The following is a 61,208-nucleotide window of genomic DNA, read 5'->3' as shown; positions in this document are numbered from 1 at the left end:
TGTAAAATGAGAGTACTAACATTGCTTTTTAAAAGTGTCTGTAAGGATTAAATCCAAATAAAACGTTTGGAACCGTGTCTAACATGAGATAAACTCGTTATTAATATTTTTAAATGTCAAGGACATTTTGTTTGTATTCTGTTGGCCAAATGCTTCAATTATGGGATGTGTGGGGTTTTGCCAGAGAATCGGGCACAATATAGAAGGCATTTGCTTACCTCTGTGTGTGTGTGTGTGTGTTTTTTTTTTTAATCTACCCCCGTTTGTTTTTCTTGGTGTCAGGAGTGAGTGCCAAAAAGCTTCAAGTTAACTCCTCTTTATCTGCAGAATTCGGGGGGTTCTGGAAGCGGGCATCACAGTTCAGTGTTGCCAGGCACTTTTGGGTTGCTGCGTCACTCTTATCTAGGGGTTTGGCCCCCGTGCCCCCCGCCCCCATCCCCCCCCGCGGGCCCCCCTCCCGTGCCTCCCGCCCCCACGGGCCCCCGCGCCTCCCGCCCCCGCGCCCCCCCCCACCCGCGCCTCCCGCCCCCGCACCCCCCCCACACCTCACGCCCCCCGCCCCTGCACTCCCACGCCCGTGCCCACGCCTGCGCCCCTGTGCCCACACCTGTGCCCCCACCCCCACGCCCCTATTCCTCAACTTCATGCGTGATTGAGGGAGGCAAAGGAACCTAGAGGCATGGGCAATTCAAGCAAGAAACAGGGCTCGCTTATTCAAATCCTTGCAAATGATGAAACTTCCGGAGGATTTGGCTCGGTTTTTCCCTGTCGCCCCCCAAAATGAAGGATCGCTAAACTACGTTCTCTGTGTGAAATGGCGCATTCACTGTAGAAGTAATGCACGTGATTCCGGAAGCACTGTTCCAGGGCGCCAAATTCATAGCCGCAAAAATTTGAATCTGCCTGGTGAACACACTGATAGGTGGGTATAGGGAGGGCGGGAATACGTCAGTTCCTACCAATTGCTGAGCCCGGGCTCTATAAAAGGGCTTGCGCTTGGCGTTTGTTACAGTTGCTCGGGACCTTGCACGCCATCCACTTGTCTGAGGAGAGCAGCGATTGACTAGGCCAGAGGCTGCAGAAGCAGGTAGGTGAACCGAGGGTACCAAAGCGAGAGCAAATCTTGAAACTTGTTGCGGTTGAGCAGACTTCATTAAAGTGAGGACCACCATAAGCCCTGGACACTGATTGTCCGTGAATCTTGAGACTGAGATTTTGGCAAAATATTTTGCCTGTTTGCACCTAATGCTTTTGGAAGAAGGAATTTTTGTGCATGTATTAGTAATATTAACTCCGCTAAAGATGGGGGATGGGCAAGCAGATATACCAGTTTGGGGCATAAGGAAATAGAGGCCTGGGAGGTGGCATGCAACTGCAGCAGGGTGGAAGGCTGACTGGATGGAGGTTGGAGTATGGAGGTAGGGGCGGGTGGAGGCTGGGTAGGGGTGCATGTGCGTTCCTGGGGCGAGGGTGGGGGAGGGGTGGGGTGGGTGGGGGAGGCGTGGGGTGAGGTTTGGGAGGGAGGCAGGGGCGTCGATGCCTGATCAGCTAGGGGTGAGAGGCAAGTGTGGGAGGGGGGAATGGAGGAATCGAGGCCCAACTGGTGCAAGACTTAGTGCGGGCACTGGGAGGTGAGATGGGGGAGGGGTCTAGGTCCCTGGGGAAGAGGAGGTGGGAGTCGAGGCCTGATTGGTGCAAGGCTGGCTCCAGGCAGCAGCAGGAGAAAGGTCTAGACCTGTTTGTGAAGGATCTCCTGAGGAGAAGAGGCAGAAACAAGGTGAGTGGAAGTGTGTGTGAGGGGTGGTGGAGGTGTCGAGGTCTTACTGGTTCAAGACTGGAGGGAGGAGGAGTGTAGGCTTGATTGGTGCAAAGGTGGCGGGAGGGGGAGGCAAAGGACGGGGAGAGGAGGCACTATGTTGAGTATGATGGTGAACAGAGGGTTCGAGGCCTGATGAGTGCAAGACTGGCTGAGGGAGAAGGTGACAGTAGGAAGATGGAGGTGTGGGGGGAGGGTGACCTGATCCTCTGGGAGGAGGGGGTTGGGGAATTTGTGAGTTGGATTGAGGTGTGTGGGCATGTGTGGCCTGGTCTGTGTAAGTCTAGCTCTGAGCAGAAGTAGGGAGGTGGTAAAGGTGGGGTGTGAAAGCCTGATGGAAGACTTTCTTGGGGTGTGAGGTAGAAGTAGGTGAAACAAAGATGTGGGAAGAGGGGAGAGGGTGGTGATGTGTGTGTGGGTTAGGAATACATTTAAGGGTGAAAGAGCATTGGGCCAGGGACCAAATAGCGCATGCTAAAGCCATATAACAGAGAGAAAATTGATCTGGAGGCTGATGAATGAGTGCTCTCGCCTATTTCTGTAATAGGTGGCGGTTGATGTGACATAACATCAGGAGCCCCCATGTGCTTTGGACGTTCTGACTGACCTTGGTGGGGCAAGGTGGGAGAAAGGTCGACAATAAACAAATTTAAATACTTCTTATTTCATGGAGTGAAGTTTTGGTTTTAAGTTACAGTGAAGAAGCTGCTTAAAGGCAAATGCAGAGTGTAGAAACATCTAATTAGTTTTGGTTTCTTAACAGATGTGGACATGTCCAAAGAAGGGGTTGACGGTTTGAAGACCAAGGATGATAAATGGTGAGATTTGAAAAAATTGTTTTCAAACCGATTTTCTTAAAAAGTATACATTTATGTCATTTAGAGTCTACATAATGTATAATTCGGTTAGTCATAAAATGAGAATTGTGAAAAGAGATTTTAGAATCATGGGAGTCCAGCCTCCTATCCAATGCATAAACCCTCTATATAAGAGCTCTTTTAGCGGCCAGGAGTATACAACTCCATGAAGCAACTTAATGCGTTGTTGAACATAATTTCTAGAAAGCTTGTCATTCTGATGACCATCAAGTCTGTCCTTTTGTTATTCGCACCCCATTGTTCTCAGTACTCCCCTCTAGAAGTGCACAGATGAAGTATTTTTCTTCTCTGTGATAGGTATTTTAAAATAGTTGTCTCATCTCTTAAGTCTTCATTTTCCTGAAAGGTTGCTCTCTTTTTCTTCTTTCTAGGTAAGATAAACATACAGATAAGTGTATGGTGTGGAAGAAAGTAGAAACCATAGACTAGAGAGTCTAGAAATTGACCCAAATGCATATGAAAATTTAATTCATGATGGGGAAAAAAAGACATTTCAAATCAGTGGGGAAAAGATAGATTCACTGACAAATAATTTGAAGATAATTGGTTGACCATTTGGAAAACAGCAAGAATTGGATTCTTACCTCATCACTCCTTATAGCAAAATAAATTACACACGGATAAAATACTTCAAAATTAGAAGTGAAACCATTAAAAATGCTAGAAAATATAGCTGGATTTTATTTCCAATAATTTTGAAGTGAGGAATGTCTTTGTAAATTTAATATCTTAACAAAAACATAAAAATGAACGAACTGACAAAATATTTGTATTACTTATGATAAAAGTCTATCTTCCTTAGTCTACAAAGAAAAAAGTTAACAATTAGGGAGTTCCCTGGTGGCCTAGTGGTTAGGATTCTAGGCTTTCACTGGTGGCCTGGGTTCATTCCCTGACTGGGGAACTGAGATCTCACAAGCCATGTGGCATGGCCAAAAAATAAATAAATAAAAGCAACAATTAAAAGGTGAACAAAGAGAAAATGGGCAAAAGTTTTAGAAGGTAGTTATCTGGGAAAAAATACAAATGGCCTATAGTCATTAAAATTTATTCGAATTTTAATTTTATTATTTAAAGAAATTTTAAACAAGTTACCATTTTTCATATATCAGATTAGCAAAGATTTAAAAAATTTTGATAATACCCAGTGTTGGCAAATCCATAGGGAAATTTCATGCGGTCATGGTGGGACTGTAAATTGGTACAACCTTTTTGGAGTGCAGTCTGGCAATATGAAAATTTTAAATGTCCATGTCCTTTGAGCCAGTAATTCAACTACAAGGACTTTTTCTTTTTAAAAACAAGTGGTTGTTTCATACATGTTCTTTTTGTAGTTCACTCTTACTTTCTCTTGACTCCTTCCCCCTACTTCTCCCATGTCCCTTCTCCCTGTAACTCATGCTCATTGGATCACATACAAACATACACAGACTGTTTTGGTCTTTGTTCAGTTCTGTGGATGAAGGACGTATGATTAATTACTAGTGCACTGAGAAATACATACAAGCATGTTTACTGCAGCATTGTTTGTAATAACACAAATTTGGAAGGAGTTTATATATCCTAAGGGTGTACTTGAAATAAATTATGGATCATCCAAAAAAAAGTGATAAGAACTATATATGCTGATAGTAGAAGTACTAAGATCTATAAAGTCAAAAACTGTAAGCTGCAGAATAATTCATAAAGCATAATACTATTTATAAGAAAAAAGTTTTGTGCACTTGACTTGTAGGGGTATGTGCTTATGCTTGAGACAAAAACTGTAAGCTGCAGAATAATTCATAAAGCATAATACTATTTAAAAGAAAAAAGTTTTGTGCACTTGACTTGTAGGGGTATGTGCTTATGCTTGAGAACTTTTCTAAAAGAATAAGAAACATGATTTATCTCTGGGAAGTGGGACTGTTGGAAGAACAGGGACAAAGTGTTTCTCTACTCCTGTGTATTTATCAGTCACAAAACTGTCTGGTAAACACTTTTTCTTGATAGCCTTTAAAATGGGGAGGATTAATAAAAGAATGCAGCAAACAAACATTTGGAAACATATCTTAAGAATTAATAGAAAGAAATGCTAATTTAAAATTATTTACTGCTTAAATTAGCAAATTTTAAATATTTAGTCTTATTATAGTAATATTCCTGACACCGTAAACTAGTACGACCCTTTGGAAACAAATAAGGAAATGTACTTAGAGCTATAAAATTGGTCCTACTTTAGACTGAGTAATTTGACTTCTGGAACTCAATCCTAGAAAAATCCAATTTATGAAAGTAATTAAATGCACAAAGATGCTAGTTGCAGCATTCAACTAAAGAATCAAAGTAATGTGTGTGTGTGATCAAAAATGCACAAGGTAAAGTCCCGGCTCTCTCCATGACCCTCAGTAACATGCCCCAAATAGGGAATTCCCAGGGCACTTGGTTGTCATTAGTTCTCCCCTAAGAAGCAAGCAAGTATATTCTGCTTTATAAATCAGCCCCTTGAAAACTTGGTTAACAGGAATCACTCCTCTAGCATTTGATGAAAAATTTAGAAACCTGAATTCCTGAAGCTATAGATGCAAAGACCAGATGCTGGACTTCTGCTTGGAGATTGCTCTTGAGGCTGGACAGCAACCTGCCAGGCTCTCCACCTGCCCCCGCTGCAAGTTAGGGCCATTATGTCTCAGTATCTGGGCACTGTATTTTCATTAATGCAGGTGATATTGTTAGTTGTTTGTTTATTTTTGCTTTAGGCTGACTCTGTACTTCAAACTGTCTCATAGATGGGTGTATATATGTAATTAATTTTTTTCATTTGGGAAAAATTTTTTTATTGATTAATCTTGAGACAGTATTGAGTAGATATTTTAAAAGGCCCCCCGTTTAAAAATTTATTTATTTTTAATTGAAGGATAGTTATAATATTGTGTTGGTTTTTGCAATACATCAGCATGAATCAGCCATAGGTATACATATGTCCCCTCCCTCTTGAGCCTCACACCCCTCTAGGTTGTCACAGAGCCTCAGTTTGAGTCCCCTGAGTCACATAGCAAATTCCCACTGGCTATCTATTTCATATTTGTTAATGTATATGTTTCCATGCTACTCTCCCCATTTGTCCCACCCTCTCCTTCCTACCCCTCCCCCCGTCCATAAGTCTGTTCTCTATGTCTGCATCTCCATTGCTGTCCTGCAAATAGGTTCATCAATACTGTCTTTCTTGATTCCATATATATGTGTTAATATATGATAGTTCGTTTTTCTCTTTCTGACTTACTTCACTCTATATAATAGGCTCTGGGTTCATCCACCTCATTAGCACTGACTGAAATGTGATCCTTTTTTATGGCTGAGTAATATTCCATTGTATATACTTATCACAGCTTCTTAATCCATTCATCTGTCGATGACATCTAGGTTTGCTTCCATGTCCTAGCTATTGTAAATAGTGCTGCAATGAAAACTGGAGTACATGTGTCTTTTTCAATTTTGGTTTCCTCAGGGTATATGCCTAGTAGTGGGATTGCTGGGTCATACGGTGATTTTATTCCTAGTTTTTTTATGGAATCTCCATACTGTTTTCCATAGTGGCTGTATCAATTTACATTCCCACCAAAAGTGCAAGAGGATTCCCTCTCCAGCATTTATTGTTTGTAGATTTTTTGATGATGGCCATTCTGACCGGTGTGAGGTGATATCTCATTGTAGTTTTGATTTGTGTTTCTTGATGTTGAGCATCTTTTTGTGTGTTTACTAGCCATCTGTATGTCTTCTTTGGAGAAATGTCTGTTTAGGTCTTTTTCCCACTCCCCTCCCCCACTTTTTGATTGGGTTGTTTGTTTTTCTGTTATTGAGTTGCATAAGCTTCTTGTATATTTTGGAAATTAATCCTTTGTTATTTCATTTGCTATTATTTTCTTCTATTCTAAGGGTTGAGTTTTCATATATGTAATTAAATTTTTAAGTGGAAAAATATTACTTAATGAGATCTAATAGACAAAAAATCCTTTAAAAATGAGGTTCAGTGGGGATGTGGGTGGGAGGATGGAAAATAATGAAAGGGATCTTTGGAACCACTTTTTGAGATTCATTCATTTATTCAGCAAATATTTATTGAGTACTGACTTTGTACTTAACAGTATGAAACAGACACACTTCGAGATCCATGTACAGGTTACTGTCTGAAATGGGAGATAGATGCATATAAACAGGCAATAAATAGTATAGTGTGTAAATGCCGTGAATGGGGGAGAAGTACATGACCCTATAAGATCTTGTTTAATTTTCATAGTAGCCCTCTGAGATAAATGGTTCTTTTACAACTGAGGCCCAGGTTTGATTTACAGAAATCTAGGTGAGCGGTAATGATGGTTTAGGGTAGGGTGGTGATGGTGAAGTTGGAGAGATTTGGATAAGTATAGAATATATTATCGTTCAGTTCAGAGACTTTCCCCACATCTTAACATTTCTGAGGCTGGGATGCTTCATACATTTGATAGCATGTCATCATTTGATAGTGTTTTTTCCTTTCTTAGAGGTACATATAATAATGTATTAGATTAGATGAAATACACTCTAGAAGTAGAGCCAACAGGTCTTGCTGATGGATTGGATATGAGAGGTAAGAGAGCAAAATCAAGGATGACTCCTAAATTTTTGGTTTGTATTACTGGTTTAATGGTAGTGCCATTACCTGAGATGAGTAAAACTGTAAAGGAACAGAATGGAAGGACAAAATTAAAAAAAAAAAATCTGTGTTGGCCATGTCACACTTTAAATACTTAGTAAATATCCAAGATATCACATAGATAGGTGGAGTTCAGTGGAGAGTTCAAGGCTAGAAATACAAGACTGGAGGACATGGGGTCTAGGGATAGTAGAATGAATGACCCAGGAGAGGGGTCAGTCCTGCAGCACAGCATGGAAGATGGCAGGAAGCAATTCCTTGAGAAGGCTGCAGGGGAGAGATCCAAAGAATAAGGGAGGGTATGGCCTTAGATAGTGGAGGGGACACTGTGGTCCTTGTTAAGGCAGAGTCGGTTATAGTTACAGACAGGTCAGTAGATTTGTTGGTGGGAGGATGAGGGTGTTCCTGCGTGATTACCTCTTATTTTCCCAGTGATTTATGGGACAAGGTTGTTGAGGTTTTGGCACTCTGACGGCAGAAATGCTACTGAGATACATAATACAAAGAGTAGGGGACTGGTTTTCACTGAGCAATCAAAGCCTAATTCATACTCTCTGGTGCTCACTGAGTAGTTTTTGTTTTTTTGTTTTTAAGCACAAGATTCTTTGTTTTGTTAATGACTACCACACAATAAGCATGCAGAAATCCCATATTGTAAAAATTGCCCCGTTAGACTCACTTTAAAAATAATTGGATCAGAAAAGCAAATGGGTCACCTAGTGGGCTGGCTATTATAGATGCTAAATAAATGGCTGAATCAATGAATGAATGAACCATAGATGTACCCATCCTTTTTAATTATTCCATATTTATTCAGAAATTACCAATAGAATACAGGCCCATGTTAAAAATAAACAATACAGAAACATCTAAAGTAAAAAGTGAGAGTCAACCTCACATGTACACACTCTCCCATTCTTTTGAAGTAATAATTACTAATAACTTGATATTTATTCTTTTATATCTTTTTCTGTAGTTATAGAAAAGCATAATCTGTGTGGTTTATGGCTTCAGTTTTAAAGGGAAGATCTCTGGGTACTTAAAAGTTTTCAAGGGCTTTTATTTGATGTATCTTCAAAGCTTTCTAATATAATTTCTTAGTCCTTCCATGGTAGAGTTCTGGGTAAGCCAAATGGCTTTTCTTAGGTGCATATATTTTCTAATATGCACCTAGTGACATGAGTCTTGAAACACTTTCTAGGGACTTGTACTCCTGGTCATAAATTTTACTGAAAAGGGTACTACATTCTGCTTTTTTGACCACCTATTTCTTCCTTAGTGCTGTCCTCAGACCTTTTTACTTTTCCTGTTGGTTACCTGCCAACCCAGAATTCGATGTTTTCTCTTTGGGGATTAGAGTGGAACTCTGTTGTATAACTTTTTGTGTCCTGTTTCTGATCCCTGATTCCTTTTGTTTGACCTCTAAAGAAAATGCACATGTGTGTGTGTAACACAGAAGTGTGTGAAAAGATAGATGATGTATGAATCACATTTTAGTTTATATGTAGTGATGTATATTGATAATAGATTTCATATAACCAAAGTCACGTTTTGACCCATACCTAGGAAATCAAGAGATTTCATTCTTGATTGAACAAAAATGACCTGAAGCCTACTATTGAATAAGTCCAGTGTACAATGACCAATAAATGAATAGAAAACTTAATCAAGGGGGTGAGCCAACGTGTGTGTTTAAAAGGTATATAATCAGTCCAGTAATCAATCTCAAGGCCAAAATAAAAGTCTACAAGAAGTGGTTAAGGCTGATTTTTATATGTAAAACCTTATAAATATTTTGTAAAACCTAATAAATATGTAAAGGAATATAAATATACGTTAAACCTTAGAGCTATGATGCCCAATTTCTTCAGCACTTTACTTTCCTCTGTTAGCTGTATGTCACAATAGTTCATAATAAGATTACCCATGAGTAGGTCCTAGAATTGGAACCTGGCTCCAGCATGGAAGTATGGCTTTTCTGAGCTGGATTTTGAGACTCTCCAAATCATCATGAGTGGCTGATTTAGGGGCTGTCCAGTCACTTGCTATTTGGTGAGCTAAAGAACCCCCTGCTGGAATGTGCTTTGGTGTCACCTCAGATGGTACAGTTGTCCCTCAGTATCTGGGGTAGGGGGGGGATTGCTTCCAGGGCTCCTCTTGGATACCAAAATCCTTGGATGCTTAAGTTTCTTACATAAAACTGTGATAATTACATATGTTGTATGCACATCCTCCTGTATACTTTAAATCATCTCTAGATGACTTATAATACCTACTATGATGTAAATGCTACATAAATAATTGCCATCATGTAGCATATTCAAGTTTTGCTTTTTGGAACTTGCTGGCATATTTTTTTTGAGTGTTTTCCATCTGAGGTTGACTGAATCAGCAGATGTGGAACCCTTCAATACAGAGGGCTGACTGTAATGTGAAGCTCAAACAACCAGCCAAGCAGCCTGCTGCTAGCTGGGGTAGAATGAGTGCTAGGGCCTCTGGCAAATTGTGAGGCAGGGAAGCAATGGACCCAATGTCATGGTTCACCACAGGGAGCAGTTGCAAGTTTGAAATCACCCTGTGTTTTCTCCCCAAGAAATGCACTTCAGCATTTGTGCATTTACAAGCAGCAAAGCCCCAAAAGGTGTCCCCCTTGCTCTTTTGCCCTTTTGATTTTTAACTGTAATCTCTGCATCCTGAAGTCCTTTTCCCTGTGGTCCCTTTCTTGGAATTCACTTTCATATCTCTATTTTTATTTTTAACTTTATTTTTTACTTTTTGGCCCTACCTCATAGCATGTGGACTTAGTTCCCCAACCAGGATTTGAACTTGCTTCCCATGCATTAGAATGTGGAGTCTTAACCACTGGACCACCAGGGAAGTCCTCATATCTTTAAATAGAAATATACCACTGGGCAGAAAACAGGCTTCTCACTGATAGCTAATCATACTCAACTAACATTCTTTCCCTGACTTTGTGCAGTAGAGCACAAAGCAGCTTTGAGCAGCTCGTGGCTTCTAATTTTTCTTCTCCTCTACTACTGTGATCTTCACTTCATAAGCCCTTAAAAGCCTTTTTACATTTCAGAAACTCAGATTGGTGGTTCTTTTCAGAGATTTTTGACCTTTGGTAGCTTTCCTTTAAAACAGAATGTATGTTAGTAGCTTTCCTTTAAAACAGAACGTATGTTAGTAGCTTTCCTTTAAAACAGAACATATTTTATTTTGCAGTCCCATTATTACTGTGGACTCAAACAGTGATGAAGATCCTGACTGCTGTAAGTAGAGTCTCCTCAAAACAGTAATTAACAATCTAAAGCGTAATTTAGCCATGTCTTCATAGAGATGACTGAAATGTGATTTTGGACATTTGGTATAAGCTGTTCTAGCTTTGTTTCTTCTAGGGCTCTCTAGATTGGTGAAACAAAGTTTATTTCCCTACTGTGAGGAGCAGAGGATGTCCTCTGTGCTTCTTTTCCAATTTGCTTCCTGTCCTTTTTTTCCATTATAGATCTCTGTACTTTTATCTCCTCTCTGTCTCTCATGGGAGATGACTTAAAGAGTCCACCATAAATTTTAACCAAGTCTAATTTATGGACTTTGGTTTTAGGGAGTTAAAGACATAGGTAATCAGATTTGACCATGCCATGCTTCACATGCTTACTAATGCCCTCTTTCTTTGTCTGATTCAGATATAACTGGAGTGAAGATGAAGATCAACAACGTCAGGTGGGTAGGAGAATTGGTGAAAGTTGACTTTTTTAAAGGAATAATGTTTGGGTAAGATGATTTCAGAATAAAAATCACATTTTCTCTGTGAATCCTATGTTCAGGGTTATAATGGGTGTTGGATCTCACAACTGGGTTTAAAATACTAGACTCCTTATCACTGGCCCATTATCTAATTGGTCAGTTTCTTCATGTCTCTTTGAACCATCCCTTAACTTCTAGTCTCCACTACTAAGGCCTTTATCAGTTTTTACCCTTGTATTCATGCAAGGGCTTCTTAAGTGGGCTCCTCACCCTGATTTATTCCTCCTCTGATCAAGTCAGTATTCCGCTTCCAGATTAATCTTGTGAGACACTGCTTTGATCATATTAATTTTCTATTCAAATTGTCTATCTAAGGGAAATCAAATAGGTAAGCCTAGGAGTTAAAGTCCTCTGTGAATTGGCCATAACCTGTCAGCATTATCTACTACTTTTCCTATTTAGGAGTCCTCTGCTACACTACGGGGTGTTGCCCAGGTGCCAAACTATAGTGCTAAATTTACTGGAATGAATCTGAAATAACTTGTTTCCATATCAGCTCCTTGAATCCTGTAGGAATGTGAATTGGTCATTTCTGTTTCCCACACGAAGACAAAATAATGCTGTCAAGTGGGAAAATGTTTTTCTGGCTAGTTCTGATTTATCTCTGTTGATTATTTTTGCAGCATGCAAGCCACCAAGCCTGACACCAATGTGTGAAGTCAGCAGTTGCAATCAGCTGAAATTCTAGATCTGAATAATGCATTGTATAAAGCTATCTATTGGAAATGATCAGTTTTGTTATTTATATTTTTGAAGTTAGGTCTGTTGAGGTATGATTTACATACAGAAAAACTCACTCTCTTTAGATATACAGTTTGATGAGTTGACAAACGTATATGGTATGTATATGGACTAGGTACTGTAAACCATCACCACAAAGATGCAGAATTTCCATCATTGCCATTTACATTTTGAATGGTATGTCATAGATCCTTAGAAATATCCTGATTTTCAGTATTATATGCTATAGAGCCCTTGATTGAAAATAAATTTAAGAATATCCGATTGGTTTCTTCCTGTCTCCACTAGATAGATGTTGAACAAATATGTAAAGAAAATCCATTTCGAGGTGTCTTCCTGGAGTGACCACAGATCTTGATCCAGTTCTGGGGCCTTCTATCTGTGGGATACTGTAGGAAGGGTGGATTTGGGGAAGAAGGTGATGTGTTCAGTTTTGGGTATGCTGAGATTGAGGGGCCTACAGGCAGGGCTGATATTAAAAACATTTAACAACCAAGAGATACAGACAGGGATTAGTCAGGATGGCTGTCTGACTGGTTCAAACAGACACCACCAATAAACAGTTGGTGAGGCTGTACCTGTGTAGACTGACTAAAAATTGACCCTACCCATAGGACATCCAGGTAGGACATTGGCACTATGGAGCCAGAAGTCAGAAGCAAAGTTGGGCTGGTGGATAGATAATGTTGACCCAATCCTTAGGGATTGATTGGCTTGGCATGAAAGGGATATGGATAAAACCTGGGGACAAGCAAGGAAGGGAAATGAGTGAGAAGGAGTGGGCAAACAGGTGAGAAGAGAACCAAAATCAAATAGTGTCCCAGGAGTCAAGAATTTTAAGGATGGAATGAATGGTGAGCAAGAGAACAAAGGTCTATAAACTTGGCAGCTTAAAAGTGGTGAATATGAAGGAAATGGATGAATAGATTTGTGTCTGTAACGAGGGCAGACAAGTTCTCTAGCAGCATTTTAGGTAGTTTTCTCTCTCATCATAAAGGTATGTCACACTTATACACCGTGTAGGAAATAAAGGTCGTGAATTTCAGCCTTCTGGAACATGTGACCCAAATACCTGGGACAGCTGAGAATGACAGTCCCAGAGGTGTGCCCACAACACCCGCATCCTGGGTGTCACAGGGATACTGCTCACTTAGAGAGGTGGTGCTGGCTTTGGGCTGCAAAGAGTAGCACCTGGGAGAAACCTCCCCACCGAGGCTGCCTCTCTGCATCTGTGGTAGGGGGATCTCAACGTGGATAGAGAAATGGCAATTAACTAGACTTTTCCTTAATCACTTTCCCCTCACACCAAAACCATTTGAACACATACCCTCTGACAGCCCACTTCAACTCTCAATACTAGACAGATTCCTCCCTTTGAAAGGATTCAGACAGATGGAAAGGTTTGGTAGGAAGGTAGGAAAGATGGAAAATCAGGAACAATGATTGAGTAGTTCCAGAGGAGGGGAACAGAGTTACTTTGGGAAACCAACAAAATCATTTCAAAGTGATTTTGCTCACTGGAGAAAAGTATAATAGAAAATGCAATGAAAAGAAGAATGTTGCTTTCATGCTTTTGTTTTTCTCTGTCCGGTCACTCAGCTACGTGGTGATTGACTCAGACTCTGATAATGAATACATCCCTGTGAGAAAGAAACCTAAGATACGTGAAATGAGACGCAAAGGCAAGTATACTACTAACTTAGAGAAAGAGCTGTGCAGTGCAGCCTCACCACACACAGTCATCTCAGGATGAGAGTTGGCAAACATTCTGTTTTGAATCATTCCGTAGTGAGTGCCACTGTTTTTCCTTCCTATGTGCTGGATGTGGATATGGCTGGGTCCTCTGCACTCCCTGGTTAATTTCCTAACAGCAGCAGCTGTTCCTGCTACCATAGAACCCAGGCATCACCCTCTGTAGGGTTCTTACCTACTCAGCATTATGTTGCAGGAGCAGAGGAATTTAGGAACTCACCCTGAGCAACATGAATGTTGCGCTGCTCTTCTGCCTTCCACTCTTCATCTCTGTGTGTGGATGACAGGGAGGAGGAAGCGACGCATTCTTTCCAGTCTGATGGAGATCAGGGTGTGTGAGGCTTACAGGCTAGCTGGCGGTGATTTCTCAGGGGTACACTTGTTTTCTCTGTCTAGCTGTTTGTCTTTGCCTTTTGCTACCCTCTTTATATTTTCTAGAGAGTCCTGTTTTTCTTAGTGTGTATTTGCCATAACAGATCCTTGCCTCTGAATTCAGAGGCCCTCATCACCTTCAGGAGGTATGGAGTTTTACTTGCAATTCAGAACCTGTTCAGTGGGTTTGAGACATAGGAAGACTAGGAGCTTCTTAAACCTTTGGGATAGTATTTTACTGATCTCCATTTGCTTAGGACCTGACATAGGGCAAGAGACACAGGCACCTGCTTAAAGTACTGGCACCCTTAAAAATTCTGGCTGCTACTTTGGTAACTACCCCCTGAGATAGCATTGGCCAGATTCTGCTAGTTAACCTGGGATATCAGAGCAGGGAAAGGATAGGTGGCTTGGAACCCTCATCTCCTACTGTTTCATCACCTGTCCCATCTGATTTCTTTTTTCCCCTCCTCTCTAGCTCTGAGTGGATTGCCTGAATAGGGCGGAGGTCCAGGTGCAGAGTAGGGGGTGTAATATGACAAGCTTCTGCAATGTACACAGAGCCCCAGGGGAAGTAGCTTTAGCGTAGGGGCCTGAATGACAAAGCCAAAGTCAGTTGCTGACTCCTTTAATCAGAAGATCCATAAATCGGGTTGATTTACAATATTTTGTCAGTTTCAGGTGTGTTAGTTACATAGCAAAGTGATTAGGTTACGCACACACATATATTCCTTTTTTCTATTATTTTCCATTTTAGTTTATTACAAGACATTGAATGTAATTCCCTGTGCTATACAGTAGGTCTTTGTTGGTTATCCATTTTACACATTGTAGTGTCTATATGTTAATGCCAAACTCCTAAATTATCTTTCGTCCCTCGCCTACCTCTTTCCCCTTTTGTAACCAGAAGTTTGTTTTCTAGGTCTGTGAGTGTTTCTGTTTTATAAATTTGTTCATTTTTGTCCCTACTTTTTAGAATTTAAGTTGCATGTGGGAAATCTTTAAATCTTTTAGGAAGGATGACTTTTTTCCGATAGGAATACCCACTGCTTTTTCCTTCCTTACTGCATATCTGCAGTTCTTTTTTTTTAAGTTCTTTGATAATTTAAATCATAGATGAAACTCAAAATATATTATCCCAAATATGGAATTTTAGGATAAAGAGTTTTTGCACCATAAATACATTTTTATAACTTGTCTGTGCTGTGATTTATATTTTTTACATCCAGAATCATAGAAATCTAGATGCTGAACTCTTGAGCAGAACCCAGACAGCTTGTGTCTTAGGCATACTGCCCTTTGTTTCTAGATGAATGGATGGGTCCTCCGTGAGGCTGGGGACCATCCCAGTGTTCCCAGGGCCTCTTGGTGCTGGCATCAGAACTTCTCTCCTCATTTTCACATCAGTGTTTCTGAGAGCTTTGGACTTATGGACTAGTTTAAGAAAGAAATTTTAGGGGATAACAAAGGATTGCCAATTTTTAATTTGTCTAATGATGGAAATAAACTCCAACTATCATCTGTCAGCATAATTTCATAAAATAAAGAGCACCAAAAGTTTAATGATGACATAATCTCAAAATAAAGTACAGTCCTTTAAGTTACAGAAACCAGGCTTAATTCGCAGGGAGAACCCACTTTATTATTCTCATTTCTTTTTTTTTTTTTTTGCTTTGGCCCAGTGAAAATATACAAGTTTCAGACCTGTGGGAACCCCTGAGCACCTCCATGGTGCTACTCAGAGAATGTGATTTGAAAATTGCCTCTGGGTTTGAATTGCTATTTTATCTGTCACTGTTCTCAGTAAAATAAAGTAGCAGAGGGAAAACAGTCTAAAATAATTGATTCTTAACTATGATTCATTATACCACAGTTCCTGGCTTGTTTAATTTGTGCTCAATAATCTGAAGTTGAGGGGGGTGTGAGGGTGGGGGGAGTATGTTTATACATGATTGTGTTTCAAATTTCAGGTAAGAGTCAGAAAGTGTCTGATACTAAGAAGCAGCTGATCAAGGAGCCTCCAATAGTTATCAGTGATGATGATTTGGAGAAACCTGCGGTGATAGATAATTCGTATGATTGGGACAAAATTGTCAAAATTGACGAAAAGGATGAGATTGTTGTCCTCCAGCACAAGTTCTCTTCTGCAGCTGGTAATCAGAGTCTTCAGAAAAATCTCTGCCAGCTGCAAAATGATGATCCTAAAGATAAACCAGAGATTTTAGACGGAAAGTTGTCAACTAATGAAGATCCTGTACCTGTGGTGGAACAACCAAGGAAAAGGAAAAATAAAACCAAAAACATAACTGTGCCACCTGGTAAGCCAATCAAACCAAGTGTGTCTGTCCCACTGACTAAGCCTAGTGCAACAAGTGTGCCAGCCAGGCTCGCTGTTCCCTTTCCCCCAGATACGTCTGTCTTGTAGAGTCTGTCTTGCTTATTAACCCTCTGCCATGTTTCAGCAGCTCTCTAGTGGCCAAGGGTGGCAGCCATCACAGTGAAAAGGCTCTTTCTGAGGAAGGGGAGGGATGGCCTTGTTGTCCTCACGCTCCCAGGCCTAATTGCCATTTTGCTGTAGGAAGCTGTAAGTCTGAGCTTCTCCTCCCTCCCAGGTTCCCAAAGTTCCCAGACTTCATCAGTAGTAAGGGCACTTACATAACTGTGTTAAGTATCTTTATGAATCTGTCCCCCTAGTCGATGGTGAGCCTTCTTTCTTTTTTCTTAGCTGCACCGTACAGCATCCAGGGTCTTAGTTACCTGACCAGGGATCAAACCCATGCCCTCTGCAGTGGAAGCGCAGTGTCTTAACCACTGGACCATCAGAGAAGTCCCGATAGTGAGCCTCTTGGTGAGAGGGTTCTCACTCATCTTTTAGTCTCTCCCAAAGTCTAGCCTGGTAGTTGGCATGTAATAGATGTTTAATAACTTTTAGATAAATCAGTGAAGGGCAGGGCACTACCTCCTAAATACATGAATTTCTAGCTAGTTCAGTGTAGTCGCTCAGTCGTGTCTGACTCTTTGTGACCCCATGGACTGCAGCACGCCAGGCTTCCTGTCCATCACCAACTCCTGGAGCTTACCCCAAACTCATGTCCATCACGTCGGTGATGCCATCCAACCATCTCATCCTCTGTTGTCCCCTTCTCCTCCTGCCTTCAATCTTTCCCAGCATCAGGGTCTTTGGCAATGGTCAGATCTTCGCATCAGGTGGCCAAAGTATTGGAGCTTCAGCATCAGTCCTTCCAATGAATATTCAGGACTGATCTCCTTCAGAATGGACTGGTTGGATCTCCTTGCAGTCCATGGGACTCTCAAGAGTCTTCTCCAACACTGCAGTTCAAAAGCACCAATTCTTTGGTGCTTAGCTTTCTTTATAGTCCAACTCTCACATCCATACATGACTACTGGAAAAACCATAACTTTGACTAGATGGACCTTTGTTGGCAAAGTAATGTCCCTGCTTTTTAATATGCTGTCTAAGTTGGTCATAGCTTTTCTTCCAAGGAGCAAGCATCTTAATTTCATGGCTGCAGTCACCATCTGCAGTGATTTTGGAGCCCCCAAAAATAAAGTCTGCCACTGTTTCCCCATCTATTTGCCATGAAGTGACAGGACCAGATGCCATGATCTTAGTTTTCTGAATGTTTAGTTTTAAGCCAACTTTTTCACTCTCCTCTTTCACTTTTATCAAGAAGCTCTTTAGTTCTTCATTTTCTGCCATAAGGGTGGTGTCATCAGCATATCTGAGATATTGATGTTTCTCCTGCCAATCTTGATTCCAGCTTGTGCTTCGTCCAGCCCAGCATTTCTCATGATGTATTCTGCATATAAGTTAAATAACATGGTGACAATATACACCCTTCACGTACTCCTTGCCTGCTTTGGAACCAGTTTGTTGTTCCGTGTCCAGTTCTAACTGTTGCTTCTTGACCTGCATACAGATGTCTCAGAAGGCAGGTCAGGTTGTCTGGTATTCCCATCTCTTTCAGAATTTTCCAGTGATAAATGAATTTCTAGCTGGAGCAACTAGCAGTATGGGTGCTAGACAAAGGAAGAAAATTTGGCTTGCATACTGGATAAAGGTGCTGCCTAGGATGGGAACCACCCTCCTCAAAGCAAGTGTGTGAGCTATACCACGCCATTTCTTTTTTTTTTTTTTTAAACTTTACAAATTTTATTAGTTTTGCCAAATATCAAAATGAATCCGCCACAGGTATACATGTGTTCCCCATCCTGAACCCTCCTCCCTCCTCCCTCCCCATACCATCCCTCTGGGTCGTCCCAGTGCACTAGCCCCAAGCATCCAGTATCGTGCATCGAACCTGGACTGGCAACTCGTTTCATACATGATGTTATACGTGTTTCAATGCCATTCTCCCAAATCTTCCCACCCTCTCCCTCTGCAACAGAGTCCATAAGACTGTTCTATACATCAGTGTCTCTTGCTATCTCGTACACAGGGTTATTGTTAGCATCTTTCTAAATTCCATATATATGTGTTAGTATACTGTATTGGTGTTTTTCTTTCTGGCTTACTTCACTCTGTATGATAGGCTCCAGTTTCATCCACCTCATTAGAACTGATTCAAATGTATTCTTTTTAATGGCTGAGTAATACTCCATTGTGTATATGTACCACAGCTTTCTTATCCATTCATCTGATGGACATCTAGGTTGCTTCCATGTCCTGGCTATTATAAACAGTGCTGCGATGAACATTGGGGTACACGTGTCTCTTTCCCTTCTGGTTTCCTCAGTGTGTATGCCCAGCAGTGGGATTGCTGGATCATAAGGCAGTTCTATTTCCAGTTTTTTAAGGAATCTCCACACTTCTCCATAGTGGCTGTACTAGTTTGCATTCCCACCAACAGTGTAAGAGGGTTCCCTTTTCTCCACACCCTCTCCAGCATTTATTGCTTGTAGACTTTTGGATCGCAGCCATTCTGACTGGTATGCCATACCATTTCTTATACTGCTTGTGCCTCTGTTGTCCCCACAATCTACCCTATGGTATATTCATGTAGCTTCATAATAGTCCTTGGTGCCTAGGATAGAATCCTGCCCCACTTACTCTGCCTGCAGCTCTGTGACTCATGTAGGTAAAACCTTTCATGCCACCTAATAGAGTAGGATGCATGCTTCAGAGAGAAGCTTTTAGTTTATCCTTTTTAGTTTTTATCAACAGTAAAATGTTACTCTGGGCTTGTCTGTGGGGGCCTCTCCTGGGTTTACCTTCCTGTTAGTTGCCAGTTGGTACCAATTTTCAGGGTATGGATGAACTATTATCTTTTCAGCTGTTAAAGAACGGAAGAAGCGTAAGCCTTCAAAGAAGAAACCCAAGACAGTGAAATCTGAAAAACCCGAGCCTGGGTATGTACTGCTCACAGTCAGTGGCTCAGGAATTGACTGCACAGTTGTCACATGCGAAGCCATTCACTGGTCACGTGGGAGGGTCTTTGAGGGGGTGAAGAGGTCTGGTGGGCAGTGTGGGACAAGTTTTACATCCCTGAATTGGGAGGATAGACTCAGCAGCAGGAGGAAGGTGGGGAGAGGAGGAACCTCTGTGCCCCCTTCTTCCCTGTCCCTAGCAGAGCTGGTGTGGGCACTCCACACAGAACCCAGCAGTTCTGGGCAGACTGGAGCTTTTACCCCCACAGCAGCTCTGGCCTCTGAGATTTCCTTTGTCTTTAAACTCAGATTGTTTAAATGATGTGTAGCCAAACAAGATCAATTTTTTCAGTCTAGATACAGCCCTATGGCCACCAGTTTTCACAGAACTAAAAGGCAGTAGGAATGCTGAGAAGGCAGAATGAATGTGTTCCCATCCATTGGAATTGGGGGGAGGCAGTCAAGATTATCTTCCAGGGTTTCAGATGAACCCTTTAAAAAGTTTTTTTTTTAGTTGAAGTTTAGTTGATTTACAATATCATCTCAGTTTCAGGTATACAGCATAGCAATTCAGTGTGTGTGTATTTTCAGATTCTTTCCCCTTAGATGTTATTACATAATATTGAGTATAGTCCCCTGAATTGTATAGTAGATCCTTGTTGATTATTTATTTTATATGAACCCTTATTCTTACTACCTATATATTCTTGCTAATTTTTATATCTTAAATGTTAGGGTGAAAGGGATTGCTTGCAGTCCACTTATCGTTATTAAGCTATGTTACTTATATATTGATACTGGTATTATATTGTTATATATTATATTGATAGTGAAAACAGCAGTTTTAGAAAACAGTCATTTAGACCAAAGACATATTAATGCTCAAAGGAAGCAAAAAAAAAATGCATTTCCTCACTTAGATTCCAAGAACTTCACTTTTTCTCTTAAAAATGTGATAGAGTGAACATACTTTTTTTTTTTAACTTGCATTCAGGAATAATGTATACTTCCATCTGAATTATGTTACAAAAGAAGGATTATATTTGAAGGACTGTATGTTTCTTTTTTTACCTGTATTTTAGGGCAATAAATGCATCTTAAGGGGAGAAGAAAAATGATATGTCAGGCGTGAGGGCAACAGAGAAACTGGACTTGAGTAGAGAGGCTCTCTGTTTCTGTGTTTCTCTTCAGTTTGGTGTAGCCTTTCTTAGATGGGCCCCCTTTTAGCAAAGCTTCTTGTCTGGATTCTTAGATCCATATTTAAGCTGCTTTGCTTCTAGGGACATGTGTCTTGGGGTAGGTCCCAGGTTGCTTTGCTAGAGAATGAGATGAATGAAGGAAGAAGCTGCTCCTTTGTGTCTTTGTCCTCTGCCTCATCCAAAGAAGGCTGGCCTGTTTGGACTCTTCACTGTTGCCTTGCTGCTTCCTGTTTTAGTCTGTAGGCTTCCTGTTCTCAGCATTGTTCCCATGGAGGCTGCTGGCTGGTCATGGTGTCTGATGTACCCGTCTGGGGTCTTGTTGGTTCCTCTGATGTGGAGATGCTCAGCCTGCAGTAGAGCGGCATCACCACTGAAGTGAAGGCTTGCTAAGCCACAAGCTGCTTGACATGAGCACAGATACATGCAGGGGTCATGCTCTCTGCTGAGGTCTGTAGAGGGTTTAGGTTTTTATCTGCCACCTTTTCTGATGCAAATTTGCTTTCAGAGCTAAATAATTGGAGGCAGAAATGTTAGTCACCCATATCAGGTTTTGGGGTGAGAGATTCTTACTTTAGCTGCCTTTGTCTTGTCTGGTAGTTTTCCCCCACCTGTAACCCGGGCACCTCTCATAGGGTTTTATTTTGTGACTTAAGGAGTAACAAGTGTCTTGGCAAAATCTCTGTTTCAGGAGTTCTGTTAAGTCAGAAACACTTCCCTATGTTTGCTAGTGGTTTATCTTTTCAGCTCTGTGGGCTGATCTTTTTGGATTTGTGGATTGTCCAAGCCAAGATTAAAATGCTTCAGTTTAAATAAATAGCTATTACAAGTGTGTGTTTTTATGGGCTCTGCACTATTCTTCTTCCTTTTTTTTTTTTTGCACTATTCTTTGTGCATTTGAATTATGCCTTGAAAGATGGGACAGCAAAAGTGGTCTAATGGAAAGACCACGAGATTTGGGTCAGTATATTCAGTGTCTCTGAACTTTGGGTAAGTCATTTAACTTCTGAACTTTTGTTTTGTCATGTGCTAAGTGGAAATGGAAAGAATAGTAGTGGCTTCTTTAGAGGATGATGTGACGATTAAATATGATGATGTAAAAAAGAAATTCTTGGCAATTGATGAAGCACTCCACAGAGGGTGGGTCTCTGGAGAAGTGGGGGTGTGACTATTCTAGGCCATGGACAAATACGTTTTGCCAAGGTATGAATGAACTATGCGAAATGTTAGTCCATGTCCTGGGAACATTTAAGTTGCTCGCTTTGGCCAGAGTGGAAATGGTAGCTGGAAATAGAGGTTGGAACCAGGTTGACCTGGGCCTTAAATGTTAGGCCACACAGAGAGGGACATCACTGGAACATGGCCTAGGAAAATTAATCTGAAGGTATATGTGTGTGGTTGGATTAGAAGAAAAAGAGCCTGTAGGTAAGGAACACAGTGGGATGTTGTAGTAGCAAGGCATAGAGAAGAGGACAGGAACTTGACCTAGGGTGATAACAACAGGGTAGAAAGGAGAGGCTGGCTGGAAAAGATGATGTGAAGCAGACAGTGATCTGTCTTTGTGCCTAGTTGAATATGGGGTGAAGGAGAAAATGGATTTTAAAATGTCTCGGGTTTTCAGCCTATTGTAACAAAAGTTGGACAATTAAACACATTTAGCTGGAGACATACTCAGGTTAGTTGGTTGGAAATTTGCACTGGGCACTTGTAAACTCAAAACTAGATCTTAGGAGAGAGGTGGAGACTGCAGATCCAGGTATGGGGTCGCTCCTTTTGGGGTTGGAACCATGGGCTTCACATCGCTGACAGTGTGCGGGGAGTGAAGGCAAAAAGGCTATGAATGGAACCTTATAGGAGATGCCCTCGTAGCAGGAGCTGGAAGGAAGAGAGACCAGCGAGTCTTCTAAGTCTCTCTTGATGTGACCTGTATATATGCATTTCTTCTATTGATTTCTTTTGCTCAATAAAACTCAGCTGAATTTACTTTTGCAGGAATTCTCAGTGCAAAATACCTGGATGTTTCTTTCATGGCCTTGAAAACTTAAAGGAGTATTCTGGAAGGAATTACAAACGCAATAAGGATGAACTGATTCAGAAAATCTATGCTCTGCTTAACAGATCTGTCTTTGATCAAAAGGTAGAGTCAATGAATAAGCACCTATTGAACACTTGCTGTATGCCCAACTCTCTTGGGTGCTAGGAGATGTGCAGATGTACTAACTGTATATTTCCTGCCCTTGAGAAGTGTGAGTTTAGATGGGGAGGGGAGATGAGACATGCATATGTGAAAGAAACGGAATGTTTTGTGGGTTATAGTATGTGGTCCAGACTGTTCCTACCACAGGCGATCAGCAGAGGGAGAAATCACTGAGAGCCTGAGCAGTTGGGAAAAAGATTGCCTGGAGGAACTGAGACTTGTTTTGGGTCTTGAAGGATGGTAAGGGGAGAGAACAGCAGTGGTTGGGGAGATGATAAGTGTTGAGGCTTGACTATCTGGAAGAGAGGGTTTGTGTTAAGGATACTAGGAAAGAGCTATGGCAGCTTGGGTGTTACTGAACCTCTGTTTGCTCATCTGTAAAGCAGGGGCAGTAGTAGTATACCTCCTGCCTACTGCACAGAATTACTGTTAGGCCTGGTAAGTGAATCCCCCTGAAGTACCTAGAACAAGGCCTATGATATGGTGAGCAATACATGTTAGCTGGTGTAGGCCTGGTTAATAGGGGGTCTTGGGAATCAGGTTGGAGGAACTTAAATTGAAATCAGTAGGCACCACTGCCCAGGAATATGATATACCATGGAGTGGCTGCTGAAAGAAATGGTTTTGTCAGTAGCATGGGGGTGTGGACTGGATAGGAGAGAGTCTGGAGGCAGAGAGACCTGTGGTCATTAGGTTTTTCAGACTTTATTGTCTCTGGTGACAAAACTTTCTGCATGGAAAGTTCTAAGATCTTTCTAAAGGTTCCCCAACCTTTGGAGCCCTTCCTGATGACACTGATATTACATCAGATGACTCTGATGAGTGGAACCTTAAGTGTTCTGAGTTGCACGGTCTCTGTCTCCTAGCCCAGCAGAAGTGTCCTTCTTTCCTTGGCTGCCCCTGACTTTTGTCTCCATGCAAGGGAGCAGAGATTCTGCATTCATATTCTTGCAACAATCTTGTCTTTACCTGGGCTTCAGTTTACATTTTATTCTCCCCAGAATGTTAGATTTGCAAAACTCTTGAGTTGTTACTTTCTGGTCTGCTTAGAACTGCTTTTTGATTTGTTCTTGTTTGCTTTTTGTTCTCAGTTGCCGGAGAAAATCGACATTGTCTGGAATAATAAGATGCTGAGAACTGCTGGCTTATGCACCACTGGCAAGCTTCGATACCCTAAGAGAGAGCGTTTTGCTAAGATTCAGATTTCTCTGAAAGTCTGTGACTCTGCAGGTGATGGTGGGAGTAGGGTAGCTCCTCCACCGTGCTTCCTTCCCACACCTGAAGGGTTACTCTTGGGTGCTGGTGTTCTCTGGCTGCCTGTATCACAGCTTTCCCTATCACTCCTGGGTGGACAGGTCTACTGTGTGTTGCTTGGAGGACATTATTATTGGATGTCTCACCACCACTGAGAGTCTAGTTTGTCCATATTTCTGCTGGGCCTAACTTAATTTCTGCAGCTCCCCATTGCAGGCGGCAGCATCTCCATTCTCCCAATAACAAGTTCAAGGGTCCCTATATCTAGCCTATCACTGGATGTTCATAATGACTCTCCTATTATCATTCCTTCTCTGTCTTTGCCTTTGCCCAGCTATGGACCCCTATCACCTCATTTTTCTCCCTGCTCCGTGCGATTTCCTGATAGGAAACCTCAGGCTTGCCAATGCCTGGAGTATGGCTTACGAGGCCTTTGTACTTTGCCCTCCTCCATTGGCTAGTCTTGTCTCTCACTATTCCACCTGTGCTTTAGCCAGACTTTCTTCATGCTGGCTTTGAAAATAGACTGCACACTTTCCTGACCCCAACCTTGGCTCACTTTTCCCACCACATCTAGAAAGGCCTTGATAATTTTGCCAGTCCAGCCAATTGTTAATTGCCCAGCTTTTCCATGGAGCTTCTCCTGACTAAACCCTACTGATGTTCTTGGAGGGTGGCGACTGGGTCTCAGCTGGATGTATTTGTAGCAGTGTCCCATAAAAAGAGCACACTGGAGCTTTTCTGAATGCACTTGCTCACCTGAGGCTCTCTGCCATTAACAAAATTGGGTTGAAGTAGGTTGAAATTTCACTTTCAGAATCCTGGGGAGATAACACTTCTTCCTGCCCACATATGCTTGTGGGTCTGGTCGGGTGGAGAGTCTAGGGGTGGTTGGGTAACAGACCAGGGGTAATTGGTTTAAGGCTCAGGATTTCTTTCCATTCCTCTCCTAAGACCGACTCCGAGACACTTTGACCCATGAGTTATGCCATGCAGCCTCCTGGCTGCTCGATGGCATCCGTGATTCTCATGGTGACATGTGGAGATATTATGCCCGAAAATCGAATATGGTGCACCCGGAGTTGCCCAAGGTCACCCGTTGCCATAACTACAAGATTAACTACAAGATTCATTACGAGTGTACTCAGTGCAAATACAGGTAAGACCCTTCTCCTTAGACTTTTCCAATTATGTTTTTACTGTGGCCTCCACATGGCTCTTCAGGAAGTACATAGCTATCTGACTTGAGGAGTAAAACTTCTCTACACCTTTCTGTGTCTTCTTTCTCCCTTCTCTTCTGCTTTGAGCTGGCCTGACCATATTCCCTTCCTGGTGTCCCACTTTCTGAGATCCCACAGAAAACATCTGGCTTTGGACCCAAGGCCAGCAGCTCTGAGAAGATGTGGAGGTACAGTAACTGATTCCTTTGCTGTGTGGTGTCTCTTTTCTCCTTAGGGTCGGGCGCTATAGCAAATCATTGGATACCTCCCGCCTCATCTGTGCCAGGTGCAAGGGCTCTCTGGTCATGTTGCCACTAACTCGGAAAGATGGAACCCCCATTAAGCCCCACGTGAGGCCATTTGCCAAATTTGTACAGGAGAATTACAGAAAAGTCAAGAGGGAGACAGAAGGGATAACTCATGGGGATGTGATGAGAAAGCTCAGCAAGGATTTTTTTGCCAAAAAACAAAGTCAGGGTATTTGAGGTTATCTGAGAATGTATTTGTGTAAGATGAGTCATCTTTGGCTTCATCTATTAGTAAGGAGTTTTAAGAAGATATATTTGATGCTGTGAAACTATGAATATTAGAATTTAAATTGTTTGAAAAACGCTTCCTGTTGTTAATGATGATTGTGCTTCACCAAGGGTTCTGTTGCTAACCATTTTGTGCTGATACTCAAGAGCCCTTTGGATCTACCTTGGGTCTTATATACTATTCTTAACATGTAGAACAAAATGTAAACTTGTAGAACGAAATGCAAAACATGTAGAACGAAATGCAAAAGAGAAATAAGTTTTTGAGAGTGGCAGGTTGAGAGAAGGAGAGACATGCTGCAAAGAGAACATGTTTTAAAGTCAGTATTTCAAAACCAAGGCTTCTGTCTGATGGAACCTGTTACACCTACATAGAAATAAGAGAAATGTGCTTCACGAATTGAGTTGTTCTTGACATTGTATGAAGTCATCTGAAGCAGTGTATTTGTTCGTAAAATAAAGAAGCCACCTAAGCAATGTAATTGTTCATGGAATAAAAATAAAATGTTTTTTGCTGTTTACTTGTTAGCAAAGTCTGTTCATTGACAACCCATGTCCAGAGCGGAACAAACCCTTGGGTCTTTTGTCCAAGACCCCTGATTTCATAAGCTTTCCAGGATGTGTCTGGAAGAACAGCCTCCACTTCGGGTTTCTCTTGGATTTTTGTGACTGCCCCTAAGCACTTAAACAACCTCCCCACTTTGGGGAGGTGTCTGGAATATAGACTGAAATCAATGTTGTACTTTTTTGTTATTTCTGCCAAAACATTACCAGGAGGTTAGTGACTTAACACAAATGTATTATCTTCCATCTCAAGAGGTCAGAAGCCTGGTGTAGACCTCAGACCTCAAGGTGTGGGCAGGGCTGCATTCCTCTCTAGAGGCCCTGGGGGAATCAGTTTCCTTGTCTTCCCTGCGTCCAGGGGCTACTTGCATTCCTTGGTTTATGGCCCTCTTCCTCTGTCTTGAAAGCCAGCAACATCTCTTTCTCTGACTCTCTCTCCTGCCTCCCTCTTTCCCTTTTAAGGACCCTTGTGATAATATTGGGCTCACCCAGATAATCCAGGAAAATCTCGATTTCCTTTTGCCAAATAAGGTAACATACTAACACATTCACAAGTTCTAGGGATTAGAGTGTGGACATTTGGGAACTTCTTATTCGGCCTACCCCAAACATCTTTCCTAGTCTAGCATCACTGATGCTTTTTATAGGCAGGATGTGTTATTCTGTCATCTTTCCATCTTTCCTTCGTTTTACAGATGCTGAGGGTGTTCTTTCAGTGGCCACAAACTGAAGTCTTAAGCCCAAGTCTAGATGGGATTGGGTATATGCACAGGGTAGTGCGAGTTTCCCTAGCTAAATCCTTGGGTCCTTCTCCAGTCCCACCTCCAGCTATATCGGCAGTCTCAGCAAAGGCCCAGCTGGCCTGTGAAACTAGATCATGGCACACTGGTGACTTCATCAGGGAGAACTAACAGTACAGTGGTTCTACCCCTGCCAAAGAAGGGTCCAACCCTTTGCTTAACTCAGTAGCCCTGTCATCTGCCTTCCTGGGGAGCCCTGATAGTTTCCTCCACTCCCACCCCAGCTATAGCTACAGGAAGGTGCTCCATGCAGCCCACACATGTGTTGTTAAGTCATTGCCCTTTTTTTTCCCCCCAATCCCCCTGCTGTTTTTCTTAGTAAAAGCCTGTGTCATCTCTAACATGAATAGCCACTACAGCCTTGTAACCTGTGATGCCATCACCTGGGTCCCAAACTAACTTTCAGTCTTTTCAATCCTTTCTCTATCTGAACCCTTAATTCTAGCCAGTTTGGACCACTTACCATTCCTCCAATAAGCAGCACTGTTTTTAGCCTTCCCACCTTTGGTATACTACCCTCCCATCTGCCTGGAAATACCATCTTTCCTTCTCTTTGCCCTGGAAATACTACTTGCCCTTTAAGTTCTGCTCATTTCTCTGTCTCCAAGAAGTCTTCCCAAAGGGCTCCAGCTACAGTACTCTGAACATGTGCCACACATTAGCCTCGTGGCATAGACTGCTTGGTAGTCACCTACACATCTTCCTTGTCAGTCTAAGCTTCTGGAGTGCGGGGACTCTTACTTATGTCTGAAAGCCCCTTCCCCAAATTATGCTTGCTACTGCTGCTAAGTCGCTTCAGTCGTGTCCGACTCTGTGCGACCCCATAGACGGCAACCTGCCAGGCTCCCCCATCCCTGGGATTCTCCAGGCAAGAACACTGGAGTGGGTTGCCATTTCCTTCTCCAGTGCATGAAAGTGAAAAGTGAAAGTGAAGTCGCTCAGTCGTGTCCGACCCTCTGCGACCCCATGGACTGCAGCCTTCCAGGCTCCTCCGTCCACGGGATTTTCCAGGCAAGAGTACTGGAGTGGGGTGCCATTGCCTTCTCCAAAATTATGCCTAGATGGTGTCTAGCCAGCTGGTCAACTAACTGCTTACCCTGCACCCACTCACCCTGTGAGTGAGTGGTATACCCAGGAGGTCAGAGGAGGGGAGACAGGCAGCACTGGTTGGCACAAACCCAGGGCCAGACAAGGAGAAGCAGGAAGAGCATCCCCAGAGGTTGGGCAGGGCTGGCTGTAATGATGCACTAACACGGTGTGGTCCTGTTTAGCTTGTTTATTGAAAAGTTTGAAGCAGTCTTACATGTAAAAGTCAAAGTGAGCAAATACAGAAGTCTCAGAAACCACTGCCAGTCACTGCAGAGCGTTAGGCTGTTTGCCTCATGCTCCCTGCATATGGGGAAGGCTGAGGCCTAGTTGACAGAGTTGGGAGGGTGGTGGGGTTCTGTGCAGCCAAGGTAAGAAGGGCCTGAAGGCAGCCACCCCTCAAGCAGTGGGATGGGGCTGGGCAGCTAAGGAGCAGTGATGGCAGAACCCTCAGAGCCAGGAGGGCAGCTCCTTGGGAGACTAGGGCCACAGGGGACTCCCAGGAGTGTGTGTTGGGGAAGTGAGTGAGGGAACAGCCTGGAATGTGACAGGTGGAGAGGGATCCCTATCCCAGCCTCACAGGCCTGAGTAGGAGGCCTCTGTGGTCTCAGACCAGGATGATTCCCGGCGGGAAGCTGACGGCTGCCGCTGGTGGCACCTCTGGTCAGGGCAGCCCAGACGCACGAGTAGCACCCACATCCGCTCTCGGAACTTGACACCCACAAAGGCATAGAGCAGTGGGTTGAGGCAGCAGTGCATGTAGCCCATGCCCGACGTGACCGACTTGGCTATGTCCACACTGCTTTCTCTGCCGCAGTTACGGGCTAAGGCCCCCAGGTCCATGAGGGTGTCCACCAGCACCACCAGGTGGTAGGGGGTCCAGCAGAGGGCAAAGGCCACCACCACCACCACCACCAGCCGCATGGCTCTGAGCCGCCGCTGGCCCCTGGAGACCAGCAGCACAGCCAGGATGCGGGCATAGCAATAGGCCATGACCAGCAGGGGCAGCAGGAAGCCTGCCACCAGCTGCAGGATGCGCAGAGCTGTGTGGCCCTCCTGTGGGAAGTTATACTGGCAGTGGGTGGCATTGAGGCGGTTGTCATGGTGGGAGGACAGGAAGATGAAGTCTGGGAGCGCAAAGAGCAGACAGAGCCCCCAGACTGCCACACAGGTGAGGGCCACGCGAGTCGGGGGGCCCCGGCGGTAGAGCTGGGTGGCGTGCACAATGCTCAGGTACCGATCGAAGCTGATACAGGCCAGCAGGAGGGCCCCTGCGTAGAAGTTGATGTTGAAGAGTGCACCTGCCACTTTGCAGAGGCCAGAGCCAAAGACCCACTGGATGGCTGCATCCACTGCCCAGAGAGGGAGTGTCAGCACCAGCAGTGCATCGGCCACAGCCAAGTGCAGCAGAAAGGTGTCGGTGCTGCTCAGGGCCGCCCTCTGGCTCAGCAGCACAACTGCCACGATGCCATTACCCAGAAGCCCCAGCACAAAGAGGAGGCTGTAGAGGACGGGCAGGAAGGTGCGGTCGAAGTTGAGGCTGAAGTCCTGTGGGCAGGGTGGGGAAGTACAGCAGAAGTAGGTCTCATTTTCTCCGTAGTCATAGGAAGAGTTTTCCAGGAGGTAGGCAAAATCGGAGGCTTGGAACTCTTGGCGTTCACTCATCTGTGGAGGGAGGGCATAGAGCGTGTGAAGGCCTTGGAAGTTACTCTTTTGAGTAGGAATTTGGGATGAACAGATACACGCTACTGTATATAAAACATATATAACAAGGGCCTACCACACAGCACAGGGAACTAAGTAGCTTGTAGCTTATCTATAATGGAAAAGAATCTGAAAAAGAATACATATTTATGTCTGCATAGCTGAATCACTTTGCTGTATACCTGAAACCTTGTAAATCAACTATACTTCACTTAAACAAGTCACTCCTTGAAGATTTAGTCTGAGGAACCTTTTGTAAAGCAGCTGGGCTTCAGGCTGCCACTGTCCTGCGTTTCCTTCCAAACCCGCCCCCCTGAGCTCCATCTGCCCGGCCTGGGTGCTGGGCTGATAACTTCCCTTCTCAAAGCCTGCTTCTCTCTCTCCCTTCTGGGTCATCCCATTGGCACGGGATTGTGAACCAGAGGGAGAGCTTCCCTTCTGTCCCGAGCCCTCCCTGCTCCTTCTCTCCTCACCCTTTCTTTATGGCTTATGGTCCTCAGTTCCTGGCCACGCCTAGTTCCACCACCTTCCTCCCCAGGCACCTCCCCACAGTCCCCTCTCCCAGTCACTGGCCCTCCTGTTCCCTCCTCAGCCCTTGCCTGGGGACCCCAACTTCCTGTCCCCCATGGGGCCCCTCTACAAATCACTGCTGCCCCCCAACACAAGTTTCTGCCCCTGTCTTTCCCCTCCCCTACACTGAGGCTTGCCACCCACCAAGTTGGGTGGCCCCCCCACCAAGCTCCAGTAGAAATATTTCTTCTTCCCTTCTCCCACCTCCCCGCAAACCACCCCAGAGCTGTGGGTCTCCCAGGTGCCAATTCAGTCCAGCACGGAAGATCTAAGTTCCAAGTCAGAGCTGAAGGGAGCCTTGGGGGCCGTGAGGGGTGAGCCTCAACCTCATGCATTTTGCAGATGAGGCATCAAAGCCAGAAAGGGGAGGGACTTGCCTGTGGTCATTCGCAAGTCAGTGGCCAAGGTGGTTTCCGAATACCCCGTCCTGTGCTGCTTCTATACAGTCCCTGCATTCTGTACCTGTTCACCCAACCCTCTGGTGGCCCTGACTTCTGGGCCAGTCCTGACGGTCCCCTCATGTCCTAGACTCTCCACTCATAGCTATGGTCTGGCCTGGTTGGGCAGCGGCACTTACCTCAGGGACCATAGCTGGGCTGGTACGCTGGCTGCTGGGCCGCGTGCTGCCTGCCCCTCTGCTTTGGTGCTTGTGGTCGGGAACCTGCACTATACAGAGGAAGTGAGGGTTTCACGCGGTTCTCAGCAGCAGCCTCTTCCATGGGGTTATCTACACCAGACCTCCTTAGACCTAAGGCCATGGGGTCCCTACTCCACCACGCCCCTGGCCCAAGGTAGCCACGCTGGGAGTTGGCCACAAGCCTGGGACCAGAAAGGCTGGGGCAGCGGGGCATGGGCAGGTGCTTTGAGGAGAGAGATCTGAGGGAGAAGCAGGTAGCTGACAGGGGCAGGGCAGCCCTGCTGCCAGGGGTAAGATCCGCTGCTCATCAGTCCTGGGCTGGAGTTCATCTCACATGACTGTAGACCGGCTTGCTAAATGTATTAACTGTATAAAGGAGCTTAACCTTCTTAAAAACTGAAGATATTTGAGAGCAGTCCAACACACAAATTCTAGTCCTTTGCCATTGCCCCTCCCCGCTAATCAACAGGAGCAAGGAACGGGAACTGCTAGTAATGAACTGGCTGTGTGCTGGGTGTTGCTTCAGGCACTTTCTCTGACACTGCCTCATTTCAGCCACACAAACCCCTTGCATAGGCAGTATCCCCATGGCTAACCCAGAAAGGGGAGAGGCCTTTGTCAGACACAGCAAGTAAGGTTAGGTGCTAGGATTGAACTCACAGTTGTCAGACTCTTCCTTTTACTCTGCCTTTACTCTGCCTCACACTGCCTTCAGCTGTTTTTTGATGGGTAAACAGTGATGTATTCATGCAGGTAAAAACAAATGAACTAAAAGCTAGATATTTTAACATGGAGGCATCTAGAAAAGCCAATGACCAACAGTGGAAGAAGCAAGTGATAGAATTCTGTGTATCGTTTGATACCACTTATGTAAATTTGAAAAACCACACACACAAAACAATACCATCTTGTTTTGGATACAGCTGTTTGTTTTAGAAGGTTAAAGTAGGGAATGAACACACCACAAATCCATGAGAGCAGTTGCTTCTAGGGGAGGAGAAGGGTTGGGGAAGAGTACATGGGGATCTCTTTTTTTAAGGAAAAGCTGTAAAAGCATTTGTGGAGCAAACCAGTCTCTTGATAGCTGCGCACTGCAAAAGTTCCTCCCTCACCTAGCCTGGTGCCCCCTCTGCCCTCTTCTCCCCTCCCTGCTCTCATTAACAGAGGGGAAAGGTGGCCCTTTGCCTCACCAAGCAGTTTCCCTTTCTCCTCGTAGACGAAAAGCAGAGAGAGGGAGAAGAGAGAGATTGAGACAGAGACCACGGCTTTGGGGTCCAGTTTTCAGTCAGAATGTGTCACCTGAGCCTCCAGGCTCAGGCCTGGAATTCAGCTCAAACTTTCTGACAAAACGCACACTTGGGAGGCAGCAAGGCCCTTCCCCACCTCCCGTGGTCAGAAGATGTGACTATTCTCTCTCTAAGCAGCTTGTCACTTGCAGGATCCAGGCCAGAGGGAACTAAAGGCTTGGAGGAGGTCAGGAGCAACACAAGTAGGGGAGCATGGGAGGATTCCAGAAGCCTGGCAGTTAGGAAAGACAGGACTTGGCAGGTGATGGCCTGCGGGTGGGGGCGGGGGAGCTGGGACCATGGTTTGCAGTGCCATCCCATGAAGAGTTTCCATTCCCTGGGCTTCCACACATGATAGAAAGGAGGAAAACAAGGAGCTCTATCTGTTCAACTGAAGGAGTTCTTGTATTCTGCATTCATACCCTTCGCCTGCTTTTTGGTATTAGAAAGATCTTTTCTTTATGAATTGATGGTGACAATAGTTAACGGTTTTGGAAATATCTTGTGTTGGGAGAAGTTGACAACCTGATGTGGGTCTTCCAGGCACATGTTGGAGCGTACAGGCCCATGTGACATTTCAAAGTCTCTGAATCTCTGGCCTCCTTCCTGTGTCCTAGTCTCCTCATTTGCCACATGGGGACCACTATCCCCACCTTCATGGGTTGCTGGAAAGGAAAAACAAGAGAAGTTCAGATAAGACCATTGGAAAGGGGCAGAGAGCTTTCTTTTCTGAGTTGGGCTATATCCTGAGAAGCTAGCCTGGGCTATGGGGCAGGCTGTTCCCGCTGCTCCCTGTGTGGCCAAGATGCAGTATGTGTGTGTGGGCTCATTTGCTCAGTCGTGTCCGACTTTTTTGTGACCACGGACTGCAGCCCACCAGGCTCCTCTGTCCATGGAAATCTATAGGCAAGAATACTGGACTGGGTAGCCATTCCCTTCCCCAGGGGATCTTCACAACCCAGGGATTGAACCTGCTTCTCCTGCGTTGGCAGGTGGATTCTTTACCACTTCCACCACCTGAGAAGCCTGTGATGAGGTGGGAAGAATGGAAAAAATGCTGAATTTGTTTGGCTCCAGCTCTGACTCAGCCTTGCTCAAGGTGTGTGACCTTGGACCAATGACATAACAGTTTTGAGCTGGTCTCCGCAGGGTTGTTACAAGATGATCTGAGATGACCAAGGCTGTGAGGCCCCTGCACAGGGTCAGCCATTAATAGAAGCAGAGCTGAGAATGTTGAGTGTGAGGGATACTGGCCACAAACCCAGAGGTACTGGGAGCCCTTTCACATCAGGGACATGGTGGAGGATGGATCCTTCTGAAAGGCTGCCCCTCGCCTTAGCTCGGAGGGTTTGACTAGTCCTGCTCTAATCCTCTGGCTATGCCAATATGTCAGCTTAGGAGAATCATTTTATCTCTCTACCTTGGTTCCCTCATTTGGAAAGTAGGGATTAAAAATAGTAAACATGTGTCAGGGCTGTTCTGTGAACTGTAAACAATACATGTGGCACAGAGTAAAGTACCCAGTGAGCAGCAGTTTCCTCCCCTTCTAGTAACTTTCCAGATCAGCCCCTCCCAAGGCTGCAGAAGGTCAGGTCTACAGTGGGCTGCTGCTCTCTCTCACAGCTCACCTGCCTGAGAAATTGCCTGGGTCATTGTGCCAAGCCAAGTTCTCACCTGGCCCTCGAATTTGGCCCCTTGTGTCCCAAGAAGCCCCCAGACCAGGTCCCAAGCAGACCGAGTCCTGGGGAAGACCCAGCTAGCCAGGGGCCTGCACCCTGAGTTCTGGTGGCTATGCCCTTCTGCTTCTGGCCTTCTGAGCCGCCAGGGGGGAAGCTTTAGAAGGAAGTTAGTCAGAGTGAAGCTGCTCCGGGCCCCACCTGTGGTCAAGGTGTGAAATGTGCACCTGTCTCTTCTCTGCCACCCCTCCCCCTGTTTTTTTTTTCTCTCTTTCACACCTCTGGGCTGTGGTTTGGGGAGCTGGGAGGCTCAAAGATCTGAGCTCTGGGCCTGGTCCCTCACAGGAAGGAGGGCCTCCACAGCTGTCTGTCAGGCCAGCCAGGGAAAGGGGCCACTTCCTCCTCCTCCCCCTCAGTGTCTGCTGTTTCACAGCCTCTCTCGCAGCTTCTCCAAGTACCGCTGGAAGCCCTGCTCCCAAAGTCCTTTGGCTGCCTGTCCCCAGCCCTCAGGGGAGCAGGCTCAGTGAGGCCCAAGCTTTCCGTGGGGTTCAGGCAGTGGATAGGCTGGGGCAGAGCCTTTCTTACACGAAATGAAGAAGAATGCTAATCCCAGGAAGGAGTATAGGAGGCCCAGGCAGTGCTGGGACTCTGCTTCCTTCTGCCGGCTCTGGATTTCAGAGAAGGAGAGCTTAAGTCGCATGGAGGCCCAGGGATTGGGAACCACCCCTCCTTTGCCCTTTTCCCTGTAGCTCTGAGCCTGATGGAGGCAAGTCCTTCCTAAGGGCTGGGGCCGTGGGCTGGAGCCTCAGCAGTCCAGGCCCATGAGACTAAGCCCCCAAGCTATAGGAAGGAGGATGTTGCTGCCATTTGTCAGGTGGCAAAGGGAGACAAGGCATGTCAGGCCATGGGAACAGGAGATGCCAAGGCCAGGAAGTGAGGAAGAGCTTGTCAGCCCAGGGGCAGGCAGTCTGGTTGGGAAAGAAGGTATGTGTGAGAGTAGGGTGAGGGCTGGAGAATAGTTCAGGACCCAAACCATGGGAACAAGCACAATGACCTTCCTGTTATCCTGTCCACATACCAGCAGTGCCTGGGAACTGATAAATACAAGTTATCTTCTACTTGGCAAGCTCTTGGCTTTGTAATACATGATCTCCTTTAAATCTTTCAGCCTCCTGGGGAGGCAGAGCTTGCTGTACTCATTTTGGAGAATGAAGTGAAGGTTCAGAAAGATGAAGCAACCTGTCCCAAGCTAGTCAGCTAGAAGGGTTTGTCACAACATTCCTATCCAGGCTACTTTCTAATGTGCTCTCCCAATACTCACAATCATGCCCAAGGATTGGATCTTTCAGGAGCCACACCTTATTCACCACGCAGCTTCACGCAGGCATCTTGTGTAAGGGCAGGTGTTCACCTGTCGGGGCTCACGCCCTAGAGGGAGCTTTGGTGGACCTCACCAAATCTCCATTCTTCTTCCCTGCTTCTCCTCATTTACCAGGGAGAGGAAATGTCAGTCTCCAGGATGAGGAGCCCAGAGGACCAAGCAAAAATCTGCCAAGTGCCAGACCCCTTTTGTGATACCTGAAGGAGGATCTCTGGTACTTCTGGAAGTCTCCATTCCGCTGCAGGTTCCTGAAGACCCGACTTGGAGAATTCCCCACATCTGCAGTCAATGTGCATCTGTTCCCATCCCGCCTTGTTCTTGGGATGCCAGCTCTGTTCTGGGGCCTGTCCAGACTCTCCAGAGGTGCAAGTAGCAACATTGGGAACACACAAAATTTCTATCATGGAAGGCTGACTTTGATGAATTCTTTTTTTAAATCTAAGTATTAGTTGATTTATAATGTGTTAGTTTCTGGTGCACAGCAAAGTCATCCAGATATATATGAATGCATGCATGCTGAATCACTTCAGTCACGTCCAACTCTTTGCAGTGCTATGAACCATAGCTCACCAGGCTCCTCTGTCCATGGGATTCTCCAGGCAAGAATACTGGCGTGGGTTGCCATGCCCTCCAGAATATACATATATTCTTTTTAAAATATTCTTTTCCATTATAGTTTATTACAAGATATTGAATATAGTTCTCTATGCCATACCAATAGGACCTTGTTGTTTATCTATTTTATCTATAGTAGTTTGTATTTGCTAATCCCAAATTCCTAAATTGATGCCTCCTCCACCCCATTTCCCCTTTGGTAACCTAAGTTTGCTTCTATGTCTGTGAGTCTGTTTCATAAAAAGTTCATCATATTTTAGATTCCACATATAAGTGATATCAAATGGTATTTGTCTTTGTCTGACTTACTTCACTTAGTATGATAATCTCTAGGTTCATCCATGTTGCTGCCAATGGCATTATTTCATTCATTTTTATGGCTGAGTAACGGAGCCTGGTGGGCTTCCGTCTATGGCGTCACACAGAGTCAGTCATGACTGAAGCGACTTAGCAGCAGCAGCAGCAACATTCCATTGTATACATACACCTCACCTTTATCCATTCATCTGCTGATGGACATTTAGGTTGCTTCCATGTCTTGACAATTGGAAACAGTGCTGCTGTGAACATTGGAGTGCATCTAACCTTGATGGATTCTTGAGTCCCCATCACTCCCACAGTGAGCAGGTAGAGGCTATTCTCCTGCGCTGCTTGGCTGTGCCACCCCATGGAACAAAGTCACTGGCAGGCCCAACGTTTGCTTCTTAAACTTCCTTGGGTCACCCAATGGAGTGAGATCAAATGGGATAATAAGACAAGCTGACATCTACTGATTACTTAATTATGCACCAGGTGCTATTCTGAGAGCTTTATTGGGATGAGCTCATTTAATATAACTGTGTAGTAACTATGACATTACTACTATTATCATCCCCATTTTACAGACAGCAGAAACACAGTTTAAGCAACATGCTCAAAGCCACATAGCCAGCAAGCAGCAAAGAACTCCTGCTCTCACCCATTACACTATCATGCCTTTTAAGGTGAGAGGGACTGGGATGGAGAGTGATGTTCAAAGAGGACAACTTTGGCCTTCTTTGTAACATTTTACAAGGAGATCAGATTCACTATTAGCTGCGTGATTAAAAAAAGAAATCCAAAAGGAAAATAAAATTAAGCTAAAAACCTGGGACAATTGGTGAAATTTGAACATGTTCTGGAGATAAGATAAAAACCTTATACCCATGCCATTTTGCAAAGTTTGATAATGCAAATGAATATCTTTGTATAAATTATGACTGAGGAATTTAGGGGCAAAAGGCTATCACATCTGCAACTTTCTTTCATATAACTTGGAAAACAGATATGCAGAGTGAGAGAAAATGCACAAAGTATAAAGGCACTGGGTCAGCGTGCTAATAATTGGTGATACTGGGAAAGGGTATAAAGGAGGTCTTTGTACTATTCTTGAAACTTTTCTGTACATTTGAAACTATATCAAAATAAAAGTTGCTGAAAGGATCTCTGTCATGCAGTATGGGTTTGGTATCAGATGCTATTCCTAGGATAAGTTTAGAGGCCTTGTGAGAAGAAGGTGGGTCTGAAGTGGCCTGGGAGCAAATACTCACTGGCTGGGTCCTTTGGCCTCATCCCTGGGAACTCCCTTCTGTGGCTCAGTCCCCTTCCCTCCTCTCCTCCAGCCTCCATTTGCTTCTGGCTTCTCCCTTCCCCTTTCCCACCATCTGGCTGCCTCCAACCTCTCGGCCTGGAGGTCCAAATTTCCCCACTGCCTTCTGAGCAGTGGCACTGGCTCTCGGGTGGAGGGCACTGGCAGCCCATGTACTCCTCCAAGCCCTTCACGATCTCTCAGAGAATATAGCCTGTGCCTGAGGCTGTCAGGGTGACCCCACTCTTGGCTCAGGCTGGTTGAAGAGAAGGGACTGGGGCTTGGGTCCTTCAGAGGGTGTCACCAGCTGAGAGCCTGGAGTTCTTGTTCCCAAAAGAAGTGGTCCTGCCATGTTGGGTGAGGACCCTGCCTGGGAGGCTGCTCTCCCTGAGGAGCCAGTGGTCTGGGCGGGGTGTTTGGCTGCTATTGGGCTCGCACGAAGAGGAAAAGGCACACCCCGGAAACTATGGTGCCTGCCACTAAGGAACTCCACTGAGCAGGAGCTGCTGAATGGTAGCATCTCTCCCTGGGTCCTTGTCTTGAAGGGAACCCAGTTGTGTATTAAGTTGGCCTCCCAGGAAAGCCCCTTGCTGATGGGCCTGACTCTGGTCTGAACTCTACCTGCCTGGACTCTGGTCTTCTAGAAAATTCCTCAGCTAGTCAAACTAATTTCCAAAAATCCCATGTGATGGTGGCCTGGGGGACTTTTTGTCCACATGTCCCGAGAAGGCTGCCACATGTTCTGGCCTTGCCGCTCATTTGTGTTGGTTCCATATTTCTCCAACTAGGGAGCTTTGCAGGTGGTGCTAGTGATAAGCCAATGCAGAATATGTAAGAGACATGGGTTTGATTCCTGGGTCAGGAAGATTCCCCTGGAGGAGTGCATGGCAACCGACTCCAGTATTCTTGCCTGGGAAATCCCATGGATAGAGGAGCCTGGTGGGCTACTGTCCATGGGGTTGAAAAGAGTCAGACATGACTGAACGACTTAGCATGCGTGCAGGCGCTAAGTCATCTGCACAGGAACAGGCATTCGGGTTCATCTGGCCAGAAATGAACCGGCTCTGTGCCACGCAGTGTGGCAGAGCAGGTGAGCAGATGGACTCTGGAGCAGCCTGCTGTCCAGGCTGTCTGGACTGGATTCCTGGCTCTGCTATTTGCTAGCTGTGTGACCTTGCACTGGTTACTTCACTTCTCTGTGCTTTGGTTTCCCTCTGTGGATGAACAGAGTTAGTATGCTGCATATGTCAAGGTGCTCCAGTCAAGGCCTGCTGCACGGTCAGTGCTACCCTCCTCACTATGGCTGCTGAGGTCCTCCCAGGACTCGGTACACCCTGGGGGCAGCTTCATTTAAAAAAAATTTGTATTTATTTAGCTTTTTTGTTGATGTATAGTTGTTTTACATTGTGTTAGTTTCTAGTGTACAGCAATAGTTAGACATATATATCCTTTTTCTTAATCTTTCCCATTATGGTTTATTGCAAGATATTGAATATAGTTCCCTGTGTTATACAGTGGGACCTTGTTTATCTATTTTAAAAATAGAGTTTGTATCTGCTAATACCAAACTCCCTCCCTCCTCATTTCCCACTTGGGTAATGGTAAGTTTGTTTTTTATGTCCGGGGGCAGCTTCATTTGCATTGAGGTACTGCACACCCCAAACTGGAAAGCCTAAGCCTTGGTCCTGAGTTGCTGAATTGGTCAGAGCGCTGACGTCTTTGTTTGTGGGCCCAAATGACAGTTTGATCCCAGTGCCCAGGTCTTCTGGTGATGGGCTGAGTTTCCTTCTAGATGCAGAGGGGACTAGGTGTAGAAGGTGAGCCTTGCTCTGGACTAGGGACTTAAAAGGAGCTTGAGGAGACACCAAATTGAAAACATGCTTTCCCTTGCGATACCCCCAAGTTCCTCACACAGAATACCATGTTAATTGCCGACTCGGCCAAAATGTCTGTTGATGAGGGGACAGACAACAACAATAATACTAATCAGTAATGCTTATATAGCACTTACCATGCCATTTGAAGCACCTTTACACATACATATCCTAACAACTCTTTGAGAGATTCTATTTTTATTCCTATTTTAAAGGTGAGAAAACAGACTCAAATAGGTGAAGTAACTCATATGAGGTGAAACAGCTGGTCAGTGACAGAGCCAGGCTTTCAAACCCAGAAGTCTGACTTCAAAATCCACATTCTTAACAACCCTGCTCTACTGTCTTGAGTTTGAAAAGGCTATTACGTGATTTTAAGAGAAGCAGAGGCTCCTGAAGCTGAGCTGCAGCTGGGCCCAGGATGAATGTGCAGCTCAATACGCAAATCCTAAACCTCAACCAAGGTTCCAGAGTGGCGAGGCCAGTGCGGGAGCTGCTGCAGAAACGAAGGCAGGGCCACTCCTGCGACAACAGAGGCTCCTCAGGCATATTTCACAGCCAGTGCCAGAAGGGACGTGAAGGACAGAAGTCTGGAACTGCGAGGTGGTTACCATGGAAACCCACAGTGTGCTAAAGCTCCAAGCTCAGATGAGCCTGTCTGGGTCTTAAAAAAAAAAAAAAAAAAACAATTGATATATTTGTTTAAATTCTAGACTTTTTTTAAGAGAAGGGCTTAGAACAAACCCTCTGTGAAATTCAGATGAATTTTTAGCATATTTGCTAGTGACTGCAGTCTTTCACATAAATACCCAGAGGATTTATAAACTACTATAGTGGCTCAGCTGGTAAAGAACCTGCCTACCAATGCAGAAGACACAAGAGATGCACGTTCAATCCCTGGGTCCAGAAGGTCCTCTGGAAGAGGAAATGGCAACCCACTCTTGTAGTCCTGCCTGGCCAATCCCATGGACAGAGGAGCCTGGTGGGTTAGAGTCCATAGGGTCGCAAAGAGTCAGACATGGCTGAGCATACATGCACGTGCACAGTGGAGTATCGTGTAGCTAGAGAAGTGCTTGCATGTGAAGAGGCGTAGGATAAGATGGTTGAGGAGAATGGGTGTGAGGAGACAGTTTGGGGCAGGTAGGTGTAAGGAGACAAGTTAAAGGGAGGGATAGTGTTTGTTCACTTTCATGCATTGGGGAAAGAAATGGCAACCCACTCCAGTGTTCTTGCCTGGAGAATCCTAGGGACAGGGGAGCCTGGTGGGCTGCCGTCTATGGGGTCACACAGAGTCAGACATGACTGAAGTGGCTTAGCAGTAGCAGTGTTCGCTGAAGTGTGAGTAGCAGGGGTGGCAGGGAGGGGAGAAAGAAGGTGATTTACAGCTGGAATCCACAGCACTGATTGGCCACCGCTAGCCCAGTCTGCCTCTCCTGGATTTCCATTCATCTTTGCTGTGAGGACGGCATCCACTGTGGCTCCTGAGCTGGTCCCCTACCCTCATGTCAGGTCTGGGAAGTTTGGCATGAAAGGGGTCTGTTTAGCTTCTTTGAACTCCAAATTAGTGACAAGGAAACTTCAGTTTCTCACATAATACCTCTTCCTGTCCTGCGATTGTTATCCCCAAACGCGAGTTATCTGTAGGATGCACTTTGGCAAATACCAGTACAGAGAATGGAGGCTGTTCTCTTGGCCTGCTTTCAAAGCCTTCTGTGATCTCAGCCTCCTGTGCAGCCTGATTCTCCTCTCTGCTTTGTGCATCCTATATGGTAACCAAACTGAGCCCCACACTGTTGCAAGCATACCCCAAGTTTTCATGCTTGGTTCGTCTCTACCCGAGGCCTGCCCACTGTCTAGGACTCAGAGGTACAGCTCAGAGACAGGAAGGCATTACAGAGTCCCTTTATTTGGACACCATGGCTCTGCCCTGAGGGCCCTAGGTGATAAGGCTGACAGAAAGGAGAGGCGAGAAGACCCAAGGCAAGAAGTAGGAAGTTTCAGTACCCTCTGCCTACCTTCCAAAGATAGAAATGGGTTGAAATTCTTCTGTGGGGCAAGTCTCTGACTAGAAGTGTCCTTGGCCATCTGATCTCTCTCCTCCAGCCTTCTTCCCCTTGGAACCACTCACTTCACTGGGAACCATTGAACAAGTATAGAAAGACCAAGACAGGCTCAGGAAGACCTCAGCAGGAGTCCTACTGAGGACAAGAACTGTGCAGCATGGTGGTAGTAAATGGGCTTTGTTTGGTGTCTGACAGGCCTGGGTTTCAATCTCGTATTGGCCACTCAACAGCTATATGATTTGGGTAAATCACTTCGCTTCCCTGATCTCAGTTTCCACATCTGCAAAGTGGAGATGATATCTACCTCGTATGAAAAGGACGAAATGTTTGTTTAAAGGATTACATGAAATTGAACATTTATTTTTATTAAAATTTGTTCAATTTTAATAAAAATAAATGTCATCCAGGAAAAAAAAAATAAAGGGTTACATGAAACAAATTTAGGAAAATCACCCAGTGAAACACCTGGCCTTCTTTGACAACCACTCTAAAGTAGCCACCCCATCCCTTACTGTCCCTTTCAGTTCAGTTCAGTTGCTCAGTCGTGTCCGACTCTTTTCGACCCCATGAACCACAGCATGCCAGGCCTCCCTGTCCATCACCAACTCCCAGAGTTTACCCAAACTCATGTCCATTGAGTTGGTGATACCATCCAACCATCTCATCCTCTGTCATCCCCTTCTCCTCCTGCCCTCAATCTTTCCCAGCATCAGGGTCTTTTCCAATGAGTCAGCTCTTCACATGAGGTGGCCAAAGTACTGGAGTTTCAACTTCAACATCAGTCCTTCCAATGAACACCCAGGACTGATTTCCTTTAGGATGGACTGGTTGGATCTCCTTGCAGTCCAAGGGACTCTCAAGAGTCTTCTCCAACACCACAGTTCAAAAGCATCAATTCTTCGGTGCTCAGCTTTCTTTATAGTCCATACTCTCACATCCATACATGACCACTGGAAAAACCATAGCCTTGACTAGATGGACCTTTGTTGGCAAAGTAATCTCTCTGCTTTTTAATATGCTGTCTAGGTTGGTCATAACTTTCCTTCCAAGGAGTAAGTGTCTTTTAATTTCATGGTTGCAATCACCATCTACAGTGATTTTGGAGCCCCCAAAATAAAGTCAGCCACTGTTTCCCCATGTATTTGCCATGAAGTGACGGGATCAGATGCCACGATCTTAGTTTTCTGAATGTTGAGCTTTAAGCCAACTTTTTCACTCTCCTCTTTCACTTTCAGCAAGAGGCTCTTTAGTTCTTCTTAGTTTTCTGCCATAAGGGTGGTGTCATCTACATATCTGAGGTTATTGATATTTTTCCTGGCAATCTTGATTCCAGATTGTGCTTCTTCCAGCCCAGCGTTTTTCATGATGTACTCTACACATAAGTTAAATAAGCAGGGTGACAATATACAGCCTTGACATATTCCTTTTCCTATTTGGAACCAGTCTGTCCCTTTAGCTTATTTGATATTCATTATCACCTGCTGTTTATTTGCTTATTTGTTTATTGATTGATCACTCCATTACAGTATACTTTTCACAAGAGATACAGTTTTATTATTTTAATTACTATATTCTTAGGGCCTTCAATAGTTTCTGACTCATAGTAAGGGCTCATATATATTTATCGAGTGAGTGCATGTATTTATATATAGATGGCTATAACTCTCAAGCATACGACCTGGCATTGCTGCTGTCAAGCATGTGACCTAGCACAAGCTGTATTCTGGAGAGTACTTTTCTAGGACCTGTGTTTGGGAAGGAGAAGGCAATGGCAACCCACTCCAGTATTCTTCCCTGGAGAATCCCATGGGCGGAGGAGCCTGGTAAGCTGCAGTCCATGGGGTCGTGAAGAGTCGGACACGACTGAGCGACTTCACTTTCACTTTTCACTTTCATGCATTGGAGAAGGAAATGGCAACCCACTCCAGAGTTCTTGCCTGGAGAATCCCAGGGACCGCAGAGCCTGGTGGGCTGCCATCTATGGGGTCGCACAGAGTCAGACACAACTGAAGTGACTTAGCAGCAGCAGCAGCAGCAGCAGTGCTTGGGAAATAATGCATATTAGCATAGAGGTTTGGGGAGCTTCTGCTGTAAAGACAAGAGTACCCAAACTCATTTGGTTATCATATTAGTTTACTAAGGCTGCGGTAACAAATCACCACAAACTGGGTAGTTTAAAACCCCAGAAATCTATTCCTTCACAGTATCTATAGGCCAGTCATCCAAAATCAAGGTGCTGGCAAGGCCACACTACCTTCAGAGGCTCTAGGGGACAATCTGTTCTTGGCTCTTTTAGCTGTTAGCCCACTTTCCGTGGTGGCTCAAGGGGTAAAAAATCCGCCTGCAGTGCGAGAGACCTGGATTGGATCCCTGGGTCAGGAGGATCGCCTGGAGAAGGGAATGGCTACCCACTCCAGTATTCTTGCCTGGAGAATTCCGTGGACAGAGGAACCTGGAGGGCTACAGTCCATGGGATCACAATGACTTGGGCATGAGTGAGTAACTAACACTTTCTTTCACTTTTCCACATGCCTTGTCTTGTAACCATGGCTCCAATATCTGCCTCCATCTTTATATGGCCTCTCCCTCATCTATGTGTCTAATCTCCCTCTATCTCTCTCTTATAAGGACAATTGTGATGGCATTTAGGGCCCACCCAGATAATCCAGGATTGATTCCTCATCTCAAGATCTTTAACTTAATTATATCTGTCAAGACCTTGTTGCCAAACAAGATGACATTTAACAGGTTCTGGGGCCTAAGGACAGATCTTTGGGAACCATTATCAGCCAACTAGTCACTGTCTCCCCTATTTCCCACAACTCCTCTACTATTTTGAGAAATGGTGAGCTGAGAAAAATGGGTTTTAGAAAGAATAGAAGCGGATATGGGAGTAGAGCACAGGAAGAAACAACTTGAAAACATAAAAGGATATTGTAATTGTCAGGCTCTCCTCAGGGTGGAAGAATGAGGCTGAATATTGACCAAGATCTCCTGCTGATTCTTTTTGTGTGTCAAGGACTAGGACCCACTGTGTACAAAGACATGGAGAGGTAATTACTCCAGATAGAGAGTGATGACTGCACTGTACTTATTTAATTAGGCCAGGGAGGGCATCTGGGTATGGGTGGTTTTCAAGAGCTCTCCAGGTAATTGTAATGAGTAGCAAAAGTGGAAAACCACTTGGACAACAGTGTCCGTATGATGAGAATGTAAAAATAGAGCTGTTAGTGAATATTATCTATAAGAATAGTAACAAGGTTCATAATGTTGACATCCATAATTAACCCTCTTGACCTTCTCAGGGAGATAATAAGGAAAGTGCCAGGAACATTGGCTGCCTCTGTACGGGGAGGGTGGGGAGATGCTCAGTAAGTGTGAGGGACAGAGACAAAGCAGAAAGTGTCTCTGGAGCTACAGATGTGTGAGAACCTCAGCCCCAGCCAGAGTCCACAGAACTAGGGCTGGCAGGACAAAGGGACCCAGCAGAGAGCTGCCAAAGATTGTGGGAAAGAAAGAGGAGGTGGTGTTTATTTAATAAAAGAAGGGAAAGCCCTTGGTCTGGGCCCACTGGTCAGCAACCTCTATTCCCTTCTGGCCCAGCTGGAGGAGGCAACTCTGCCACAACCGCTGAGGCTGAGGCTGGGGGTCTTCAGCAACCCTGCTGACCCTCTGAATGAGAAGTTGGCCTTTAGAATGGGCCAAGTGTTTTTGGTAGCAAAGTATTAAATGTAAGTTTGAGGTTTAAGCTAACTGGTATGAGGCTTTATAATGATGGACTAAATCTTTTTGATGTTGGTGCTTCCAAAAAGGAATACTTCCTTTTTTCATGGGGGTCTTTTTAAAAACATTAAAAAATTTTTATATTGGAATATAGTGAATTAACACTCCATGGGGTTTTATCCAGGTCTTTTCTGTCCACTATTTCCTTAATCCTCTAGCTCCCTGAGGAAATAAGCCAGGCAGGCATTATTGCTAGTTTTTCCTCGTTTAAAAAATTGTGGGAAAATACACATCACAAGGGGCTTCCCTGGTGGCTCAGACAGTAAAGAGTCTGCCTGCAATGCAGGAGACCCAGATTTGACCCCTGAGTCAGGAAGATCCCCTGGAGAAGGAAATGGCTACCCATTCCAGTATTCTTGCCTGGAGAATTTCATGGACAGGGGAACCTGGTGGACTATAGTCCATGGGGTTGTAAAGAGTCAGACATGATTGAGCGACTAACATTAACTAACTATATATCATATAAAGCTTACTATTTTAACCTTTGTTGGGGACAAGGAATCATAGATACATTTTTATGATAGGTAATAGATTCTTCACATATAGAATATCACATTTAGCCTCAAAATCCCAAATTATTTCAGTCTACTGAAAGGATAAGTTGGTGGCTTTGAAGCTGTCTTTTGTAAACTTCAAAGTTCTAAATCATTTTGAATAATTATAAATATCAGGGGGCTTCCCTGGTGGCTCAGTCAGTAAAGAATCTGCCTGCAATGAGGGAGACCTGGGTTTAATCCCTGGGTTGGGAAGATCTGCTGGAGGAGGGCATGGCCACCTACTCCAGCATTCTTGCCTGGAGAGTCCCCATGGACAGAGGAGCTTGGAGGACTACAGTCCATGGGGTCGCAAAGAGTCGGACATGACTGAGCGACTAAGCACAGCACATAAATATCAGGAAGAATACTCTATTTACTGCATTTTATGTCTGACTCTCAGCCTTCTCCTCCCACAGTGATGGGATGGAGTAAGAACTATATGTCAACGTGGATTCAGACTCTTTGTTTTGAGTCATTTAATTTAGACATATTATTTTAACATGGACTTCTTTAGTGGCTCAAATGGTAAAGCATCTGCCTACAATGCAGGAGACCTGGATTCGATCCCTGGGTCAGGAAGATCTCCTGGAGAAGGAAATGGCGACCCACTCCAGTACTTTTGCTCGGAAAATCCCATGAACGGAGGAGCCTGGTAGGTTACAGTCCACAGGGTCATAAAGAGTCGGACATGACTGAGTGACTTCACTTCATTTTTTAAGTGCTTTTACTTTGGCAGCTGGCATGCAACTTTTAAAAACTGTGGCAAAATACACATAAAGTTTACTCTCTTAATTATTTCTGGGTACAGTTCAGTGGCATTAAGTATATTCGAAGTTTTGTACAACATCACTACTATCTCCGGAGCTCTTTTCATCTTTCTCAACTGAAATTGTTCTCATGAAACACTAACTCCCAGTCCCCTCTCTCTCTAGCCCCTGGCAACTACCATTCTACTTTCTATTTCTATGCATTTGACTACTCTATGTACCTCATGTAAGTGGAGCCATATAGTATTTGTCCTTTCTTGACTCGTTTATTCCACTTAACATAATATTTTCAAGGTTCTTTCATGTTATAAGATGTGGCAGGACTTCCTTTTTAAGGCTGAATAATATTCCATTGTATGGATATATCATATTTTATTTATCCATTCATCCGTCAATGGACATTTTGGTCTTTTCCATCTTTTGGCTATTGTGAATAATGTTGCTATGAACAAGGATTATTATTATTTTGCAGGAAAAGAAAGCGAGGTTCAGAAATGATGATATAGCAAATAAGTGATAGGACCAAGATGCAAATGCTGACTTGGCCCAAATCCATACCCATGGTCTGGTCTAGAGAAAGTGAAAGTCGCTCAGTTGTGTCTGACTCTGTGTCCCCATGGTCTGTATGGTCCATGGAATTCTCCAGGCCAGAATACTGGAGTAGGTAGCTGTTTCCTTCTCCAGGGGATCTTCCCAACCCAGGGATCAAACCTGGATCTCCCACATTGCAGGCAGATTCTTTACTAGCTGAGCCATCAGGGAAGCCCTAGTGGCTTTTGTCTGGGCTAGACAGCCTCCAAAGAAACAGTTGCCCTGCTCTCCCTCTTCACCCTTCCACCTCCAACAGCACTTAGTACCCTGCAAGCTGGCAATTCACACTCCCTGGAAGCTTGGAACAGGCCCACATAGCAAAGAGTCTCATGGGGAATGAGAGTCTCATGGAGAATGAGGGGCTTTATCTTTCACAAACCCCGGGGGCCAAGTGGCAAGACTTTTCTGCTTGGGTGACATTTGTGCCTGTTTCTTACCAAAAGGAAGATGTTGAGGTCTCTCCTTTCCTAGTCTGTGTCCTGCCTCCCAGGGCACCCTGACACCCTGGTCTCCTATAGGGCACATTTATTCTTGAACAAACATCACCACTAAGCCCCCAGAAGAGCTGGAGGAAGAGACTGGAAAGTTCCTGCCTGGAGTTTTCTGTCTTGGTTAGGTCTGAGAAACAAGTCTCTTACAAGCTGTATGGCCTTCACTTCTTTCATCCTCCAGCTGCTATCGACATTTAGAAAGGAAATACCTCATCAAAGCTTTGCATGACACTTCTGAAAACGCCTCTGCATCTAAGCATGTGGGAAAATCCCTGAAGGTAACCCTGTCTTTCTTGCCTGCTTCTAAGGAAAGCCAGCCCCTCCAATAAGCACAAAAGATAGAGGAATCAAAATTCCCTAAGGACGGGCATTAAACCTTCAAGTGGTATTGCAGCCACAAGGCACACTCCGTTTTGTGTTTCAGCTATGCTGCAACCCAGGCAGTCATCTCACCAGGAGTGTGGGAAGGAACAGAAGAAGCAAACCGCACAATCCAGGGAATCCAAGTGTCACAGCTGGTGTGGGAGAGAAGCAGGCTATAGCTTGGGCAGACAGTGGTTATGGTAGACTCTGTTGGTTTCTGTTTGACAGCCACGTCCCTCCCCTTCTTTCCTACAGGGGAGCCTTTCTCCCACAAAAGAGGTTGGAAATGCCAGGTACTCAGTTTCCCAGTCTCCTTTACAGGTAGGAATGGTCATGTATGATGACTAATTTCTGAACCATGGTACATAAGGGGAAATCAGCTAGAAGGTTTTAGTAAAAGGGTTCCCTGTCTTAAAGAGAGAAATTGGTGAGGTCTGTTTCTCCTGTAGCTTCTTGTCTTTTGATATGGTTGTGTGAAGCAGCCATCTTACAGTTATGACAAAGCCAAGGACAAATGTCAACATGCTTAGCAAATTGGAAGGATAGAAAAAGTCTGGGGTCCTTGATGAAGTCTTTATGCTCCTGAATAATCCCCAAGACTACTCTGGGTTTATGAAGTGAGATGAAAAAGTCCCTATCTTGTTTTACTTGCAGCCAAAAACTTCCTCACTTGCACAGTATCTCAGAGTAGACCATGGGAAAGCAGAGGTCAGTTTGTATCAAGTGAGGCAAAGGGCATGAGGCTGGGGCCAGAGTCCATGTTGCCCAAGTTTGTGCCTGAAGTGAAGAAGGCTCAGGCTCCACCTCTTGTAGCCACTTAAGAGGTAGCCTAGGAAAGAGAGCTACTGATAGGACCTAGGTCTGTGAGCGCAGGCAAGACTAGGCTATCCGGTGATAACAGCAAAAATATCCAAACCTCAGAGGGTTAACCAAACAGAACTTTATTTCCCACTCACATTAGACATGCAACACATGTTGACTACGGCTTGGCTCACCATAGCCACTCAAGGACCCAGGCTGATGGTGGTCCCATCTCAGCCCGTGCTCTCATGGTTACTGCAGTCATGGGATGAGAACGACATGAACTGCAAACTGTCTCCTGAAACTTCATTGGCCAAGGCAAGTCACACAGCCACATCTAATTTCAGTGGGGACAGGATGTGCAGTTCAGCCATGAGCCTGAAGGAGGACCCATTTGTAGACCTAGCTGCCTTTAACACTCGTCTCTAGTCAAGGCTTGGTTTTTAGATGGATTGGAGGGCAAGGGGAAGATATTGATTTCTCAGGGTCCACGTGGCTAGGGCCAGAGGTGGGCCATCTGTTCTACCCACCCTCTAACATCCAAGTATAGAAGCGAACATGATACCAGTCTTGCCCAGTGCTATCTTAGAGCCCCTCGGGATGGAAACAGTTAAACTGGAAACAATGTCAAGACATTCAAAAAGCATTGTTTTCCTCTGTCAGGCTGTATTTATTCCCTATTGCTGCTGTAACAAATTATTATTAACTTAGTGGCTTAAAATAACACAAATTTATTCTCTTACAGTTCTGGATGAACTGTAAGAAATAGGTCTCACTGGACTAAAATCAAGGTATCCACAGGATTGCATTCTTTCTGGAAGCTCTAGGGAAGAATTGGTTTCCTTGCCTTTGCCAGCTTCTAGACACTGGCTGCATTTCTTGGCTCACAATCTTTTCCTCATCTTCAAAGCTGGCAGCGTCAGGCTGAGTCCTCAGGCTACCATCTCTCTGGTTCTTTCACTCTGGCTCCCTCTTCCACTTACAAGGACCCTTGTGATTATGTTGACCCACCCAGGTAATGCAGGAGAATCTTCCCATCTCAAAGCCAGCTGATTAGCAACCATAATTCCATCTGCAATCCTTAATTACCCTTTGACATATAATATTAATATAACATATTCACAAGTTCTGGGATTAGGATGTGAGCATCTTTGGTGGGGTGGGGAGGGGAATCATTCAGCACCGCCCCCCCCCCCCAACAGGCCTAGGAAGAAAGGAGTCTTCATCCTAGGAACAAAAGTGTCAACATCGTCTGGGAGATGCCCCATGAATATGTGGGCTATAGCCCCATTTAAGTGTTTTAAAATTAGATCGGACATTGCCATTTTCACATTATTTTTAAACCATAAGCTCTAAGATTGCTTTACTCTGATATTAGATCAGTTTTAATAAACCTACTCAGCAGTGAATTAGTTCATCCTTTTAGGTGTCATAGGCTGAAGGCTGTGTTCTTCCTTCTTGTATTTTCCTCTTTCTCCCCACAACCCACCAAAATGAAGTTGACTCTGCACTTAACTGTCTCAGGAGAGGTACATAGCCTGGTAGTGGGAGGAGAGAGAGAACTGTGGGTCTCTAGACCCTGCTTCCTAGTAGTGCTCTGAGGAGCTGGGAATTCTCCAGAGTGGAGTGCTCCCCCCTTCACCCAGTTCGTCCGAAATACCAGGGCTCCCAGCTGTCTGGAAGATTTCCTCAGCTTTCTACAAGAGCAGCAATGGGCAGGGGACAATGAGGACAATTAGTGGCTTGGTAGCAACTTACGTACTATGGATGATTGATGACCAGATGGGGCTCCCTCAGATGTCTGGCACTGTGGAAATTTCCAACATCTAGTCTTGGTCTCAGGGAGGCAGGAACTGCAAGAATGACTCAGGTAGAGTTTCCCAACCCTTTACTGAGATGGGGTGAAGAATCGAAATTAAGTTGATTTAGAAAAACAATAAAGAGAAGTACTATTTCTTGTAAGAAGGAAACACACTTTTCAATCTGCTGAGGAGCTTGGGCGAAGTGGGAGTGAAAGCAAAAGGGAGCCACGCAATTGCTTGGGAAATCACATGCTTAAAATGAAGGTTTTAGTTTTCTTTATCCACAATCAGAAAATACAATCTCTTCTATGGAGCATTTTATATGAAATAGCATTATAGGAAGACTGAGAGAATGGAAAATGGTTGGGGTACCCTTAATGAATACCACCTACATAAAATTTTCCAGCCTTTTTGGAGAGAAATTGGGTAGTATCCAGAAAACAGATGCATCTTCTTTGAATCAGCAACCCCAGCAAAAAAAGTGCTCAAAAATCTATGTACGAGGATATTTTCAAATAGATTTCCTCCTCTCGAGCCTTCCTCCCGGGGCTCAAGCTGGCACCTTTCAGCTGGCCCACTGTAACAGACTCCTATCTGATTTCCCAGTGCCCAGTTCTGCCTCTCTATGGAAAGGCTGCTCAGAAGACAAACCTAATCATACACTTCCCTGTTTGGAAACTCCATGATGGTCCTCTCCACTACTTTCTGTACACAGACCAATGCTCTAAGCTTGCCACACAAGGCCCCATTAACCTGGCTCGTTAACAGCGACCCCACTTTCCAAGCATGCTGCAAAGTTCATTCACCAAACCGATCAACAGGCCCTTTGTGCCTCTGTGCATGCTGTTCTTATCTGCTCTGCTCTAACTCAGTTGCCTCCTTACCCGTTGAGAAGCTCTTCCTTTCAGAAGCTGGTCTTGAATGCTCTCTGTAGGTGTTTCTCCCTTGGGCTCCCACAGTACCGTGTGCATCAGGAACGTACATTAGCACTTTGGATCGTCATTTTAAAACCATTTCTTTCTCCTCCATGGATGAGTTCTTTGAGTGTACAGGCTAAGCTTGTTATCTCTATATTCCTGCCATTTAGTAAGGTTCTCAATAGTTCTCTCTGAGGATATGGTTTCAAACTTGCGCAGTTCCTCATTCTCCAGAGTCACCTCCCTTTGGTCTCAATCACCTAAGGCTGGAGGGAGGGCTAGAGGTACTGGAGCTAGAGATTTCCCCAATACCAGTGAGATGGTGGGGGGCAATAAAGTCTACTGAGATGGCTCAACAAAAGAACCCAATATCTGTCACTCTGTGTGATCATGGGCAAATCATAGTTTTCCAGACTGTTTCTTCACACTAAAACGGACATAATAATAATGGCTACCTCCAGAGACTGTTGTGAAGGTACTGAGGGATGAAGTCATGTATTAATGACTTCCAAAGGATCACTTTAGCTCAAAATGGCACAGAAAAAAGGAGATATAAAAAATTACGTCCCTAATTTAGGAACCTGATTCATACAGATGAAACCCTTCTTATTCCATTCCCACTGTTCAAACTAAGCACATGCTTAATTCTGCCTTTACCTGTGGGAATTGTCCTCCTCTCTCCATGCTATCTTTTATTTTGATTTTTTTTTTTTTTTGGCTGCACCCTGTGGCATGTGAGATCCTAGTTCCCAATCAGGGATTGAACCTGTGCCCCCTACATTGGGAGTATGGACCAGCAGGGAAGTCCCCATGCTATCTTTTTTATTCTATCTCCAGTGATAGAAAATTATCACATCTCTCCCATGACATGGTCAATTGGATATTGGAGCCACAGATCCGGACTCCAATTTCAACTCTGCCATTTCCTAGCTGCATGAATTGGGGCTGGCTACTTAACCCCTCAGTGCCCCAGTTTCTTGGCCTTCTATTTCCTAAGTATGTGATAAGGAATAAATAAGACCATGTAACTTGTTCCTTTCATTTTCAGTAATCTCCAAGTCTACTTTTATTCAGCCTCCCACACATTCAATCACACCTAGGATGTCTTCTTCATTCAACCAGAGTTTCATTTTCAAGATTTTAAATGTAGAAATCCACTTTTCTGAGTATAGCCTCTGTTTCTTTCAGTTCTCTTTCTTCTGCCAGTCAGTCTGTCTTCAGCTTGGCTTCTGGCCCCTCAAGCCATCCTCATTCTCCCAGGCCACCTTAGTCTGGTCTCAGCCACCCCTCTGCCAAGTCAGAACCCTGTGTCTAGCCATGTCACCATGCTTTCACCACCTCCTTGTGCTTCCACACTCCTTTCTCTGGATGCTTTCTGGGCCTGGATAACTGTCTGCTTACTGTTTTAGTTTACAAATGTCCAAATTTGCAGGAGAGAGTGTTTTACTCCTATGCTGTGGGAGTAGAGGACTCATCACTGAAAAGTCTGTCTGCTTCTCCTTGATCTTCTTTTGCTATGGCTGGGGAAGAATTGTCTCCTTTCATGCCAACAGTCTCCTCTCACGGGTACCCTGGCTCCTACCCCGTATCGTCTCCTCAGGACCTTGCTCCAACAGTGATCCTTTGTATCATTCATTTACCTCTGCGTTTATTCTTTCTACATTTCCCTCCAGCATATAATATACTCAGATCTCTTCCATTCTGAAACCATCTTCTCGCCCTCCACTCCAGAGACCACCCTACCCTAGTCGCTCCCAACATGAAATGTTTTCAGAGACTAGTCTACATGAGCTCCCCACCTGATCATAACCTACTTACTTGTTATCTGCTTCTGCCACTTTATTTTGTTGCCAACCTGATGACCACTAACAATCTCCTAGCTGCCAAACTCAAATGAAAGTTGTCACTCTCTGACAGCCCTTGACACTCTGGCCTAGCTGTCTTTTTGAAGCACTCTCCTTTGTGGATCTTTGCTGCTGCTTTATTATGGTTTTCCCTCTGTCTATTCTCTTTATTACCCATGAGGCACTCCCTAGACACGACTCACTCAGTGAACACCTTTACTCTTATGATTTCAGCAGGGCGTTGGCAGACTTTTTCTTAAAGGTCAGAGAGTAAACATTTTCAATTTTGTGGGCCAAAAGGCAAAATCAAAGCGATTATGTAGGTACTTACATAAACATTTAAAATACAAAAATTGTTTTTAGTTCACAAGCTGTACAAAAGATGGTTGTGGGTGTGATTTGGTCAGTTGGCTATAACTGACCTTTGGTTTCAACCACCATCTCTGAGCAGAAAACTCCCCAATTGATACCTCCAGCTCCCATCCCTCTGGAGGGAACTTCTAGAGTTCCAGACTTGTGTTTCCAATTGCCTACAGAATATCTATACTTTGCTATCCCCCACACACCTCAAGTTCAATGTGTTTTTTTAAAAAATCCATCTCCCCCAAATTGCTTGCTTTTCCTGAATTCACTATTATTGTTAATGGTGTCATGATATCCTCAGTCACCCAGTCCAAAGGCTTTCACACAGAAGGAATCTTCTTATATGAGGAAAGTTTGCCATTTTGTTTTATTCAGGCTACCAACAGATTAGGTAAAACACACCCACATTATTGGGGGGCAGTCTGCTTTATTCAGTTGACTGATTGAAACATTAATTTCATGAAAAAGCACTCTACTAAAACACCCAGATAATAATATCTAGGCACTCTGTGGACCAGTCAAGCTGACACATAAAATTAACCATCACAGATAGTATGGACTTCTTAACAATATTTAGTATTCCAGTTTGTGCACACAGATGCCTTTCCATTTATTTGTGTCTTTTTTAGTTTCTTTCAGCAATGTTTTGTAGTTTTCAGTATGGAAGTCTTTTGACTCCTTACTTGAGTTTATTCCTCAGTATTTTATTCTTTTTTGATGCTATCATCAATGGAATTGTTTTTTTAATTTCCTTTTCAAATTGTTCTTTGTTAGTGTATGGAAATACAACTGAATTTTGTTTGCTGATTTTCTGTCCTACAACTTTGTTGAATTTGTTTATTAGTTCTACCAGTTGTGTGTGTGAGTGTGTTTGTGTGTAATCTTTTGGGTTTTCCGTGTACAAAATCATGCTATCTGCAAATGGAGATAATTTTACTTATTTCTGGTTTGGATGCCTTTTATTTCTTTTGCTTTCCTGACTGCTCTGGCTATGACTTTCAGTATGTTGAAAAGTAATGGTGAGAGTGGGCTTCCTTGCCTTGTTCCTTATCTTAGAAGAAGAACTTTCAGTTTTTCACCACTGAGTATGATGTTCATTGTGGACTTTTCTTATATGGCCTCTAGCATGTTGAGGTAATTTCTTTCTACTCCTAGTTCTTTGAGTGTTTTTATCATGAAAGAGTGTTGAATTTTTATGTGATTTTTGTCCTTCATTCATGTTAATGTGTTTTATTACATTGATTAATTTTTGTATGTTAAACTATCCTTGCATCCAAGGGATAAATTCCATTTGACCGTGGCACATAGTTCTTCCAATGTGCTGTTGAATTCATTTTGCTAGTATTTTGTTGAGGGTTTTTGCATCTGCATTCATCTGGGAAACAGGCCCGTAGTATTCTTTTCTTTTGGTGCCTATGATATCACAATACTGCTGGCCTCAAAAAATGAGTTTGAAATTGTTCTCTCTTCTTCAACCTTTTTGGAAGCATTTGAGAAAGACTGCTATTAATTCTTTAAATGTTTCGTGGAGTTTTCCAGTGAAGCTATCTTTTCCAGATTGTTTTTTTTTGTGGGGAGGTTTGTGATTACTGATTCTATCTCATTATTGGTCTATCAGGTTTTCTATTTCTCCTTGATTCAGTTCTGGTAGATTGTGTGTTTCTAGGAATTTATTCATTTCTAGAAGTGAAATGTCCACTTGTCTAGGTTGTTCAATTTCTTGCCACACAATTGTTTATATATTCTCATATAATCCTGTTTGTTTCTGTGGCGTTGGTTGTAATATTCCCTCTTTTATTTCTGATTTTAGTTATTTTAGTCTTTTCCTCTTAGTTCATCTAGCTAAGTATTTGTCAGTTTTGTTGATCTTTAAAAAAACTAAATCTTAGTTCTGTTGACTTTTTCTGTTCTCTTTCCTGTTCTTGATTTCTTTTATCTCTGCTTTAATCTTTATTATTTCTTTCCTCTGCTAGGTTTAGGTTTAGTTTGTTCTTTTTCTAGCTCCTTGAGGTGTAAAATTATGTATTTGATTGGCGATCTTTCTTCATTTTTAATGTATGCATTTATAGTTACAAACTCCCAGCATTGCTTTCATTGTTCAGTTCAGTTCAGTTCAGTCGCTCAGTCGTGTCCGACTCTTTCAGACCCCATGAATTGCAGCACGCCAGGCCTCCCTGTCCATCACCAACTCCCGGAGTTCACTCAGACTCACGTCCATCGAGTCAGTGATGCCATCCAGCCATCTCATCCTCTGCCGTCCCCTTCTCCTCCTGCCCCCAATCCCTCCCAGCATCACAGTCTTTTCCAATGAGTCAACTCTTCACATGAGGTGGCCAAAGTACTGGAGTTTCAGCTTTAGCATCATTCCTTCCAAAGAAATCCCAGGGCTGATCTCCTTCAGAATGGACTGATTGGATCTCCTTGTAGTCCAAGGGACTCTCAAGAGTCTTCTCCAACACCACAGTTCAAAGGCATCAATTCTTCAGCGCTCAGCCTTCTTCACAGTCCAACTCTCACATCCATACATGACCACAGGAAAAAACATAGCCTTGACTAGACGGACCTTTGTTGGCAAAGTAATGTAGTACCCCATAACTTTTGGCATGTTGTGTTTTCATTTTTTCTGTCTCAAGGTATTTTCTAATTTCCCCCGTGACTTCTTTTCTGACCCATTGATTAAGAGTGTGTTGTTAAATATTCATATATCTGTGAATTTTCCCACCTTCCTTGTGTTGCTGTTTTCTGGTTTCATTTACCGTGATTGGAAAAGACACTGTGTGTGATTTCAGTTTTCCTGAAGTTGTTAAGGCTTGTTTTGTGGCTTAACATGTAGTTTCTAATGGAGAATGTTCCATTTATACAGGGGGATGTGTATTTCACTGTTGTCGAGTAGAGTGTTCTGCATATGCTAAGTTCAGTTGGTCCATAGCATTGCCAGGTCTTCTATTTGCTTGTTGATTACTGTCTGGTTGCTTTATCCATTACTGAAAGTGGGATATCGAAGTCTCCTACTATTATTGTGCTGCAATGTATTTCTCCCTTCAATTATGTCAACATTTGCTTCCTATATTTAAGAGCTCTGAGGTTTGGTGCCTAAATTTGTGTAATTGTTGTATCTTGTTGATGAATTGACCCTTTTAGCATTAAATAATGCTTGGTTGCTTGTTACTGTTTTTGATTTATAATCCATTTTATCTGATATTTGTATAGCCACTCCTACTCTCTTTTTGCATGGAAAATCTGTTTCCATTATTTCATTTTCAGCCTGTGTGTGTTCTTAGACCTAAAGCAAATCTCTTGTAGACAGTGTATATGGACCCTGTTTTTTTCTAATCCATTCAGCAAATCTATGTATCTTGGGAAGTTTAATCCATTTACATTTAAAGTAATTATTGATAGGAAGGACTTACTATTGCCATTTTGTTAATTATTTTCCATATGTCTTGTAGCTATTTTGTCCCTCCTTTCATCCCTTATTGCTTTTCCTCCTGTTTCATTGATTTTGCTTTTTGTAGTGATATGTTTTAATTCCCTTCTCATTTCCTTTTGTATATATTCTACAGATATTTTCCATGTGGCTACCTTTGCAGTTATATAAAACATCTTTAAATTATAACACTCTATTTTTAAATGGCTAAAAAAAGCTTCAGTTACATATAAAAACTGAATTCTTTCCCAGATCACTGCATTTTTACAGTATTAAAAACATACATCTTTCTGTATTGTATACCCATTAATATAAGTTTATAATTATTTTTATGTTTTTCTTATTTAATTCTATTCACCAAAACTATCATTGTGTTTGGTGCATGTATTTGCCTTTACCAGAGAACCTTATGTTTTGACATGGCTTTGTATTGCTGTTTACCATCCTTTTGTTTCAGTTTGAAGGACTTCCTTTAGCCTATCTCGTGGAGAAGGTCTAGCGGTGTAGAGCTCCATCAGCTTTTGTTCATCTGGGAAAGCCTTCCAGTCTTGTGGAAGCGGGGCCCAGTATCTGAGATGGCTGTGCAAGGGCAAGAGTGGACAGCTGTGTGGCTGAGGGTATCTTCCTTTCATCTCTCTCTGTCTCTGCCTCTCTTCCTTGTTTTCTCTTGCATGATAAAACTTCCTATGTAGAAAGATTAAAAAGCACATATAAATTTACACAAATTTAAAAATAACCTAATTGCCCTAACATACAGTTTTGGTTGGTACAGAACCCACTTTCTAAAGTACCACATACAACAATTTGACCAAATGTTTCATCACCACATGCCTAAGAGTAACAACTTTTAAACCTGCTATAGCTTTACCATTATGGCTCCAAGTCCAACCCTTCCTATTCAGCCAATTCTAAAACTTTATTCTGTAACTTACAGCTTGCACTTTGAGGTACCAAATTCTAAATCAATTAGAATCTGAATTTAGCTCCAGTAACAGGGACTCCAAAAACAGTAGCTTAAACAAATTAAGTAAAATTTTATTTCTGTTTAAGGAAAAATCTGAAGATGGGCAATCAAGGGCTGAAATAGTACTTCATGATGCTTTCTGAAATTCAGACTCCTTTTGTATTTCTGCTCAATGTTAGAATGGTCATTTAGCCTTCACAAAATGGCTGCCTGATCTTCATCTTTCACATCTGTCTTCAAGGCAGCAGAGAGGAAGAGAGGGTAAGAACAAAAGGAGATTGGTCAACTGATTCAGCTCCCCATCATGTTTCTTTGCCATAAAATATATTTGTTAAGCATTTAGGTACTTTTAGGTAGGAAAGATGATACTCTGGCTTCACTGCTAGTTTCAGCAGAGTATACTGTCAAAGAATGATATATCCAGTGTGGAGTTGGCAGTGGCACATCAAAACAGATTTTAAACAAAGAGCACTCAATCTGCAAAGAGATTTATAACAATAATTTAAAGCTTCATGATCTAGGATCATTACAATTTAAAACACTATGAAATGAGACCATCATGAAAAGTAAAATCAACTTCTGATGGTAAGAAAAGGAATGTAGAGCAAGAAGAGAACTAGCACTTGTTGAGTTAAGAGTACGAGCTTTCCATAAGATAGAGATTATTCTTCAGTGGGAAACCTTGCAGATACAAAATAAAATCCAAATATTTGGTCATGTAATACAAATTTTACCTGAAATAAAACCAAAGCCATAGATTCTGGTTCTGGCTTGTCAGCTATTCCCTGCACTAACATATCTGCAGACACATCTGGCCAATTTGAACCTAGTGACTCTCTATGCATGCTGAATGGGGCTCAGGTAAAATAACTCTAAAATGACAGAGATGAAGAGGATTCTGCACCCTGGGGGAGTTATCAGTATATAATAGGAGATCTGGATTTCATGTTTTTGTTTCCTTATTATAATTCAAATGCATTTCTGGGTGTGATTTTATTTTTGAAAAGGAATCTGTGTCCTCTGCTTACACTTAACAAGAGTAATTAAAAAAAACTACTCTAGCTTTAAGGAGCTGACATACGCATGACATACACACAGTCCCAGCCACGGGACATGCTGAGGTCACCTTGTTTCCTGAGGAATTCTCCCCAAAGCTCTATGGGCTGACTTCTACTTATGTCTCACTGGCCAGAATTTAGTCATATGCTTATCCCTCTTTGAGGAGGACTGGAAAATGTACCTTTGTAGCCTGCACATATTGCTGCCCCCAACAAAATTAGAGTTTGTTAACATGCAAGAAGGAAGAAAAGATCTCATGGGGGCTATTCTAACTAGTTGGGACAGAAAGGAATTTATCCCTTGCAGAATTGTTAGAAGAGCTATAGAAGAAGCTCTAGGCAAAGCTCTCAGAACCACTGCTGCTTAATTTGTCTTACTAACCTCAGAAACACTGCCTCTATGGTTTCCATCCATGCCAGGGAAACCATGACCTCTGCCCAGCAGTTTCCTAATGTCACGTGCAAATCAAAGCCTTCCACAGAAGTACCTTACTGGGGAGAACCAAATCACAGGCTTGCAAGGGATGTTGGAAAATGTAGATTAAGAAAATTATCTGAAGATAGGATTCATCTTCTAGTGGTGAGTAAGCATATTTCACTGATTCTAAGACAGGCTTTTTTTTTTTTTTTACATTTTCATGTTTCTAAAATGAGCATACTTTTGACAGTGCCAGCTGTTGGTGATCTGCCAGTTTTATGATGTAGTTTTCATTACTTCTATGTACATGAAACCTGCTTAGAAAGCATCTCCTTTGACAGGGTGCAGATGGGGGTCTCAATTTTGGGAGGAAATCCTGGACCCAACAGTGAAGCACTCTTTATAAGTGGTGTCCCACCAAAGAATTGCATGGGGTGCAAAACTAGCAACACTGATAATTCTGAGTTGAAAAGGACTAATAAAATTCTATACTAAATAGTAAGAACTGCTGGAAATATTATAAATTTATTTTGCTTTTCTGTGTATTTCTATGAGATTTACACCTAAATAAATGTAAATGATATGTTTCAATAAGAACAACATAAGAACATCTAAATGATAAGGGATTGACTCATTGCACCACTCTTGGGAATTGAACCTGAGGAAATAATTGAAAAGAAAAAATATTCTCTGAGTGTAAAGAAGTTTACTCACAACAGTGTTGTTTATACAGGCAAAAAACCCTGATAGATAGGTATATTTTCATCACAAAAGCGACTAATATCTGTTGAAATTTTACTGTGTGCCAAGCCCTCTACATACATTATGTCATTTGATTCTGACAACAGCCATGTAAGGTAAATACTAATCTTATCCCTATTTCATATATGAGGCACATGTGATAACTTGTCCAAGATCAAGGTGCCAGCAAGTTCAATTCCTGGTGAAGGAACTCCTCTTGTATTGCAGTTGGCCACCATGTTTCCTCACATGATGCTTCCTCTGTGTGCATATGCAGAAAGAGAGAGAGAGATCTCTGGTATCTTTTCCTCTTATAAGGATATCAGATCCTATGGGATTAGGGCCCCTTATAACCTCTTATAACCTCTATATGTGCTGTGCTTAGTTTCTCAGTCATGTCCGACTCTTGGTAACCCTGTGAACTGTGGCCCACGAGGCTTGCATGTCCATGGAAATTCTCCAGGCAAGAATACTGGAGTGCCCTCCTCCAAGGATCTTCCCAACACAGGGATCAAACCCAGGTGTCCTACTTTGCAGGCGGTTTATTTACCATCTAGCCACCAAGAAAGCCCAAGAATACTAGAGTGGGTAGCCTATCCCTCATCCAGGGGAAATTCCTGAACCAGGAATCAAACCGAGGTCTCCTGC

The 61,208-nt window shown here is 43.7% G+C and overlaps 2 protein-coding genes across 4 annotated transcripts; one reads left to right on the top strand and one right to left on the bottom strand.

Moving 5' to 3' along the window:
- The first annotated feature begins 586 nt into the window (after nt 1-586).
- On the top strand, nt 587-26,353 carry GCNA (germ cell nuclear acidic peptidase). 3 transcript variants are annotated; one of them, XM_070784785.1, is made up of 12 exons: nt 587-922; nt 1,013-1,087; nt 2,580-2,634; nt 10,595-10,641; nt 11,056-11,092; nt 13,517-13,599; nt 16,012-16,359; nt 19,336-19,411; nt 22,618-22,762; nt 23,914-24,052; nt 25,031-25,235; nt 25,532-26,353. In XM_070784785.1, the coding sequence occupies exons 3-12, from the start codon at nt 2,588-2,590 to the stop codon at nt 25,779-25,781; spliced, it is 1,377 nt and encodes a 458-aa protein (XP_070640886.1). In that variant the 5' UTR covers nt 587-922; nt 1,013-1,087; nt 2,580-2,587; the 3' UTR covers nt 25,782-26,353. The 3 variants fall into 3 exon arrangements, with proteins under 3 accessions (XP_070640886.1, XP_070640887.1, XP_070640888.1); XM_070784786.1 differs by lacking the exon at nt 587-922 and having other exon boundaries at nt 946-1,087; XM_070784787.1 differs by lacking the exons at nt 587-922; nt 1,013-1,087; nt 2,580-2,634; nt 10,595-10,641 and having other exon boundaries at nt 11,800-13,599.
- Nucleotides 26,354-28,457: 2,104 nt separating this feature from the next.
- CXCR3 (C-X-C motif chemokine receptor 3) lies at nt 28,458-31,362 on the bottom strand. Its single transcript, XM_019956497.2, has 2 exons — nt 31,134-31,362; nt 28,458-29,947 (listed from the first exon to the last, which is right to left on the bottom strand). The coding sequence occupies exons 1-2, from the start codon at nt 31,143-31,145 to the stop codon at nt 28,859-28,861; spliced, it is 1,101 nt and encodes a 366-aa protein (XP_019812056.2). The 5' UTR covers nt 31,146-31,362; the 3' UTR covers nt 28,458-28,858.
- Nucleotides 31,363-61,208: the final 29,846 nt, after the last annotated feature.

Source organism: Bos indicus, chromosome X, assembly GCF_029378745.1.
Source record: "Bos indicus isolate NIAB-ARS_2022 breed Sahiwal x Tharparkar chromosome X, NIAB-ARS_B.indTharparkar_mat_pri_1.0, whole genome shotgun sequence".
NCBI lineage: Eukaryota > Metazoa > Chordata > Mammalia > Artiodactyla > Bovidae > Bos > Bos indicus.
This window is presented reverse-complemented; position numbering and strand designations above follow the sequence as displayed.

What these genes read in the sequence shown, in the direction of transcription:
- GCNA (XM_070784785.1), top strand. Translation starts at nt 2,588, where the DNA reads ATGTCCAAAGAAGGGGTTGACGGTTTGAAGACCAAGGATGATAAATG. An exon ending in AAGACCAAGGATGATAAATG is followed by an intron (nt 2,635 to 10,594) that starts GTGAGATTTGAA and finishes TTTATTTTGCAG; the next exon opens with TCCCATTATTACTGTGGACT. An exon ending in ACGTGAAATGAGACGCAAAG is followed by an intron (nt 13,600 to 16,011) that starts GCAAGTATACTA and finishes TTCAAATTTCAG; the next exon opens with GTAAGAGTCAGAAAGTGTCT.